The sequence below is a fragment of the Tenrec ecaudatus genome, chromosome 7 (assembly GCF_050624435.1).
Source record: "Tenrec ecaudatus isolate mTenEca1 chromosome 7, mTenEca1.hap1, whole genome shotgun sequence".
NCBI classification, from domain to species: Eukaryota; Metazoa; Chordata; class Mammalia; order Afrosoricida; family Tenrecidae; genus Tenrec; species Tenrec ecaudatus.
The window spans coordinates 31883797-31955885 of NC_134536.1; the positions used below are offsets into that span (position 1 = coordinate 31883797).

The 72089-nt window shown below is 45.1% G+C and overlaps 2 protein-coding genes across 2 annotated transcripts in view; both read left to right on the top strand.

The window, feature by feature from the left end:
- Positions 1-15097: 15097 nt before the first annotated feature.
- On the top strand, positions 15098-46299 carry IFNGR1 (interferon gamma receptor 1). Its single transcript, XM_075554482.1, has 7 exons — positions 15098-15264; positions 31826-31940; positions 32839-33005; positions 35168-35340; positions 38655-38829; positions 41997-42121; positions 45199-46299. Exons 1-7 carry the CDS (start codon positions 15177-15179, stop codon positions 45766-45768), a joined length of 1413 nt encoding a protein of 470 aa, XP_075410597.1. The 5' UTR covers positions 15098-15176; the 3' UTR covers positions 45769-46299.
- A 20093-nt stretch (positions 46300-66392) lies between these two features.
- IL22RA2 (interleukin 22 receptor subunit alpha 2) overlaps positions 66393-72089 on the top strand; it is a 9855-nt gene continuing 4158 nt past the window's right edge. The window contains exons 1-3 of the mRNA XM_075553901.1: positions 66393-66453; positions 68442-68577; positions 71723-71901. Coding sequence (XP_075410016.1) covers positions 66393-66453; positions 68442-68577; positions 71723-71901 — 376 coding nt within the window. The remainder of the gene's footprint in view (positions 66454-68441; positions 68578-71722; positions 71902-72089) is intronic.

The following is a 72089-nucleotide window of genomic DNA, read 5'->3' on the forward strand; positions in this document are numbered from 1 at the left end:
ACGGCATTAGGAAGGTGGAAAACCACTGTCCCACAGGGTTGCTATGAGTCAGCATCGTCTCAATGGCAGTGAGTTTGGTTTATCAAGTAGTTGCTAGGAGCCCAAGGTGAAAGTTGAAACTGGTTTCAAGATCTAGTTCAAAGGTCCCTTCTCTGCTAAAGAATTTCTTGGCCACTCCCTGCTATGTTCTCAGGAGAGACAATACAAATTTCTATTTCAAAACAAGCCACCTACAATATCAAACTCTCTCTCTCTCTCTCTCTCTCTCTCTCTCTCTCTCTCTCTCTCTCTCTCTCTCCTCTCTCTCTTTTATCCATCCTCCCTTTCTGTCTTTCTCTCCCTTAGATAATACTGAATAATAATTTCCTTCCCAGAAGAAACTACAGCTTATTCTTACATCAGTGGGAGTGGCCTAGCAAATAATAACACAGAGCTGAGGACCCTGGTGAAAGACGGTGACGTCCCCTGCTAACTAGAAAGTTGGGGTTCTAAATTTCTAAACACCCCATCAAGACAGAGGCCTGACAGGCTGCTCCTGTAAGGATAACAGCCTAGAAGGTCCCTCTGGTCCTTTTATTCTCTAATCTGAAGCACCTGACAACAAGCTAACCCCCCTCTCTGTCGGACAGGTGGTTCGCACTTGAAATGCCAACCTCACTGAAACTGAACAACGATCCGATGAGGCATGCATTATTTGATCTCAATTTGACAAGTCAAGAAACTGAGTCACAGAGGCATATAGTGCCTGGCCTGAGACCCCATGGTGATGGCAGTCAGGGCTACCAAGCCAGGTCTCACTCAGTGCAGCTGAACAACAGCCTGACTGTCTGTGGAAGGAGAAAGCTTTACTTTGGAGGGTCAAGTAAGGAGTGAGTCAAGGCTAGCGACCGAGGCAAGCTCCCCCAAGAGGGTCGGTTAACAGTTTTAGATGTGTACACCAGGAAGTCAATTGAGGGGGTTATGAATACGTTGCTGATTTCCCAGGAACGGTCATGAATATGCAAGAGGGCAGAAGTATGGCCCAACCAACCTACTGCCATCAAGTCCATGATGACTCCTCGCAGCCCTCTGTGCACTTCCTAAAGGGTAAGTGTTAAACAGGAGTAGAAAGCCCAGTCTTTCTCCTGCAGAGCTGCTGGTGGCTTTGAGAGGTCGCTAGATTAGGGATAAAGGAGGTTGTCTCCACCGAATGCCTTCGCTAATCGCTAAACGAAATTGGACTATCCAGGCCACATAAAGGGGTTGGAAAGAAGTCAGCACACTAATTAGACACCTATGGGAAAATCCAGAACTAAGCATGCTCAGACACAAGACACCTAGGCCCAGGTAAAGGGAAACCTGGGCCCACACACAATGCTAGATGCCTACAATATTACATCACACAGGTGTGCTTAAACTCAGCTAATATCATCAGTCAATAACCTCAACCACGCCTCCCCAGCCAGTGGGGACAAAAGGGGATAAATAACACAGGCTAAGGGCAGGGAAGTCTCTCTCCTCTTGTTCGGTGCGCTCTGCAAGCGGAGGCCTGCACATGCCTGCCACCTGCGTCCCAGCTCACAGCCCACTCACTCTCTTGTGATTTTCTGCTCTTGGTTCCTCACACTGGTTCCGTACACACTCCTGTTCTGATACTACTTCCACAAGTTTTTTCGCACTCCCCTGCATGCTTTGCACGCTTTCTGCAGATGATGTCACTTTTCAGACTGTAATACCTGAAATTTCCCTTTCCCTTGTAAAAGTCACTTGGATTTACAAAAGTGCTTCTGCCGCATGAATTCTTCCAGTATTGAGAATCAAGAAATGAGGTAAACCAAACCAAAAACCTAATCGTTTCAAACTGCTGACCGTAAGGACCTCAGCCAAATGTGTAACCACTATACCACTAGGGGTCTCATAGGGAGCCCATAACACAGGGTAGAACTGCCCCTGTGTGATTCCAAGCCTGCAACTAGACAGAAGTAGAAAGCATTCAAATGGGGTCATCAAGCTCCGACCCTATGACAGGCTAAACTCCACCCATACTGCTTACGGGTGCCATGTCTATCACAGACTTCATTTTACCTGCATCCACAAACAATGCCCATGGAAGCAGTGATCAAGAAATTAAATGACTTATTGCATTGGACCAATAGGTTGCAAAAGACCTTTGAATGTGTTTTTTTAAAAAATCACTTTGAGGACTAAATGGGCCTGATTGAAGCCATAGTATCTTCAATCATTTAATATGCATGCAAAAGCCAGACAGTGACTAGGGAAGAAGAACTGATGTTTCTGAATTAGAGTGTTGGCAAAGAATACAGAATATACCATTGTGTTATTCTGGGTTGACTAGAGAAACAAATTCTTAGACACGCATATGAGTATAAGAAAGAGTTTTATGTAAGAACAATTGTATAGCAAGAAAAGATCCCAAACCGGTACAGATTAAATCCTTAAGTTTGATATTAGCCCATTTGTTCATTGCCAGTCTGTAAGCTCCTCTTCAGACTCACGTAACATATGCAATGGTGCCAAATGCAGGAAGATCACCGGCCAGTGGGTGGAACTCTTGTGGCTCCAGTGGCGATGGAAACATCTCAGCACTGGCTTAGTCCATATAGAGCTCTTCCAGCTCTTAGTCTGTTAAAACCCTTAGTCTGTTTTAAAAACCACCTCTGGTCTTTGGATAGGTTCTGCATGAGCACAGTTAAATGTTCTGGAATTCTGATTCTTAGCTATGTTATCCAGAGTTTGTTATGGTACATACAGTTGCATGTTTTTGAATGGTCAATAAACAGCCTTCTGGTGTTCTCTGCTTGCAGCCAAAACCCATCTGACGTCAGCAATGGGGTCCCTTGTTCCCCACCCTTTCTGGATCTGACTTGAATTTCTGGCAATTCCCTGTCAATGTACTGCTGCCACCATTTATAAATTACCTGCTGTAAAGTATCCTTGCATGGATGTTAATGATATTATTCTATAAATTCTGTTCCAGGCAAAATTTTCTAGTAGATGGTGCTGTGTGTTACAGCTATCACAAGCTGGATGGTGACCATGACTGGCCTTGCTCACTGGATGACTGATAACCTCTTAGCCTCCTTCTCCTTTATTTCTTCTTCACTTCAGAGGATAGAAACCCCAAATATTCACTTTCCTAAACTTTGTTGGCAGCTAAGTACAGTCTTATGACACAGTTCTGGCAAAGAGACATAAACCGAATTTTGTGTGTGTGTGTGTGTGTCATGGAGGACATCTGGGTGAAATGAACTTTTATTATTAAAGGGACAGATACAAGTGGGGTGCTTGCTGGCCTTGATCCTTTCTCTATGTTCCTGCCTAGATCTGCAGAGTCTATATTGGTACCATGACGCAATAAGAGGAAACATGACAGCCAGTTGCTGATATGGCAGCACTGAGCAGCCGAACTAGTGTCTGCAATCAGCTCCTTCTGGACTTCTTGCTACGGGAAGAGAGAAACAACAAGCACACACACACATGCACAGCCCTGTGGATGCAAGCCACTCTTCATTTGGTTTCCCAATAACTGAACTGAAATTCTTTTTCACTCATTCAAAGGCAAACCGATAGATACATTCCCTTTCTGATAGCTGTGATCAAACAATAATAAACTGGAGAAGGGCTGAGAGAAAGTCAAAAAGCAAAACAGATGGAAAAACCTCTATGACAGACTGGAGAGTCCTGGACTTGAAGTTAGGCAGACCCTTTGCTGAAGACGAGATGTGGCTCTTGGAGTCGCGGTTCCAACCATGAGACTTGGGATAACGGCCGTGCCCCTTGAGAAGTGGTCCATCTTGGTTGTTCCTGAGGATTATTTGTTGTTGGCTATTTCCTCTATCGACTTCCTCACAGACTCACCAAAAAGAACCGCTGCCGCCGAAAGACCCAACTGACACAGTTGCTAGGTGTGGGGGCCAGCTTGTGATTTGGAAGTGTCATCAACGGGATTATGTGCCCTTCTTGTTGTTGTTAGGTGCTGGCGGATCGGTTTGGACTCATCACAGCCCCACAGACAACAGAGCAAAACCCTGCTCAGTCCCATGCCACCCTCACGATTATTCTTAGGTTTAAGCCGATCGGTGCAGCCACTGCGTCTATCCGTCTTGCTGGAGGTCTTCCTCTTTGGGGCTGCTCCTTTCCTTCCCCATGCCTGATTTCCTACTCAAGAGCAAGTCTCCCTGACAACGTGGCCAACCGCATGGGAGGAAGTCTTCGCCACCCTTGCCTCTAAAGTAATGGTGTGCCCTTGGTACCTGTGAATGCGACCTTATTTAGAAACAGGGCATTTGAAGATGCGGTTCGTTTGGCTCACACGAAGTCTTACTGGCATGGGGCAGGCCCAACACCAGTCACAGTCGTGTCCTTATAAAGGAGACAAAAGCCTGGAGGAGAAAGACAGCCATGCGACCATATGACGACAAGCCAAAGAATTCCTGTTGTTAGCAGAAACTGGGAGCCCTACAAACCTCGGGGGGGGGGGGGGCGGTTTGCCTAGGTATGAACGTCGAGCCTTCAGAACTGTGGTCCACAATGACCTCATTTCATACCAACAACAAAAGTATCACAGGCTTTTTCAAATAGCTCAACTTTTTTTTTGCTAACTTGTTTATGAATGAATTTCCTATGCGTGCTGTATGTGTTTTATGTATGAAGGCGTGTTAGATGCAGGAAACACAATGATAACCCGAGAAGCCTCCCCATTTGTACTGTATGCATATATATTTTTAATGGCATCCCTAGGAAACCTATACTATCAGCTACTATGTGCTTTCTGAGAATATCTCTCAGCTTCACCCAAACCACTGTCTGTGTTGCTATCAGTCCGAATTGACTGGGCGTCAGTGGGTTTGGGTTGTTTTTTTAATCACACATTTTATTTCCAATAGGATAACAGAGTACCCATCACTGTCAATACAACATTTAGTATTTTCCCTTTCTCACTCCCAGTCTAGCCTTTCTTCTTCCCTTGTTCCCATCTTCCCTTCTCTTTCTCCCTCCCTCCTTCCTTCCTGCAGCTCGCGCGCTCTCCTTCCTATTATTTCCATCTGTTCTTCTTCTTTTAAAAAAATCTATATATTTTTTTCCATTTTATTGGGGGCTCTTACAACTCTGTGGGTTTGGGTTGTCAAAAAAACAGGTAACCTTAAGATTCCCTGTGTTTCTCTTTCCGAACTTCTTCCTCCTGAGCCCGTGTTTCTTCCCTGACCACAGCAATGCCCAGTGCCCATATGCTGCTGCCAGAGGACCAGAGTCCTATTTTGAGGCTTCCTAGGACCTTCCTGATTTCACTGACTTCAACTTCAGACTTCTTTTCATCCTGACCTTTTGTTGCCACCGAAGCTAAAGGCTCTTCTCTTCTCAGGCTCTTCGCTCTGGGTCATGGTGGATAAATTAGGTGGCATGTAGGTGACATCATTTGATAACCATTTTCAGTTGGCGCTTCTATTTTGACTGGGTGGCTTACAGCAACCATGCTCCATCAGCTCATAGTTCCATCAGCCATTTTTGCCATTGCTGTTGTTGTTAGGTGCTCTCGAGTCAATTCCAATGCATGAGGACCTCGTGTACCGGCAGCCCAACAAAACACTGCCCCGTGCTGTGCTACCTCAACAACCACTGCTCTATTTGAGCTCGTGGTAGCCGCCACTGTGTCAGTCCATCTCATGCTGGACCTTCCTCATTTTTGCTGACCCTCCAACGTTACAAGCAGGATGTCCTTCTTCAGGTCACAGTCTATTCTGATGGCATGGTCAAAGTACACGAGATGAAGTCTGGCCATCATTCCTTTTTAAGGAGGATTCTGGCTATTCTTGTTCCAACACACCATGTTTCCCCAAAAGTAAGACATCCCCCGCAAATAAGACCTACTTACAGTTTTGCTTCTTGCTGAAATATAAGGCATCACCCCAAAAATAAGACCTCCCCGAAAATAAGGTCCCCCAAAGCTACCATAACTCTGGACTCTGGACCATAGCAGCTGGTGCCGCTGCACCGCTCACTGTTGGCCGTAGCGCAGCTGGAGCAGACAGGAAGCGCAAGATCTCTTTTAATAAAACAATAAACAATAAATGTGTACCTTATTATTCATGGAAAAATACGATATCCCCTGAAAATAAGACATAGTGCATCTTTGGGAGCAAAAAATTAATATAAGACACTGTCTTATTTGGGGGGAAACAGGGTAGATTTGTTCATTCTTCTGGCAGTCCATCCTTGTGGCAGTTATATAATCTACTGTCAACTTGAGCGAAGGGGTGGGATCTAGCCTGTAGATCTGATCATAGCCAATGAGGCCTCTGTGTGGGCATGGTCTTGTCCTGAGGATTCTAGGAACACCTGTCTTCCTCCCTGGAGGTGGGACACATACTCTCTCTGCGTCACATCCCTATTGACAAGCCACATGGAGCTATACTGATGGAGCCAGAGCCCTGGAGCTGGAAGAGCCATGTGGACTAAGCCCTGGAAGAGCTTAGTCAGACTAAGCCCTGGAGCTGGAAGAGCACTGAATGGTTTAAAATCAGGAAAGGTGTGTATCTAGGTTGTGTCTACCTGTATGCTGAACAAATAGAGAAGCTGAGTTATATGAAGAGGAATGGAGGACGGTGTATTAACAACTTGAGGTTGGCAGATAACACCACCTTGCTCACCGAATGTCAAGAGGACTGGCTAGACTTACTGATGAAGATCAATGACTACAGTCTTCGGAAAGATTACACCTCAATGTAAAGACAACCCAAATCCTCACAACTGGACCAATAAACATCATGATTAAAGGAGAAACAACGGACGTTTTCGAGGATTTCATGTTACATGGGCCCACAAGCAGCGCCCGTGGAGCAGTAGTCACGAAATCCAGCAGCTCAGTGCATTACGCAAAGCTGCTGCACAAGTCCTCTTTACAGTGTTGAAAGCAAAATGTCACATTGAGGACTAAGGTGTGACTGATCCAAGCCAAATGTTTTGATCATTGCAAATGCATATGGAAGTCAGACGAGGAGGAAGGACCATCGCAGGTACATACATTTGAACGATGGCCTGGGCGAGACTATTGAAAGCACCATGAACCGCCAGAAGAACAAATACATCCGCCTGGGAGCAGGTGAGACAACAGCCAGAAGGAAGGGTGGCAAGAATCTGTGTCAGGTACTTCGCCCGCACTTTGGGCACGTCCTTGGGAGAAGAACACCAGACTTGGCAAAACAGAGGGTCAGCGCAAAAGATGAAGACCCTCGGTGAGGTGGGCTCACGCAGTGGCTGCAACAATGGGCGCAAACATGACAACAACAGAGAGCCTGGCACAGGACTGGCAGGGTTTTATTCTGTTGTGAGCCAGAGCTGACGTAATGGCACCTAACAATGAAAGAGCAGAGGACTATGAAGTTATGGACAACTGTCTTGGAGTCAGGGGTTGAGCTGACAGGACCCGATGTCAGCGTACAGGCTGCTGCAGAAGAGTGCTGTGTGCAGGTCAAATAGGGTCAGAGCTTTACTTTGTCCACTACCAGTATGGCACTCAAATATCTCTACATTCTCACCAGGGACCCAACAATGCCTTACTCAACCAGAAACCCACCTATACAACCTTATTTCATTTGTTCCCGCATGGAGAGCCTTGTCTTCCAATGTTCCTATTGCCAAGAGGCAGGAGTGGGCAAGCCTCCCGACTGGCCCTCAGCTCTCAGCCATATGATCCCTTGGCCTCTGCCTCCATGGACCAGGAAATCCACCTGTCTGTCATTCTGTCTCTGTGCCAGAGTCTCCGGTCTTTCTGGCCTCAGGCTCTGCCTCTTCCAGTAGATACCTGGAACATGTTCTTCTGATGGTCCTGGGCTTTCTCTCTCCATGTTACGGTTTTAAAGATGGTTCATCCTGCTAGCCCAGAGGATGCTCATGAAAATGAACTGACCCCTCTATTGGTGTTACCCCTGCCTTATTTGCATAGTCCTACCTAACCACTTGGTGGGAGTTACAGAGAAAAGGATAGAAGAGCCATCTTAAGAAATTTCACTCCACCACAATTCCTATACAAGTATTTGTTCTATGGGTGTTAATGGAATGGTAGGCATTGTCTGGTTGCAGGGGATACAGGAGAGGGACTCAAATAATCTTACTTTTAAATGTTGAATTTTGGGGGAAAAGAATTCTGCAGGGGCAAAATCAGGGGTATAGGGTGGAGAGAGTAAGGTTTCTCAATGGAACGGTCCTTGGACAGGCTTTGCTACTCTCAAAGAAGAGCAGGCACATCGTACTGATGGAAACAAAGTCCTCAGTGAGACTTTCTCTGTCTTTTTATCACCAGGGCAATTAAAAGTTTCCAAAAATCCATCAATGTTACCCCTTTAAAAACTCACTGTCAATGTGTGAGATATGACAAAATAATAATTTATAAATTATCAAGGGTTCATGAGGGAATGGGGGCTAGGAAGGGAGGGGGGAAAATGAGGAGCTGATGCCAGGGGCTTAAGTGGACAGCAAATGTTTTGAGAATGATGAGGGCAATGAATGTACAAATGTGCTTTATACAATGGATGTATGTATGGATTGTGATAAAAGTTGTATGAACCCCCAATACAATGATTTTTTTTAATTCACTGTTGTTGAGTTAATTCTGGCTCATAGAGGCCCTATAGGGCAGGGTAGAATTGACTCTTTAGGTTTCTAAAAATTCTTTATGGTAGCAGAAAGCCTCATCTTTTTCCTGACAGTGGCTGATGAGTTTGAACTGTTCAATCTCCAAAAACAGTTGTCATAACCTGAGCTGACCTCTTGACTTTGAATTGAACTGGTCAGGTGTGGGATACAGAAATATTCCTCCCAAGTGGTCTCCCCAAATATATGCCAAACCTAGTTGCTTGCTACACATGGTAAATGACTAAACACATGGAGGTCAATGAAAGCAGGCCAGAGGTTATTGTCCCTGGAGGTTGTCAGCCATCTAGAACAATCAGACTGTAGAGTCTGTCGCCCCCTGAGTAGGGCCCTCTCCCTTTTGATAGGGATAGTAGATTTTTTTCCCTGAAGAAGAGCCCAGGGAGGTCAAGTCCACTCAAGGATGATCAAGATTAGGGTGCTATGTTGAGTCTCGGGTCTGCCCTTCTTATCACATATATGCCCCTAGTCCCTCCCCTTCCTCTGATGTGTATGCCTATTGTACAGCCCCTTCCTGTGACATGCGTGGTTACCTGTAATCATGCCCCCCCACCCAAGTATATATGGGCCTTGACCAGAAATAAAGAGAGACACCCCCTGCACTTTCTGCATGATCTGGCTGGTGAAATCATGGCCATTCAGGGGGTGAGCATGCTACTATGAAATATGTCTGACTTCTTTATTTTACTCTCTCTCCTATCTCTATTATTCTCTATGAATTTACTATAATCTTTACATATCATAACCGTATAATTGCGCTTACCAAACCCATGATGAGTTGTGGGGCTGGTCTCCCCCACAGTCAGGCAGATCCCCTTGAAAGTCACTGTTTTGACTAGACTATTTCTCTTTTAAAGCACCTGAAACAAATGAATGGCTGTCGTCACTGACTGATCACAGAGACATTTTTAAATGCATTTTGTATGGCATAAACCAGTACATGGGAACCCCGGTAGCAATCACCTTTTTTTTTAACTTACCCTTGTATATTCTAGACAATAGTTGCAATGGCAAATTCAAAGTTACATAAGGGGTGATATGGTGTCAGGAGACCTGGTGGTGTAGTGAGTTAAGTGTTGACTTGCTAGCCTAAAGAGCAGTAGTTTGAGCCCACCAGGTGTTCGGAAGGGAGAAAGGTGAGGCAGTCTTCTGAGAAACCCTATGGGGCAGTTCTACTCTATCCTGTAGCGTTATTGAGTTGGAATTGACTTAATGACAGTACGTAGTATGGTGGCATGGGTAGAGTGGGAGAGGAAGGCATTATTGGCTATAATTTATAGGATATATAGGAGAATTCAGGTCTATATACGTCAGAACGACATGCTTTTTGAACTGTATATATCAGAACTATATACTTCAGCCCTACTTTCTGCAACCTCTTCCCTGTTTAGGGAAACTAGAGAAATTTCTGCTCCAAAGAAAAGAGGAAGGAAATGTGCAATGCCAAGAATCACAAGCGCAGAGCTTCATCCTGTAAACCCAGTCTCTGTTTTGATTAAACTACTTACGTACGTTGGCCTCATGGGTCTGCTTAGCTGTTTAATGTGCCCCTCAAAATGTAGCCTTGCTCCTGAGCAGCACTTCAGTTACCCCCATCTTTAAAGTGATCCAGTCCTTATCCAGCCCCACTCCCCACCAGAACCTTTCTCTTAGTTTAAAAAGCAGAGGGGAGTGGGACACTCTCCAGCCGTTGTTATTAAGGGCCATTGAGTGGATTCTGACTCGTCGTGGCCATGTGACAAAGCAGAACTGTCCCAGAGGGTTTTCCTGGCTAGAACTTTTCTAGCAGCGGAGGGCTTGGCCTTTCTGCCACAGAGTTGCTAAATGAACCTGAACTCAACCTTGTGGCCAACAGCCCAGTGCACTATCATTGGACCCCTGGGATTCCGCTCCAGTCGTTAGTTAGGTCTCAATTTTTATGAGAAAATTGGAACTGTTGGTATGGTTGCATCCGATTTAATATATTGGCATTTAAAACATACTTTATTGATCTTCCCTTGACCTCTCTGACTAGGCTCCTTCTCCCCAACTTCACCATGCTAATTTCCCCTTACCCTTCAGGCCACAACATAATTGCCTGACTGAAACTTAAATAATATCCTTAAATCATTGGCTAAATCGGGTCCCTCATTTATACCAGCTGATCTCCTGTTTACACAATTTTAGTAATTCTTTGTACAATCACTTGTTTAATGCTTATCTCTCTTAGTATTCTGTAAACTCTATGATGCGAGGGACCATATTTGTCTTTGTCAGGCCGGTATTTCAGTGCCCAGCAGGGTCCAACACACACAATAATAGTTGGTGAATTAATAAGTATCTTTGGTTTCCAAACAACTAGCACAGTGCCTCGGAAGCCTGGGTATTGTGGGAGCCTCTGTGATTGGCTATGTCAGCTCAGACCCCTTTTAGGGGTAGGAGATTTCTCCCCATCCCCTCTCTGCTGCTGGGAATGTTAATGATAGCGGCGACTCTCCACTGTCCTTTCTATCTGGAGAGATGTCTCCACTAAACGAACGAGCTCAGACCATGTCTACTTTCAGGAGCAGTTTGTATTCAATGACTAATTAAATCCAGGACTTTTAGACGCAGCCCCTCAACCCGACTCAAAACCAGTAACCGTGGAGTCCATTCTGACAGATGACAATACCATGTTCGTCAGGGTAGAACTGTGTTCCATAGGGTTTTCAAAGGCTGATATTTTGGGAATAGACATCTTTTCATTGACTCAGATCTCTAACCCTCTGGATATTATCTGAATGCATTCACTATGGCATCACCCAGGGACTGCCATCCCAATTTTAAAACCAAACTAAACTAAACCATCAATTCTGACTCAGGCCATCCTAGCTCTAGCGCTCCCCATGGGCATTGAGGAAGCCTTGTTGGGATGGAGTAGCATACCAACTTCTTCTCCCTCTGCTAAATCCTGCTTCTGCCGCTTCCCTTTCACAGTTGTGGATGCCAAGAGCAATCTCTCCTGATGTTTTGCATTTCATCTTTCACCTCAAAATTCCTAGGTAGAAACCCAACCTGTAGGTCACTGGTTGTGGTAATTATATAATCTGTTGTCAATTTGAGAGGATTAAGATTGAAGGGGCGGGGTCTAGCCTGTCAATCAGGTCATAACCAATGAGGCTTCCGTGTGGGCATGGCTTTCTCCTGAGGATTCTGGGAGCTCCTGTATTCCTCCTTGGAGGCGGGAGACACTCTCTCTTGGGTTCAGTCCCTTGGAGACATTCTTGTTGACTAGCCACATGGAGACAGGTTGAAGGCAGCCAGAACCTTGGAGCTGGAGAAGCCACATGGAGACCTGTTCTAGCACTGAGATGCTTACAACACCACAGGATCCACAATATTTCCCACCCACTGGTGTGTGATCTTCCTGCATTCGGTATCATTGCATGTGTTTCATGAGTCTGAAGAGGACTTTATAGATTGGTATCAGACATATGAACTAATATTGGACTTATGGACTTGATCTAGACTGGGCTAAGATGTTTTCTTAATATTCAATTACTCTTGTATATAAAGCTTTTCCCTATACACATGAGTCTCCTTGGATTTGTTTCTCTAGACTCCCTAGAATAACACAGAATAACACACTGGTGGACCAGAGGTTGGCTACAAAAGGGTTGGCTGCTAAGAATGGTGGTTTGAAACCACTGGTCACTCCATAAGAGAAAAAAAATGATAGTTTGCTTCTGTAAAAATGTATAGCCTTGGTAACTCAATGAGGACTAGTTCTATTCTGCCCTATAGGGGCCGTATAAGTCTTGCAGCAAAGGTATTTTGGTTTAGTTGTTAATCCAGCATGTGATAGGGAGGACCCCTAGAGCATAGTGGTTAGGCAGTAGGCTGCTAACTGCAAGGTCAGCAGTTCGAAGCCACGCCCAAGGGAGAGAAATGGGGCTTTCTACTCATAAAGAGTTAGACTTGGAAACCCACAGGGGTAGTTTTTCTCTGTCCTATAGGGTCATTAGGAGTCAGAATTAACCCAGTAGCAATGAGTTTGGCTTAGTTCAGTTTTGAATGTGTGATGTGTACTTCAAAAATGCTTATTGAACTGAATTAAATATGGTCTGTCATAATAAACTACTAAGCAGCAAAAACCAGTTCTTATCTTTGCAGACTTAACAATGTCCAGAAGGTACCTTGCACACATTGGGCAATGTGAAGACATCAAATGAAATGTTACTCAGAACCTAGGATAAATTAAGTCAAAGTATTCCTGTATAAAGTGTGTGCAGTAAATGGCACGGGGGCCATGTCTGACCTCTCTGGCTTCCCTAGTGCCATAAGGTAGGGGCTAGACATGGCTCCACCTGCTATCCTTCTCGACATATTCCAACAGCAAGGGTTTCTTCCATGGCACTTTGCTAGGGTGTTGCATTTGAACATTTGTTGAAATGGCCACACAGAACTCAAAAGAAAACTCACAAGTAAGAGGGTTTATTGGGGAAGTTCAGAGGTTACCACAAATCATGATCAGCAAACAGTAAGGATCCAGGCATTGGTCCACAGCAACGCCTTTCCTCAGCCAGCAGCCACATCTCTCTCTGGCCATTCTCTCAGCTACATGGGCCCTTGGCATTTGCCTGTCTGGGTCAGGAAGTCAGCCTGCCAGTTCTGACTCCCAGTCCCATAGTGTTGGGCCAGATGAGAAGGTACCCATAGTTTCCACGTGGTTTCTCACGGTCTCTGGTGCACCTGGTCTTGGCGGCCTCCACTATGACAGAGGTCTTGGATGTACTTTTGCAAATGGTCATGAGCTCGTTCTGTGTCCCAGATGGTTCTTACTACTGAGGAATGGTTTTCCTGGAGGTGTAGTTGGTCTTTTAGCTGACTGTACCGCCAAGGAAAACCAAGAACGGTGCCCTAAGTTCCACCCTGTACTGGTCTTAAAGATGCCCCCAAGGAAACGCAGGGTGTGACTCAGTTTCTAAGGTCAAGGCTTCACTACCATCAAGTCAATTCTGACTCAGAGTGACCCCCTAGAACAGGGTAGAATGGTCCTGTAGGTTTCTGAGATTGTAACTCTTTATGGGAGTAGAAAGCCTCATCTTTCTCTCCAGGGGCATCTGCTTGTCTCAAACTGCTGACCTTGTGGCTAGCAGCCCAGCATGTAACCATCATGCTACCAGAGCTTAACCCCAGTGGGAAGGTTAGGACTTAACCCCACCTGAATCCTTAACAGAGAGCTCCCTCCAAAATGGTACCCAAGGCACAGGCATAGAATCCAGAACGCACGTGAAAGTGGGACATTGACTAAGGAAGACTGAAGAAGAATGGAAACCTTTGAATTGTGGAGCTGGAGATTACTGAAAGTTCCACGGACTGCTAAAGGACAAACGGATCTGTGTGGGAAGAAGCACCGCCAGAGAACTCGAGGCAAAGATGTAAGGCTTTGTCTTACATGTGTTGCACATGTTATCAGGAGAGAAGGACATCATGCTCAGTGGTGGAGCAGCAGGGAAAAGCAGGAAGGCTCTGGGCAAGATTGCATTGACTCAGTGGCTGCATCTATGGCCGCAGGCATAGGAACAAGTGAGAGAATGGCGCGGGACTGGGAAGTGTTTCCTTCTGTTGTGCACAGAGGAGTCGCTCTGGGTCCGAACAGATCTATGGTACCGAACACGAAATAAGGAAGTCAGCCTGGTTCTGTCCTAAGATAAGGAACTGTAACCTCAGGACACTATAAAAACGCAAGACACTAAGAATCTGCTGAAGTTTACTTCCTGCTTGTTCCTCACAAATCCGTGTCTTCCCAAATAATGACCACAGATTTCGGGCACTGACTCGCGGCACCCGTGTCTGCACCCTGGATTCGCAGGACTTTTTCTTCACCTCTCCGCTTCCGCTGCCGCACCCACTGTTCTTGGCCGCCTCGCATCACTTCTCAGCACTCGCCCCAGTTCCTGATGCACGCCCCGCCTCTAGGCGTTCACTTCACGTCAAATCCACGCCGGCCTCCAAGCGCCCCACCCCAACCCCCGCACCCCGCCGCCCCGTCTCTAACGCCTACACGCCTTTCTACTCCGCCCGCGCCCCGCCCCCACTGCCCGCGCCCCGCCCCCACTGCCCGCGCCCCGCCCCCACTGCCCGCGCCCCGCCCCCACTGCCGCGCCTCTCAACTCCGGCCCCGCCCCGCCTCCACGCCGTCGCCACGCCTCCACGCCTGCGCCTCCCTACTGCGTCCTCTACCTCGCCTACGCCCGACGTGCACTCCCGCGCCTCGCCTCCACGGCCCAGGGCCAACTACTCCGCCCTCGCCCCGCCCTCGCGCCGCCTCCATCTCACGCTCCTGTTTCGGCTGGTCTCCGCGCCCTAGCCCCGCCTCCGCGCCCTAGCCCCGCCTCCGCGCCCTAGCCCCGCCTCCGCGCCCTAGCCCCGCCTCCGCGCCCGTCCCTTCGCGCTAGCGGGAGTCGAAGTCCTGAGGGAGGAAGTGACGCGAGGTCTGGACCGAGGCCCGGACCGCTGGGACTCTGGCAGTCGCTCGGAGCCGCACCCCGAGTCGGCCGGGAGGCATGGCTCCCTTCCTACTTCTCTTTGTCCTCGTCCTGCAGGCCCCGAGAGGAACTGAGACGGGCACTGCGGAACCGGAGCCGTCCTCGGGTACTGTCTCGCGGCGAGGCCGCAGCTCGGAGTGCACGGGAGGGGCACGGGAGGAGCCGTCCGGGCCGGGAAGTCCCTCCCGCGGGTCCGCGCCGGGTCCCCGACTGCGCCCGGCCCGGATCCCCGGTGTCGGGCCCGCGCGGGGGGCTGTCGGGGAGGCAGCGGCGGGGTTCAGCGGCTCCTGCGTTTTAGGTCCCCGTCTGTGTTGTTTTCCGCTATTGCCAAAACAGCAGCATCCACCACGCTGCTCTGTGCCCCGTTCTTTTAGCCCGGCTTTCAGTCCGCCTCGGACCCCGAGGTCACAGCCACTTCGGCTATTACCAAATCAAAGTCGTTGCCGGTTCACAGCGACCGTGTCGGGCAGAGGAGCGCTACCGCTTTGGGTTTCTGAGGTGGTAAATCTTTAGGGGAGCAGGAAGCCTCACCTTTCTCCTGCAGAGGTGTTGGTGGTTTCCGACTGCTGGTCTTGTGGTTAGCAGCCCCAAGTGTAACCACCACTCCACCGCGCTCCTGGAGGGTCATTAAGCAGCAGCTGTGTGTACCCATTGAAGTCTGGACCTGGTGAAGCTAGGGGCGCTTCCCACCGCCCCCTACTCCCCCACTTCCCTGCGTGCGTGTCGGCTTATTCAAACCCCTAGGGAAGGAAGGCAGCGGAGAATAAGCTTTTCTAGCTCAACGCGATGCAATCAATAAACCTTTTCTCTGAGGGATAAACCCCTGGTGACCGCTGTTGGGAGCTTTGGACTGCTAACCACGCGGACGGTGGTTCAAACCCACCAGCCCCGCATAGAAGACAGCTGTGCCTACCTCTGGGAAGCTGTAGGGGGTCGTTAGGAGTTGGAAGGGTGCCCTGGTGGCATAGTGGCTTACACAGTGGGCAGTTTGAAACCACCAGCCGCTCAACTGGAAAAAGATGAGGCTTTATAGATTCCCAGCCTCGAAAACCCACAGGAGAAGTTCTACTCTGCCCAGGAGGGTCGCTGTGAAGTCGGAATCCATTCGATGGCAATGAAAATGAGTTGGAATCCACTGGGAGGCTGTGGGTGTGACTTGGGGTTATGGGCAACCCCTGTCGTTTTGAGTGCCGCCTTCATTGTCCAGTGCTACAGGGCAGGAAGGGGTGGGGAGTGGTTTCAAATCGCTCAGCTGCCTGTGATGAACTCTCACATTCCTACGAGAGCTGCCGCCGCCTGATTTCATTTCCAGCTTCTTGCTTAAAAGTAAATTAAAACAGATAAAGATGTAGTCATTCCCTGGGACGTATGTCAGGTGTAGGAATACAAAAGTGGTAGTTACTGTACCGTTTCTGCTTTCAAGGATGCTGACGATAATAACAAACATCGAAGCACATTTCAATTTTATTTTTCCTAATTTTGTAACCACTCAGACCAGAGCTCAGATCTGATGGGTAAGGAAACTGGATGGTTTTCATGCTATAATCTTCCTCTGTTTGTTTCTCCTTTACTTGCCGAGCATGAAACCCACAATGGAAAGCATACAAACTAGAGTTGCTGGGCCTGTCTCCCCAGAGCAGCGACTGATGGCAGTAAGATTTCCCTTCCTTGTGGTTCAGTTTGCCCCCCCCCCCCCACCACCACTCTATCTCGGTAAACTGCCAGGGCTCCTTAGGTCAATGAGTAGGGACCAGTGGAAGAAAGATGAGGCTTTCTGCACCAGTAAAGGTTTATCGCCCCAGAAACCTCTGCATGGGATTGCTGTGTGTTGGAATCCACTCACTGGCATTGTTTTGTTGTTGTTGTTCTGTTCTGTTTTCCATGTTAACAAAATCACAAGGGAAGACTGGCTTGGCTGGTTTGGGCATTGTTGCAGCAGCTCAGAGTGCAGTTCCTGGAAGAAGTGCGCTGTTGCTGAGACAGGTGTTGAGTCATATGCCCACTCTTTTGTGCTGAACTCTGTGGATATTTTAGGAGGGGGATTTTATACTCTAGCGGTTGACCATTTGGAAAACGCCTCATATTACAAAATAGTTGGGAGGGAGACTCAAGGCAAGGAGAGTGGGTCGGGAGAGGAGTGGAGAGGTGGCAGCTTCCAGGAAGAGGACCGGTTCAAGCAGTAGTTGGATGGCAGAGTCAGCAGGATTTGGTGTTGACAGCATTAAATCCCATGTGGGGTTCTTTGGAGGTCAGGACCATTGTGAATTATGGGGTCCTGTGTAGGTGCACAATTAGCACGCCTGCGAAGCCTGCCCTGGGAATAGCATGGCCTGCCTGCCTCCTAGGGGAAAATCTACACAGTCTCCTATTGTGTAGTAGTTTATAAACATGGAAGTGTTCGAAGTACTCCTTCCCACTCAGGGTGGCTTTTCCAGTGGATCTTTCTAGATTTTGTTTTAAAGTTAGTTTAAAATGCAAAATCTGCAAAGAATAGGAGGAAACCATCCAGTAACAGCAGCTTCTGCCTCTTGCTGGCCTCCCATCTCACCAATGCCAGGCACTCAGGCATGCGCAGCAGGTCCACTCCTGTTCTACGGTGGTTTGGCTCTGTGGTGGGAAGTGCCTGAGTTTAGGATGGTGCTCTGGGAAGTGAGTAAATGTTCTTATATTCTTTGGATTCTACTTTTTTTGAGAGAGAGATTAAAAATGTATTGAAGAAATACATTTTATTTCTATTTCTTGTACAGGGTATGATCATCATCTTATTAATTTTATTCTGATGCATATCCCATAAGACCAGTGGTTCTCAACCTTCCTAATGCCATGACCCTTTAATACAGTTCCTCATGTTGTAGTGACTCTCAATCATAAAATTATTTCATTGCTACTTGTTAACTGCAATTTTGCTACTGTTATGAATCATAATATAAATATCTGCTATGCAGGGTATATTTTCATTGTTACAAATTGAACATAATTAAAGCATAGTGATTAATCACAAAACAATATGTCATTATATATTGTGAAATATTTATTTCTAATGACAAAATTGTATCTTGAAGCATGGTGTAGTATGGGTAACAGTCTTCATACCTGGTACTTGTAGGTAGGTGTATCTGCATGTGGGAGGACCCTCCTGGAGATGGATAGAGGAGCGGTGTCTCGGTTCCTAAGACCATTGGAAATATGTGTTTTCCGATGGCCCCCAGAGACCCCTGTGAAAGGGTCCTTCTGTCCCCCCCAAAGGGGTCACAACCCACAAGTTGAGAACCACTGCATAAGATTGATTTGAGCTTTCTATAAAATAAAATGAGAAAATAACCATTTTTAAATTAATTACCTTACAAAACTTGGCAGCACACATGATTCATGTAGTTGTCTTACAGACAAATGAAAATTTAATTCTCCCATTTTATTGGGCAAAGAATCAATTAAATGAATTCCTGGCAGGAAGGATGGTGGTCAAAACATTGGGTATCAGTGTCAGTTGGTACCTTTATTTGAAGACATTTTTCAGGTTGTACAATGGTCATCTCAACCTTGTGACAGAACAATGAAATCTGTCCGAATTATATGAAGCAGATGCTTGTGCAGTTATCAGAAAGCTCTAATTCTGATTTATACCTTGAGTTCTTTTACTAGACAACTGTCATGGATTGCACTGTAGCTGCCCCCCCCCCCCCTTTGTCAGAATGGCTGGACCATGAGTCTCAGAGGTCTGACAGTTATATAATGATACAGTCAATCTCAGTTATGTGATCTGATGAGACCGTTGTAAGGGAATGGCCTTAACTAGTCTTCTCTCATTACCTCTCTGGTTTCTAATTTCCATTGCATTGGCTACAAGGCACTCACAGACAAAATTCATGATTAGAGGTTGGATTAAGGAAGTTAACAAATTGAAGTGCTAGTGAGAAATACTCATGGTTGAGATATTTATCACGATGTGTTAACAAAGTTTCAGGTCTGCTAATACATACCCAGAGGGCCATATAAACTGCTGTAAGCCTCAACCTGAAAACATTCCTCTCAAGGTCCGGGGGTTAGCAAACCCAGCTCCCTGACTTACGTAGCCAAAGGCACCCTATTCTACTAATCCTCAGGGCAAAGGCACTCAGCTCCACTTTCATGGGTCAGCAAGTCCAACTTCCTCAATCAAGGGGCCAGAGGCACCCCACTCTGCAAGCCAGCCACTCACACAAAAGTACTCATCTTAACTTGTTCCATGGGTTGAGAAGTTAGTTCATGACCCTGTTCCATGCTCTGACTCCTGATTCTGTTGCTGCTCCTCTGATGGAATAACTGTTATCTGGACCCAGGAAGTTTGTAGGAATATTGGGGCCAGAGAACATGCTCCCCTCAGGTTCTTGCTAATATTGAGAGCCCTTTTCCTGCTTCTCAGAGGGCTCATTTTATACACGGCAGGGTGGCAGTCCAAGGAATCCTGCTCAGAGTTACTCACGGGTGAATCCTATCAGTACTTTCCCCATGCAGGGAAAGAGGTCCTTTGGTGGGAGTTGAGAGTCTGGCAAGAAGAACCACATTAAGTAATTCCTGCAGGTGGGCTGCAATACCTTAATCAGATCACAACCCTGATCCAGTGCAAGAAGGTTTCTCTGAGAAGTGGCCTATTTCATTTTTGATCTTATAAGAGAAAAAAGAAGCTAGCAGAGGAAAGGACCCTGCTACCACCACGACAGAGGAGCTGCATCATTTAGACTTGGGGGTCTCTGTGCTGAGAAACTCCTAGACCTAGGGCAAGATCCAGACAGAGTTTTCCAAAGAATGCTGAGACCTCAAATGTTGAAATGAGCAGAGAACCTTTGTGTTAGTCTGGGTACTTTAGAGAAGCAAATCCACAGAAACTCATATGTATAAGAGTTTTATATAAAGAGTAAGTGCATATCAAGAAAACATCCCAGCCCAGTGCTGCCCAAGCCCACAAGTCCAACATCAACCCATTAACCCATATGTCCAACACCAATCCACAAAGTCCTCCTCCATCTCACAAAACAAACAATATGATCCGACTGCAGGAGGAAAGCCGGGTCAGTTAATGTATAGGTATCTCAGCGCTGGCAGGGGTCTCCACACAGCTGCTCCAGCACCCAGGGCTGCATTGGGGCCGGTCCATGTGGCTTCTCCTCAGGGATGCCTTGCAGGAAGTGAGCTTTGCCAGTTGAATCAGGGAACTGGCTGGGGCAGCTGCACCCTGGTCCGACCATCACAAAGCAAGAGACCCAAGGACTAGAAAGGCGAGACTCACTGAGACATTTATCTATCTGCCCTTCAATTAACCCCACATGTGTTTATCCGCCGGGTTGGCACAACAAACTAACTCAACCTTCCCCAGAACCAACACAGAAAGTCTTTCCGCAGAGCTTGTACCCTGAATTGACCGTTAGTCTTCTAAACTGTAATAGAATAAATGTGTTTGTTAAAGCCATCTACCTGTGATATTTCTGTTTAGCAGCACTAGATAACTGAGACAACTACTATCAACAGATGGGCAGTTTTGCTTAGCTCAAAACAACAGGAAAAGTTACTTCTCATTGGCAAAATAATATTATCTCTCACATTGGAGGTTATGGTGATTCAAGGAAGTAACTGATGAGAAGTTTAAACAGGGAGGTTAAAAAAATAAAATAAAATAAAGTTTAAACAATGAAATGTCCCATAATAATTTAATATGCAATAAAAGGATTTTTTTAAAAGCTGATGCCATAAAAAAGAATATAATATGTGTTAGATCATTCATTGATTTTCATCTTTATTTTAACACATATCTTTTGAAAATATTAAATTGTTTTATACATGAGAAATTATGTTGGCTTAAAACAAAAACACCGCACATCAATGTAAGACTTTAAAATCAGTTCAACTTCCAACTTCATGTCCCATCTTTTTCCTGTTTTTCACATACTGAAAGACAGATGAAGAAACAGTGATAAAAACCTGGATGTCAGGCCAGGGATGGGGGCGAACACATCTTTATTAAACAAGTCCTACTTGGTATTTGTGAAAGATTTGGGGGTTTTAGTTCATCGCAAGTTCAGTATAAACCACTATTAGTATGCCCATCTTTGTGAAAAAGGAGGAAGAAGTGTATTTTTCTCCTATCGGTTGCGTTACATCTGCGCTCCACATTTTAAGAGAGAGAATAATGATACAGCAGAATAGGCCTGTAAAACATCAGAGGAGGGCACTGTAGGGGAGGTGAGGCTCTGTTCCTGCTGAGGAACTTTTATGTCAGAGGTAAAGCAGATGCATATTGTACGTGACCTCACCTGAGGCTGTGGTTCTGGAACAACCATTTCCTGAAAGCACACGCATGTGTAATAGAAGGAAGTAAAAAACATGAGACATTTTTTCATAGTTTGATGGTGCCGTATGTCTGATTCCTTTCAGCACTAAAATGTTAACGTGCTTCAATTGAAGATACTTACGAACACCTGAAACACCATGTGTAAGAATTCTTAATTCATCTTAAGTCTTTATTTATCTGAACTTTGAAGGGAAGCTGGTACTTGGCTTAAGATGAGACAGCATTAAGAAAAATGACTGATCAGCTCTGTAAAATCTGTCCAGTGGATAGGTTGGGGTCTGTCACGTCCCCCCAAAATAATTTGTCAACTGGGCTGAGGCATGATTCTCCTTGGGAGTTTTGTAATGATAGTTTAGCAGTATGATGTAATTAGCAGTCTATGATGTAGATACATAGGAAGTGATGCCATCAGCATATGACTTGTAAGAGGGCAAGGGTGGGATGTAACTCCCTTTCTCTGGTCACAGCCCTGTGTGATTTAAGTGGAGTTTCCCCCTATATCACCATTTAGCTCTCTTTTATTGTATCTTCTTTGTTTGGGTTATCAACCTTCCCAGGAAACGGCTTTAATCAGAATGTCTGCCCCACCACCTCCATTGCAAGTTAGGAAAAATTAGTCCTCTTAGCCATGTTTGGTTTTGTTAAATCCTTAGTTCTAGGGAGATTCTTGGAAGCAGATATTAACCTTGGTAAAATTTACTCTGGGTACTATGCTGGCAGTGTACCATGTGATTATGAAACTGTTTCAAAAAGCAAAACGATCATATTGGATATTTTCACAAGATGGGAAAATTGAACAGATTATTTTATGCGATACTTTATTGAGATCTATACTTCAGTTCCATAGACAATATTCATTTTTGGTTTCTACATACATATATTTACATGAAGTAAATTTATAATTGATTATTAATAGGAAGCCTGCTGGCATAGTGGTTATGCGTTAGGCTGCTAACCACAAGATCAGCAGTTCAAAACCATCAGCTGCTCTGTGGGAGAAAGATGGGGCTTTCTACCCTGTAAGGAGTTTCAGTCTGGGAAACACAGGGGTGGTTCTACTCTACCATATAGGGTTGCTATGAATTGGCATCAACTCGATGGCAGTGAATTTGACTTATGATAAACTTTAATTATTTTGATCTGTGTATGCAACAGTTTACTCCTAAGGATACACACTTGTGAAGTTTAATGAGAAAAGGGCTTATTTATTCTATGACTTTTGACAAAGACAACCAACTGAGGCAGATTCTAATAACCTCATGGTTTCTGTTCTGGTTGTAGTAAAACCACAGGTTACATCCTTTGGTGTAAATATTCAAAAGTTTTTCTTTTGATCTTGTGGAAAATTCTGTCCACTATAATTCATTGAAACCGCACCCTCCTACCACTAGTCTGCCCTGATTGCTTTGAAAGCTGTAATATAAATTGCCCTGGTGTGGGCTAACCATGTCAGGCTTTTACTTCACTTATGGGGCACATGATTTGGTTTACATCGAAAAGTAGTGCCGCACAAGTCACGTGCTTGTAGTTTTAGCATGATTCAGTAACCCTTTGCTAAATATGAATGGACCTCATTGGCTATTCATTGGGAGAGTCTTTTCCTTAAATCTTTAAAAATACTTAGATTGAGTATATACAGTTAGCAAGTCATTCTTGTTGGGATCCTAAAATAAACAAGTGGACAAGAGGTAGTCCCTGAGATCTGAAGGAAGGGGATCTTTGTTCATAAGAAAAGGCAACCTGTGGACTCCTCCCTTCAGCACCATGGAAAGTAAGAGAAATCCGATGAACTGGGCAAGGGTGGGGGTGGGGGGGTGGAGGGGGCGGGGGCTTGGTTAAGATTTACAAACTGAGGGTGAAGGTGCCACTTGGTTTCTTCCTGCTTCTTAATTCTTAAATGCCAGAGGCAAGAGATTAATTTGGGAATGGACAGTCCACCTGTGAACTAATCTTCAGGACTTAATGGTTTGAAAAATCAGCCTCTCTACATTCAAAAGATGCCAGCATGAAAGCATGACTTCTAAGGGAAGTTCAAATTGATTAGGAGCGTTCTTATACCTTTCTTTCTTAATATGCTTCACAATTCTATTTGTATGTGGAATGTTTTACTCCCAATGTTGAATTGAAGCTGAGGAAGATGTGACTTTTATCTGAAACTGTGCAATGTAAACTCTTTTAGAGTAGGTCATTTCGGGAAGTGAAGGTACAAAAATGTCACCGAAAAAGGAATCCTATGAAGGTTAGTGAGCCTGCTATGAAAATACTCCATAAAAATACTCACTGCCATCATTTCAGATTCTTAGCGATCCTATAAGACATGGTAGAACTCCTGTGGGTTTCCAACACTGTAATTCTTTTTTTTTTTAATCATTTTATTAGGGACTCATACAACTCTTATCACAATCCATACATACATCAATTGTGTAAAGCACATTTGTACATTCATTGCCCTCATCATTCTCAAAACATTTGCTCTCCACCTAAGCCCCTGGCATCAGCTCCTCATTCTTCCCCTTCCCTCCCCGCTCCCTGCTCAAGAACCCTTGATAATTTAGAAATTATTATTTTGTCATATCTTACACTGTCTAATATCTCCCTTTCACCCACTTTTCTGTTGTCCATCCCCCAGGAAGGAGGTTATATGTAGATCCTTGTAATCGGTCCCCCTTTTCCAACCCACCCTCCCTCCACCCTCCCAGTATCGCCACTCTCACCACTGGTCCTGAAGGGATCATCCTTCCTTCATTCCCTGTGTTTCCAGTTCCTATCTGTACCAGTGTACATCCTCTGGTCTAGCCAGATTTTTAAGGTAGAATTGGGATCATGATAGTTGTGGGGGAAGGGATGGAGGAAGCATTTAGGAACTAGAGGAAAGTAGTATGTTTCATCGTTGCTACACTGTACCCTGAGTGGCTCGTCTCCTCCCTGTGATCCTCCTGTAAGGGGATGTCCAATTGCCTGCAGATGGGCTTTGGGTCTCCATTCCGCATTCCCCCTTATTCACAATGTTATGATTTTTTGTTCTTTGATGCCTGATAACTGATCCCTTCGGCACCTCATGATCACACAGTCTGGTGTGCTTCTTCCATGTGGGCTTTGTTGCTTCTGAGCTAGATGGCCACTTGCTTACCTTCAAGCCTTTAAGACCCCAGATGCTATAGCTTTTGTTAGCTGGGAACCGTCAGCTTCACCACGTTTGCTTATGGACCCACTTTGTCTTCAGCGATTGTGTCAGGAAGGTGAGCATCATGAAATGCCAGTTTAATAGAAGAAAGTATTCTTGCATTGACAGAGTACTTGAGTGGAGGCCCAATATCCATCTGCTACCTGAATACTAAACCTATACATATGTGCACATAGATCTATTTCCACATCCTCATATATAAGTATATTTGATATGTAGATGCCTTTATTTAGACACACTGTAATTCTTTAGGAAAGTAGAAAACCTCTTGTTTCTCCTGAAGAGCAGCTGGTGGTTTCGAACTGCTGACCTTGAGGGTTAGTATCCTAACACGTAAGCACTAAGCCACTAGGGCTCCAGCAGTGTTATAGGAAGATTGTAAATAAAAAGATTACAGGTATCTGCTCACTGACTGTGGAAAAGGCAAATTAGTAATATTTGAATTTATGAAACACCATCCTTGCTCCACATTCTCAGGCTTTTGACAAAAATCTTTACACCGTTTGGCAGATAATATGGAAGTTACGTGTTTTAGCAGTAACCAAAGAAATTCATTGGGGAGAATATCACAAAATATATTGCTAATACTGAATAAATGTGTTTTGTAAATATAGAATATAAAACATTCTGTAATTGGGTTTCTTTTCTATATCATGAAAAAAACTAACCCACAATTATGAACACAGAAAGCCAGGTTTCTCAACTTAAATTATTGACATTGGGGGCTGGATCATTCTTTGTCTTTCAGCCTCTGTTGTCAATGTTCAAATTTTCTCTCTGACCTCTTCCCCTAGTTGCGGCAACTAAAAATAAGTATAGACATTGTCAAATGCCTCCCAGGAGACCAAACTTCTTCCTGCTCAGAACCACTGACAGAAAGGAAAATGTAATCCGAAAAAATAAATGAAAAAGAAACCAGAAATTGCCCATAACACATGTATTAGATGATTGCAATTTAAAGCAATGTACCAGTTTGGGCTCAAATATTAAAATTTTTGCTTTAGAAAGCAACATAGGTGTTACCTTCAACGGGAAACACTTTAACAACGCACTTGTCATGTGTGTATATGAATGTGAATGGCACATCTAACTACATAGAACTACTTAGTAATATGACCAGGAACGATTTCAGACGATTTTTTTCCGTTCACTTCACTGGCTTGTTAATGAGTCTACTTTTTGGTTCGTGAACTACCACCACCCCATACTTGGGAAACACCACAGCAGGTTCGTGTGAAAATCTCTCCTTGACTTTTTATAATAGTGGGTTCCTGTTTGCCCCTTGGGGGTGGACTCATTTCACTGAGCATGCTGTCCTCCGGGTTCTTCCATGCAATGAGTGTTTTCATAGATGTATCAGTGTCCTTTAATGTTGCATAGTATCTGATTGTGTGAGTATCAAAATTCATTCATTCTGCTGCTGCTGCTGCTGCTGCTGCCAGGCAGTTCGCAGCTTCCATCTCTTTGCTATTGTAACTAGAGCCGTGAGGAACGTGGGCATTGCTGTCAGGACACTCATCTGCCTCGGGTATGAACCAACGAGAACTCCTGCTGCTCTTCCCGCTGCTGCACCACGGTACGCCCAGTGTAGGAGGGATCTGGTTTCTTGCCAGCATTTGGTGGTGGTCTGCCTTCCTTCCTTCATTCCCTGGAGCTTTACTTATGCTGGGTGAGATAACTCATTGTTGTTTTGACTTGCTTCTCAAATTGGCGAGGATTGTGAGCGCTTCTTCATATGTTTTTTGGCCACCTAACTGTCTTTTATGGTGAAGTGTCTGTTCATGTCCTCTACTCATTTTTAAAAATTGAATTGTCCTGTAGTTGAGGTGTTGGCTTTTTCTGCACACTTTAGAAAGTATCCCCTTGTTTGGCATACCTTTGCAAAGATTTCCCCCCAATCTTGGGGTTCTCGTTTTCTTTCTTGTTACACAGGTTCTGGTTTTAAGAGGTCCCAGTCATCTATTTTATCTTCTTCTGTTTCTGTGTTTTCATTTGTCTGATAGCATATTGATGTCATGGATTAGGACTGACAGCGGACACGGAATAAAACAATGTCTGGTCCTGCGCCGTCCTCACAGCGGTCATATTTGAGCCTACTGTTGTCAGCCACTATGTCATTACATCTCCTTGAGGGTTGACCTGTTTTCCGTTGACCCTTGACTTTATGAAAGGAACCCTGGATTTTGTAGTGGGTTACACATTAGGTTGCAGGTCAGCAGTTTGAAACCACCAACTACTCTGCAGAAAAGAAGATGAGGCTTCTGCGCCTATAAAGATGTAAAGCCTCAGAAACCCACAGGGGCAGTTTTATGCTGTATAGAGTGGCTACGAGTTGGAATGAACTTGATAGCAGTGGATCTGATTGTTGTTGGAAACCTGATGTCGTTTTCCAAGGACTGGTGTTTCCTGATAGCATGTCCAAGGAACATGAGATAAAGTCTGACCACCTGTGCTTCTAAGGAGCTTCCTGACTGCACTTCCTCCGAGGCAGAGTGTGTGTTCTTTTGACAATCCATGGTGCTTTCAGTATTCTTCATCAGCACCAGAGTTCAGTGTATCCAGTCTGCTGCAGTCTTCCTTGTTCGTTGTTTTGCTTTCACTAGCATATGAAGTCATGTCAAATACCATGGGTGCACTTTACTAACCACAGTGTGACATCTTTGCTCTGGACCACTTTAAGTAAGTCTTTTGCAGCAGATTTATCCAATAAGTCATTTGATTCTGTGACCACTGCCCCCATGAGCATTGATTGTGGATCTAAGTAAAATGAAATTTTTGACAACTTCAGTTTTTACTCTGGTTTTTTTTTTAATGATGCCTAATGGCTTATTTGAGAGGATTTTTGTGTTTGTTTTTTTACATTGAATTATAATCAATACTGAAGGCTGCAATAGTTGATCCTTCATCAGTAAGTGCCTCAACTCCTTGCTTTCAGCAAGCAAGGTTGTGTCACCTGCCTATTGAATGTTGTTTCACCTGCATATTGAAGGTTGTTTCACCTGCATATTGAAGGTTGTTATTGATTCTTCTTCCAGCCATGCTGTTCTTATTTTTTTGTATTGATGGTCTTTTGTGTTTTCGGTTTTACATTTAGGTCTTTGGTCCATCTTGAATTTTTGCTTTGTTTCGTTTTTAGGATGTGATCAATGGATCCTGTTTCATTTCCCTACAAATGAATATCCAGTTGGACAGCATCATTTGTTAAAGAGATGATCTCTTCCCATTCAATGAGTTTAAGCTTTTGGTCAGATCATGTGCCCATAAATGGTTGGATTTAATTCTTGGTTCTCAGTTCTGCTCCTCTGATCTATGTGGCTGTCACTGTGTCAATCACAGGCTACTCTGTTGGAGGGGCTGTGTAGTGGGTTTTAGGACCAAGAAGTGTCACATCTCCTGCTGTGTTCTTCTTTAGTAGAATATTGCCTATCAGGGTCTCATTCCTTTCCATATAAAGTTGATGCTTTTTAAAGAATCATGTTGGAATCTGGATCGGGATCGCATTATATCTGCAGATTACTTTGGGTAATGTTGACCTTTTCACAGTGTTATACTTCTTAACCATGAACATGGTCTATTCTGTTTCGGATGGTCTCTTAGTTTCTCAAGTAGTGTTTTATTTTGTGTAAGCATTTTTTTCTCTGGTTAGATTATTCCTAATCATTTCATATTTGGGGCAGCTATTTTAAATGACATTATTTACCTTAGTTCCTTTCCAGAGTTCTCTTTATTAGTGTAATCTGAATGATTTTTGTATGTTGATGTTTTACCCTGCTACTTTGTTGAATCATACAATTAATTCCAGTAGTTTTCTTGAGGAGTCTTTACAATCTTCTATGTATGGGATCCTATTATCTGCAGTTAAAGGTATTTTAACTTCTTTGGATACCTTTAATGTCCCTTTCTTACAGTCTGGATAAAACTCAGCACTGTGTTAGATTTGGCGCAGTACATTGAATTAATTAATGTGGCTTTTCTAGCTATAGTCTCTGTAAGTCCCATCAAATGATCCTTTCCTTATATGTCTAGGTAAGAAAGGTGGGACGATACTGATAGGATTCGGTTGTGAGTGATTAACCATGTTTATTATAATTACTGTCCTGCTGGGTACAAAACGAACCATCTCAGAAGCAGGGCGTGGGGAGGGCAGATTTTACTGGATTCTAGGGACTAGAACTTTATTGAGTTTTTTTGTTTCTATGTTCATGACCTCTGTTAGTTTAGAATTTAATATTTTTTCCGGATACATCTTTCCCTGATTTGGGCATCAAAGCTATGTTCACATCATAAGATGCATCCTGGAGCTTTCTGTACTCTGGGATCATTTGAGTAGGCCTGGTGTTAGCTGTTTCTATGTTTGGTGGCATTTTCCTGTGAAGCTGGCTGGGCTAGCACTTCTTGTTGGGTGATTTTAAATGACCATATCAAGTCTGCTCTTGTAATGGATCTGTTCAAAATATCTACCTCAGTCTGTGTTAGCTTAGGTAAGGAATGTGTTTCTAGAAGTTTGTAGTTTTTTAATTTGTGTGTGTGATTTGTATCTCCTCCATCTTGGTTGGACCAACTTTTAGCCTTGTTGATTCCTTCTAATTTTTCCCCTTGTTTTGTTTCATTTGCTTCAATTCCAATCTTTATTGTTTCTTTAATTTTGGTTACTGTAGAGTTACTCTGCTGTCCTTTTTCTAACTGTTGAAGATGAAGGGTTAAGGTGTTGGTTGGGGTTCTTCTGTCTTGATCTGTGACTTTATTGTTGCAGGTTGTCCTTTAAGTATTACACCTGCGTCTCAAAGATTTTGAAAAGTTGTGTTTTCTTTTAACATTTTATTACATACAACTCTTATCACAGTCCATACATATACATACATCAATTGTATAAAGCACATCTGTACATTCTTTGCCTTAATCATTTTCTTTTTTTTCTCCTCTTTTCTTTTTTTACATTTTATTAGGGACTCATACAACTCTTATCACAGTCCATACATATACATACATCAATTGTATAAAGCACATCCATACATTCCGTGCCCCAATCATTCTCAAAGCATTTGCTCTCCACTTAAGCCCTTTGCATCAGGTCCTCTTTTTTTCCCCCCTCCCTCCCCGCTCCCCCCTCCCTCATGTGCCCTTGGTAATTTATACATAGTTATTTTGTCATATCTTGCCCTATCCGGAGTCTCCCTCCCCCCCCCTTTCTCTGCTGTCCCTCTTCCAGGGAAGAGGTCACATGTGGATCCCTGTAATCAGTTCCCCCTTTCCAACCCACTCACCCTCCACTCTCCCAGCATCGCCCCTCACACCCTTGGTCCTGAAGGTATCATCCACCCTGGATTCCCTGTGCCTCCAGCCCTCATATGTACCAGTGTACAGCCTCTGCCCTATCCAGCCCTGCAAGGTAGAATTCGGATCATGGTAGTTGGGGGGAGGAAGCATCCAGGATCTGGGGGAAAGCTGTGTTCTTCATCGGTACTACCTTGCACCCTGATTGACCCATCTCCTCTCCTAAACCCGTCTGTGAGGGGATCTCCATTGGCCGACACGAAAAGTTGTGTTTTCATTTGCATTTGTTTTTGGGTTTTTTTTTGCATTTTGAATGCTTTTTTTTTTTTTTTTGCGGGGAGGGCATTTGTTTTTTAAAAGGAATTTTAAAATTTCATTGTAGAATTTTCATTGCCATCAAAGCAGTTGTGGTTGATAGCAACTCTATTGGTCTGGATAGAATTGCACCATATTTCCAAGGGTGTAATCTTTACAGAAGCGTTTGGCTGCCACATCTTTCTCCCACTGAGCTACTGATAAAGACTTGAGTCAGTGACAATTCACTTGGCAGCTGAGCTCTTACCCATGAGGCACCTTGATGGCCTAGTGGTTACTCGTTGGACTGTTAACCACAAGGTTGTCAGTTGGAAACTGTCCGTCAACACCGCTGGAGAAAGATGGAACTTTCTACTCCTGTCAAGAGCTTCAGTCTTGGAAACTCATAGGGCAGCTCCACCCTGTCCAATAGGGTTGCTATGAGCCAGAATTGACTCGATGGCAGGGAGTTGAAGCTGAGGTCTTACCCACTGTGTGGCTGGGGATCCTATCAGAGCAATGTGTGCAATATAACCTAAGTGTCATCCGAGACACTTTGAAAAATACCAGCCACTAGTTCTCTCACAATTTTATTTTAATGACAAAGTAAACTGTGTGTAAAATACTTTTCTTGGCCAGTAGGTCTGTCATTCCACGTCTGGTCATAAATAGTTAGGGAAGGGGTGTGAAAGCAGAGAGGAAGGTGCATGTGTATGTTTCAGATTTCCAAGGGGTGGCAGATGACACCTTGTTATACTGAGTAGGGGGAAAATTCATCTTCTTTTAATAACTAAACTATGATTTGATAATGTATGATTATAAGGTATTCAAGAAACATAAGCCCTTTCGTGACTCAAGTCTTAGCAAGAGACCTTTTCTTAAATGGCTTCAAAGAGCAAAGGCAGGAAGAAATGCTGTGTGTTTTTATAAACCGGACATCCCAGAGCACAATGTTGACAATGCTGGAATGAGAGATGGTTCTTCTGGTTGTTCTGTAGAAGGCATCAGGAGTGCATAATGGTTATCGAGTGGAGAGTTGAAAGTGGTATTTTAGAATGAAATTGATTGTCCCTGCTGTAGCCAGTTGTTCTCTAAACATTGAATAGAAACTGTTTAATATTTTAGAAACTCTACTGATTAAATGAGCATTATTCTTATATCCAACCAAATTCACCACCGTCGAATCTATTCCTACTCAGAGTAACTCCACAGCATAGTAGAATTGGTCCCTCACGTTGAGGGGTTGTAAATCTTTACAGGCGTCAAAATTCTCATCTTTCTCCCAATGAACCGCTTTCGGGTTAAAACCCCTGGCTTTGCGGTTACCAGCCCGCTTTGTAACCAACTAACCTCCGCCACCAGGGAGCTTTCTTCTTCTTACAAGAGGCAGTGCTGACTCATAAAGACTCTTCAAGCAAGATGGGCAGATATTGCATCACTTTTACAATCTATTCTTAATTTAAAGAATTATCCTGGAGAATTCTGCTTTTCTTCACACACATACATTTGGCCATCTTGGGTGTCTTAGAATGTGTTCCAATGTCACATTCATACTGATGCCTAGTTTGCTCTTGGGATCTCTTTTCACAGTGCCTGTGCCGACCAATGTTGTGATCAAGTCCTACAACATGAATCCTACCCTACATTGGGAGTACCCGACCATGGTGCCAGCCCCTGTTTTCACTGTGGAGGTAAAGGACTACGAGTGAGTATTACTGCAGTACCCTGTGTTCTGTTCCTGCTTCGCTGCTTGCACCTGTGTAACTCTGTGTTTTGCTCCCCTCATCCTTCCTTCCACCTGGCACAACTTCCCAAATGGCTGCTTGTGGACATGCATCTACACAGCCAGACATGCTAGGGGCACACAACTGTTCTCCTCAGAACCAACCAAAAAACAAACTCACTGTAATTGAGTCGATGCCAATCAGAGCAACCCAACAGGGCATGGTAGAACTGCCCCTGTGGGTTCCAAGATTAACTAGTATAGGTGTAGAAAGCCCCATATTGCACCAGCTGGTGGTTTCAAACTGCTGACCCTGTGGCTAGCAGCCCAACACATAACCACTATGCTACAAGGGCTCTTTCTTTTTAGAACAGTGCCTCCCATTTCTTTTTCTTCTTCTTGGTAGGACTTAGAGAAATATCACATACTTCTAAGATTTGAAGGCACTACAAATAACATAGTTCAGTATAAAAAGTAATGCTGTCACTTTTAGCTCCTTTGGTGTAATGTGTTTTTGAGTAGGAAGGCAGACTTCTGAAGTTTGTTTTTGACAAGTTTTAGATCTTTTAATGCCTTGTTTGATTTTGCACTTCGCTTAAAACAATGTCTGTTACCGAATATCTTGATTAGTTTAAGAATAGATTTTGTAATTGGGTGTGTAATGTGGTCTGTGCAAGTCTTCCATTTTAAAATGAGCCTCCTTATGGTAAAGGAATTGGTGTTACTTCTAATCAAGAGTTTCTCTGTCCTGCACTTACTTCGCTCTTGCCATCAGCTCTGTCCTGCAAAGGAAAAGCAGAAAAGCATAGACAAAGGAGGGTCAAGTGTATAAGTTAATGGTGAAAGTTACCTTTGTGTTTTCTGATCCCTCTTCTTTCAGCCACGGGCTATGGAAGGCTGTCTGTACGAATACGTCTCTCCATTATTGTAATTTTTTTAATGAAATTTACGATCCATTAGATTCTCTCTGGGCCAGAGTTAAAGCGAGGATTGGGCAAAAAGAATCAGCCTATGTGGAGACAAAAGATTTCATTATCTGCCAACATGGTGAGTAAAATATGCATGTGTCTAAATTTTAGATTGGAAAATACTTACATAAGTCGTCTGTGTGTGTGTGTGTGTGTGTGTGTGCGCGCGCATGGGCAATTGCTAATCATTACTGAAATGCTCAGGAAGCATCTGGAGGGCTCATGTCTTCCCTTTCTCCGAGCTTCACAAAATAGGGCTGGTAGACAGCTGTCGCACTGGCCCTTCCCTCCCTGCCTTCTCTAGCATTCACTTCCAAGATCCATCTGCTCAGGATTGGGTGGCTGGCTCTTATTCTCTTCACTGTATATCCTTTTAATACCTGGGGAAATGTTAATGTCAACTTAAATTTACTTCACCAATTTCTCTAACCTCAGGATTTTCTGTTCTCTACGCTCTGGCATCCTAGTCCAGTAGTATGGGTACCTGATCTTTGTTTTTGCCTCCAGCTTCAGAATTGATGACCTCCTACCTTGGAGCACGCAACTCCTGGGCAAAAGAAAGCTTTCGTCACGTGGCCCTCGCTTCTGCAGCCTTCATTCCCTGATCTTCTAGCCTCACTGCCCTCTTTGCAGCTGCCGTGCGGGGTCCCTCGGACACTGCCTGGATTCTCTTCCTGCTCTTCAGAGTGTGCCTATGTACTTGACCCTTCATCTCCGTTCTTTCAAATGTTTTCCCCCTTTTTTCTCCAGCATTCATACATTTGTCATCTGTTGGCCAGTTGTTCCACAAGTATTTACCCAGTGCACACTCTTTATTCTGTGCCAGAGGGGTCTGATTGACCCTGAGCACACTGTGGTGACAAAAATGGACCTCCCTGAAACACAGGGGATCCAGGGCGGATGATCCCTTCTGGACCAGGCCTGGGAGGGTGGAGGGAGGGTGGGTTGGAAAGGGAGAAGCGATTACAAGGATCTACATGTGACCTCCTCCCTGGGGGAAGGACAACAGAAAAGGGGGTGAAGGGAGACGTCGGACAGTGCAAGATATGACTAAATAATAATTTATAAATTATCAAGGGCACATGAAGGAGGGAACAGTGGAAAGGGAGGGGGGAAAAAAGAGGACCTGATGCCAAGGGCTTAAGTGGAGAGCAAATGCTTTGAAAATGATGAGGGCAATGAATGTACAGATGTGCTTTACACAATTGATGTATGTATGGACTGTGATAAAAGTTGTATGAGCCCCTACTTAAAAATAAAATGGACCTCCCTGTACAGTAGATCAAGGGACAAGTCAGGCAACAGAATGAGCAAACAGAAGAAATCAGGAAAACAAGCCCATCCATAAGTTCCAGTCTTTTCCACAAGGCAATGTCATGGCTAAAAGCAGAGGTAGAGGGGAAGATGGAAGAGGTTTTAGAGACAAAATAGCCCATTGCACTGTATGGAGTCCCTGACTGAATCCTGGTTTCAAGTAGCCAGTTATAAAAGATAACTTTGGGACAATTGGGGAAATATTTTTGCTGCAGGAAAAAAAAAATGGATTGATGATGCAAACATGGTATAATGCTTACTAATTGCTGAATGTTGACTTTTAGTATCAATGGAATTTCTCATAATAAGAATTTTAAAAGGGAACAAGAGACCCTCCGGGCACAAAGTGCTGCTCCCTAAGCCTAAGCAGGGCGGGTTATTTGTCCGCATCTCGTGGAATGATGCTAGCTCTGGTCTTCACCTTCAAACCGAATGCATCAGGCCAACTTGTACCGCCATCATAGCAAACAGGCTGGGTGTTGGCGAGAACAGTTGTGGTGAGGAATCAAAGATGGCTCGGGCTTTTTCTGAAACAGTTTTTGCAGACCAGGTTTCTTAACTCATAGAAACTAAGATAAAAGAGCAAATAGTTTATAACGCCCTTATTATGTTGATATTTTTTACTAAGGGTCGTACCTGGGACTAGAATGAAATCAAACCATTAAAGAGAAATTAGGTAAGAGCCATTCTTGCCTGAGCTGTGCTGAGTATTTCTGTACTAAAGACACTTAGAATATCTTCTGGATTTTCATGGGATGACTTAAATATGGCCCTGCATTAGGACAGCAACAACAGAAAAAGAGCAGGTTGGATTTTTTTCTTTGTAATTTTATGGAAAGTACCATAAAGTCCCAAGATCAGAATTAAAGTGTGCCTGAGTGCATGTGTGTGTACATATATAATGCACATGCGTGTTGTTTTTCTCAGGGAAAGTTGGACCGCCTAAGCTACATATCCGAGAAAAGGAAGACATCATCATTATCGACATATTTCATCCATTAGTTATTGTAAATGGAAAAGAGCTGGGAACTGTGTTTTTTTCCGAAGATACTTGCTACAGCTTCACGTACAGCGTCAATGTGAAAACTAATGGAAGTAAAGTATGTGTTTCTAGTTCATCTCTTTCTGAATAGAAATTAGTCTGCACAGAGCATAAGTTGTTTCGTATAGTGTAATCGAACTAGAATTCTATGCATATTCAGAAAAGACTGGGGATATAGATTTTTTTCAAGAAAAAAGAAAGATAGGAATACTATTGTGAGGAATTTTTTCATCTTTAATAGTGACTAGATTAATATGTTTAAGTGTTTTCTCAGCCAGTTTCAGTAGCACGGCCCTAGTCTAGTGTTTTAACAGTGTACCTCCCTTTTCTCCAGGGGTAACGGAGATAATTGTAATCTTTTCTTCATTGGTGCCATGTACAATAATATGAAGGCATAACTTGGAGCTGAATAAGTAAGGGCAAGAGTAGAAGAAATGAAATCAGGAGGGGATCCCAGTGGGATGGGGTCGCATACTGGAGAGCTCTTAGGCCAATGCAGGGACTCAGTTTTTTACTCAGAATAAGATGAATAAACCATGGGTAAGCGTGAAGGCCTTTGATCAGAAGAGTGATACAATCTGATACAGTCTAATTAGACTGAGACTGGATCACGGGCCTAAGGACCCGCAGCAAGAAGGTGGAGCTCCTGGCAGTGCTCTAGCCAGAGAGGCCGGGCTGATGGAAGGAAGCAGAGAGAGAACTAGGAGTGAGAGACGGAATGTTCTGATAGTAGACCCTGTAGTGTTGGCTGGGGAATGGGTTGGGAATTGTGATGGGGTGGGTGTGAGGGAGAGCGGGAAACAGGGAAAACTAGACAGCAATGCAGGTACTTTCATAACTAAGACTGGGAAAGCTGCAAACTTGGAGGATAATCCAAGCAGAGACTGTAGCTAGGCCATAGGATATTAGGCTAAGAATATAAAGTTGTGAGTTCCAAGCTTACATAATAGGTATTATATTATATGTATAAAATGATGCTTAATAACATAATATTAATGTTTAGTAACAATTCTATTATTGTGATACATAGTTGTATAAGCTAATAACTCACAAGTTTATGTAAATGGACACAAATGTGGGTATATCTGTACATGTGAGATCTTAGAAACGACACCTTTGGCTTCTATAAATATGTAAAGACACGACTGGTTGAAATCCTCAGATGTGTGAAACTTAGAACTGAGTCCCCATTGACCACCATCTGTCTATTCACCCATACCTGAAATTAGGTTTTAAAAGTATAAAGAACTAGAGTCCTAGATTTCTTTTTCTCACTGTCTGCTGTATTCCACTTACAATTTATTCCCAGTTTAGTATGTCTCTCCCATTTCTTATACCAGGCCTTTAACTAGGCCTGGATATTTGTAACAGCTTCTCAAATCTCCTTTCCACCTCTAGTCTTGGACTCCAGGGCCACTCAGAGTTCCTGGTGGGCTAGCCCTTCCTCCCCAGCAATGGGATCAGGAGCAGGTGCTAGATTGTAATCCGCCGTGCATCTTCTCTCATCAATTAAGTCTTTCTTCCATTGACTTGCTCTAAACCTCATACTGACGGATACTGTTTTTCATTCTGGTGTGTAGATCACACTTCCATTAGCACTTCCTCACCTCAGTACGGACTCATAGCGCCCCCCCTCCCCCCACTGTAACTGTTTATGGGAGTAGGATGTTCAGTTTGTCCTATGGAGCTCCTGGTGGTTTCGAACTGCAGACCATGTGGATTACAGTCCAGTGCATAACCACTACACCACCAGGGCTCCTAGCACAGTTTTTCTCAATCTCCACAGGACTACCATTAATGTATTAAGCAGATGTTTATCAAGTACACACTGTGCGCCTTCTAGTCCTCTGGGATATCCCAGTGAACAGGACAAACAAAACTGGGATGGCAGTGCTTGTTAAGAAAATTACAGAGGGGCAGGGACTGTGCCAGTAGCCTGGGTGAGGACAGTGAATCTAAATAGGGTGGGCGGCCAGGTAGGCTTGTTGAGGAGTTGTCAGAGCCACGGCTAAAGGAGGTGAGCGAGTGAGCTCACGAATATATATGAAGAGGGCTTTAGGCGAGGGATCCTCAGAGCAGAGGCCCTGTCAGGAGCAGCCCAGGGATATGCAAGGAGCCCCAGCAGGGGTGGCAGAGAAAACAGCCCATGCCATCATTGGGGCCACTACTCATAGCTCCTCTTGGGGTTTGACTTTTATACTGAGTGCATTGTTTCACCTTTGGAGAGATTTTAAATAGAAGAATTGTATCATCTGATCTAGATTTTTACGATATTACTTGGCTGCTAGGACAGTTATCTTTCAAAAACCCAAACTTAACCTTGTTACTTCACACCTTCAACCTTTTAAGGACACTCCACTGGTTACCCCTCCCCAACTCTTCACCCCATCCCCAAGCACCCAGATTCAAATCCTCCTTCATGACACAGCGAATAAGCCTCTGATGGTCTTTCCAGCCCCTTGTCTCCCCATTCTTCGCACCATGATTTCCCCTGTGCGTTGGGGAGCTGCTTCTTCATAGTTCCCTGAATGCACCACGCTTTGAGGTAGAATGTGGCAAAGTTTACCGTAGGCAACAGGATCCCCACAAGAATTCCAAGGGACAAGTCAATGATTTCCTCTTCCGTGGTTTGACTGCTACTCGTTACATGCAAAGGAGTCCTAGTGGCGCAGAGGTTCAGTGCTCTGCTGTTAATCCAAGGTTGGCAGTTTGGCCCTGCCAGTGGCTCCACAGGAAAAAATACCCGACAATCTGTGTTCATGAAGACTGTAACTTAGAAAGCTCCGTGGAGCAGCTCTGTACCGTCATATAGGATCTTGATGAGTTGGAATCAGCTGAAGTGGCGCACAGCGCCAGCAGTTGCTCGCAGCCTGTATCTTGCCTTATGCCTTACTGTCTGCGACATTTCTTTGTTAGCCCTCTTCATTGCATTCTACATTATGTGACGGCAGGAACTGATGTCTTCCCTTGGCATCTTGGGATGGAAATCATGCTTGGCACTCTGGGGGACCCACGCGCCTTGCCGGGCTGAGCGAATGATGCATTACCAGGGATGGCCTCGACCAACCCTTCCTGTGTTGCTGCCAAAGGATTCGGCAGCCTTTCCAGGATACGTTGATCATTCTTCCTGTGAAACGCTCTCTCTTCCCAGCTCAGTTTGCAGTACTGCAGGGCTAGGGCACGTGGGCATTGTGGGTTGAATGACCGACTTTGACGGCAGAACTTTGATCGCCTCTTTCAAACATGTTCATCGTAAAGTGATGGTGGTGGGAGACACCACAGCCAGGTTTTCTTCCGTCTTTTGTCCGGATGAAAATGGTGCTACTTCCAGCTGATTAAAAGGAGCTCTGCATCTTCATTGTGCTCCTGCAGGCCTTGCACATTACGGCAAGAGAGTGCAACGAAACTCTGTGCTGGACCACTATCCCGAAGGCCCAGCCAAATACCGAGTACTGTGCGTCAGCAGAAGGCCACGATGAAAGATGGAGCATTTCGACAGAAAGGTCAGACGAATATTGTACTGTCACTGCAAGTAACAGTACCAGAGGTAAGCTCTTGCCATTTCCCCTGTCTTTTATTCTTGTAATTCTAAATATAGAGCGTGGTCACTATGTAATTTTGGTAGATTTCTTTTCTCTTTTTAAAATATTCAGTAGTTCCATATATTAAAAAAGCAAATTGAGAGGATGGCAAATAATTCCTCCAGCATTAAAAGACAAAAGGAACTGGAAGCAATATAGTGACCTTTTGACCCAGGAAAGAAAACATGTAACAAATACATAAACCCATGTCCACGAAGGTTGGCATTTCGGAGGTGTGCAGGATAAGGTAGTAAGTCGGTGTGTTACTCCAGCATGAGCTGATGCTATGAGGGAACTCTAATAGGCTGTGCAAGGATTCTCTTACCGTTTCTTACGGTACTTGCATTGGCATAGACTTCACACGTCATAGAATTTAACTGTGGTCGTACTGAAAAGAGTTATACAATCCTCCCCCAATAAATTTCAGTGCGTTTTCTTCCCATACTCATTGTTGGTAAGTCCCCATTTTCCCCCAGCCTCCCCTGCCGTGTCAACTACTGTCTCTATAGATTTACCTGTCCCGGATTTTATATACAGAACACCATACAAAATGCCAACAGGAAGCATTATCTTTTCATTCCATTTTTCCATAAACGTTTTGAAATCCTATGTATGTATGCAATAAAATGTTCTGTGAGAAGACTAACTTTAGAAAAAGAATAATTGGAATGTCATTGATTACAATTGTATGACATGTTAATAGACTAGAAATTAATACACAAATAATTAGATCAATTTACATCATGATTGTGGGTCATTTTTCTAACATTTAAAAATATTTTATTCATCATCTTTTCCTTGTGTTTTTGGGGGTAAACATTAGAAATGGTGTTATACACTAGCATAATGCAAATAAAAAGATTCTACTTGCACAAAATTTGAATTATGCAAGTGCACCCAGATTTTTTTAAAAATTCAATCTATATTAGACAGTGGGATGATAAACTCTGTCCACATGATGGCACCCCAGTGCCTCAGACACAGAGGCCCGCCCCTCCTGTCTGTGTTGGTACCTCACAGGCGGCATGTCTTTTAGTGCATGAGACATGGTATTAGCATTAGTTATCCAGTGATTTTACCCTTTGCAATAGAAATTAGAGATGGTAGGATTCCACAAAGGCATCCAGACTTCACCTGATACATCGAGTGCTGTTCATTTGGAAGACAGGACTATGAAAAATACTGAAAATTGGGCTGACAAAATGAAACCGCATCAGATGGCGTACATTCAAAGTGGCTTCCTCCTGGTGGCATGTGCCCCTATGGACACGTCTCCCGGAGCGTCTGCCCTCTTGAAATAAAGTGTAGCGGAAAAGTCTGAGGAGGGGCCTAAACCATTTTAAATGGCACGAAGGTAGCAGAATTTATTTTTTTCTTTGCCCATTTAACTGAGAGGCTAGTCTAACTCTGGCAAACAAAATGATCCAAGGCTGCGGTGAAAAGGTCCAGACAAAGGTCCTGACACAGGACAGAGACATCATTTCTTTTTTTAAACATTTTATTAGGGGCTCATACAACTCTTATCACAATCCATACGTATACATACGTCAATTGTATAAAGCGTATCCATACATTCTTTGCCCTAATCATTTTCAAAGCATTTGCTCTCCACTTAAGCCCTTTGTATCAGGTCCTCTTTTTTTTTTCCCCTCCCTCCCAGCTCCCTCCTCCCTCATGAGCCCTTGATAATTTATAGATTGTTATTTTGTCCTATCTTGCCCTATCTGGAGTCTCCCTTCCCCCCCTTCCCCCCCTTCTCTGCCGTCCGTCTCCCAGGGAGGAGGTCACATGTGGATCCCTGTAATCAGTTCCCCCTTTCCAACCCACTCACCCTCCACTCTCCCAGCATTGCCCCTCACACCCCTGGTCCTGAAGGTATCGTCCATCCTGGATTCTCTGTGCCCCCAGCCCCCATACGCACCAGTGTACAACCTCTGCCCTATCCAGTCCTGCAAGGTAGAATTCGGATCATGGTAGTTGGGGGGAGGAAGCATCCAGGATCTGGGGGAAAGCTGTGTTCCTCATCAGTACTACATCGCACCCTGACTGACCCATCTCCTCTCCTAAACCCCTCTGTGAGGGGATCTCCAGTGGCCGACAAATGGGCCTTGGGTCTCCACTCTGCACTTCCCCCTTCATTCAATATGGTATATATATTCTTTTTTTTTTTATGATGCCTTATACCTGGTCCCTTTGACACCTCGTGATCGCACAGGCTGGTGTGCTTCTTCCATGTGGGCTTTATAGCTTCTGAGCTAGATGGCCAGACACTATCTCTTTCGATAGCCAGGCACCATCAGCTTTCTTCGCCACATTTGCTTATGCACCCATTTGCAGAGACATCATTTCTATTCAGATCACTTGACTTCTGTTCCACTGTCCATTTTCACTGCGACCACATTGGCTGCCCAGTGAAATCAATCTGTTAACGAGCAGTCCTCAGCTTTGTAACTCCGTGGGATGGCCAATCCTCCAAATTCACAGTGTATTTTCAAATGTACCTACTCATTACGGTTTCTTTTAAACTCCGAAATCAACACGCCAGCACTTTCACGAGGACTTGTGGCTGTCACAGAACAGAAATCTTGAGTCGCCACCATACAGGTTTCCAGCTGAGGTCAAAGAGGCGGCTCTGTTTTCTCATTTCATCTCATATCAGTGGAAACAAGAGCCCTTTAAGGTCTGTTCAGTGCCATGTTTTCATGGCACTAATTTGATTTTACTGTTGAAAATGGACCCCAGCATAGTGCTAAAGTACTGGTTAGTCTTCCTTAAGCATATAGAGGCTGAGATGTGCTTTATAGAAAAAACACATGTGTCAGGTAAACCTTGCTTAAGCTTGGATTATAGCACTGTGGGCTATGGAGTTGAGTATCAGTGACTCGATGTAGCTTAAATAGGATGGCCTTAAAGAGAAACACACATACAGCAAGGACTTACAACAGTCAGCTGATGAAATGCTGTGACCAGAGGCTTGCAGGAACCTGGTGCTGTATTTTCCCTGGGAGCTGTGGTTTAGTCTTTGCTGGTTAACAGCAACTTTATAGAATGTAACCATTGTGAATGATGAGGATCAGCTGTAGCAGTAGCTTATTCTAATGCCTGTGATGTTTCTTTCTTTGCTTCTTTTCAGGTTTTCTTTGGATCCCAGTTGTTTGTATTATCCTATTCTTTGTAGTTGCTATCTCTGTGCTCATATGCTGTCACGTTAAGAAGAATCCTTTTAAGAGAAGAAACAGCGCATTACCGAAGTCCTTGGTAACTTATTTAACTGATCTCTTTCAAGTCTATACACTAATTGTCATAATGAATTTTTCACAGTTTCTTAAATTTTGTAAAATCTGTGCAGTCGAGACAGAATAATATACAACAGCATGTGGCCTACCATAAAACATTTAGCGTACCCCCAAACCACACATTTCCCCCCTGAGTACCGAGCACTTTTGATGCAAAAGCACAGTTAGGCACATCTGTTAAGCAGCTTGAAGTCTACTTGGCAAGAAAGCTAAATGTACAGTGTGCTAAGTTCAAAGTGGAGGTTTATATGCGTGTCAGTGAGTGCCTCATCCAGTCTTGGGGTCTAGGGGTTAGCCCTGGCTTTGCCAGCACAGCAGTGCTCAAGCAGGGGCAGGATCCTGGCCTGAGACAATCTATAAATGTAGAAACAGCTCATTGTGCTTGGACTGTAGAAGGCAAGATGGTAAGAAAGGAGACTGAAGTAAGTTTGATATCTCAATGTTTAAATATTTAAAAGCTTTCATATGATGAAAGAATGTTCTAAAGGTATCAGAATGGTACCTGTTTGAATCCAATATGATGGGGAAAATATCTGATTTTCAAAGGGCACATTTAAATTCATTATAAAAATGCTACTACTAAGAATAATGGATAAAAACTATCCTCAATGATTAATAAAAATTCACCATTTCTAGTAATTAAACACAGAGCAACCTTGTAGACTGTCATTTGACACCCACTTGAGAAGGAAAAATAAGCCTGAGTATTCAGTGTAGAACAAGTGGTAGTAAAACGGATATATGCTGGTGAAAAGTAATGGTCCGCTGTAACAGAAATGTCAGGAGTGGTTTTAACAAATAGAAATGCATTTTCTCATAATTTAGGAGGCTAGAAATCCACATTCAGGGTGTCAGCTCTAGGGCCAGGCTTTCTTTCTTGTTAGCTCTGGAGGAGAAGGTCCTTGTCTCTGAGTCTCTGCTCCATGGTCATCTTCATGTGGTTGCCATCACTTGTCCTCAGTCTTTAGGACTCATGCTTGCTTGTTTAATCACTTTCTGTATCTCAAAAGACACTGAATTGAGACACAGTCTACATTCATCTTGTCTCATTAACGTAACAAAGATAACTTCTTCCCAATTGGAATTATAAGCATAGGCATGGAAATTAAGGTTTACAAAGCGTATTTGGGAGTGGCAGGCCCTCCAAAATTCATGTCTTTATCACATGAATCATCACAACATCTCAAAAGTCTTATATCAACTTCAAGTCCAAAATCTCATCTTTTGTATCATCTAAGTTACATATGGATAAAACTTTAGGTATATTCTACCCTGGGGCAAAATTCCTTTTCAGCTGTTGAACTCTGAAATCTGGACTCTAGGCTGCCTGTTTCTAAAATGCAGTGGGGGGACGGGTACAAGGTAAACATTCCCACCACGAAAGGGAGAAAATGGAGAAGGCATGAAATGCACCAAGGAAGTCCCAAACCAGCAGAACGCCATACCTGGGCTCTCAGAATTGAAAATGAATGCTCTCTTCTCTGAGCTCACCTGGGCAGTGGCTCTGCCCTTCATTGAGTGTTGACTATGCTCTCTGCATTCCGATTGGAGGGTCCTTGACCCTGGGATTCAGCTCTACCTCCCAGGCCCATCCGGATGTCAACTTGGCATCGTTGACTTCCAAAAACACCCAACCCAAATTCACTGCCATCGACTCAATGCCAACTTATCGAGGCCCTGTAGGACAGAGTAGAGCTGCCCCTGTGATTTATGAGACTGTAACTCTTTACTGGAGTAGAAAGCCGCATCTTCCTCCCTCAGAGCAGCTGTCGGTTTTGAACGACTGACCTTACAGTTAGCAACCCAAATGGCAACCCTCCTCAGCTCAACCAGACCGCATTCTGCCCGTTGAAGAGCTGCCTCTGAAACGTAGGATTCTGTGGCGACATCCCTGACACCCAGAGACTGCTCCCACCTTTTGAGACTTAGAAGGCCCTGATCGCTGCTGTCACAAATACCGCAAGTGGTTGGCTTTAGCAAGAATATGTGTCGGCTCACTAGTTAAGAGGCTAGAAGTCCAAACTGAGGATTCTGCTTCTAGGAAAAGGCTTTCTCCCTGAGTCTCCTCTGGAAGAAGGTCCTTTCCTCATTGAGCGCCTGCTCCTGGGTGATCTTCATGTGGCCGGGCACCTCACATCTTCCACCTCTGCTTCCTTTGCTTACTTGTTTAATGTAGTAGTTATGTGTTGGACTTCTAGCTATGAGGTCGGCAGTTTGAAACCATCAGTGCTCTGCAGGAGAAAGGTAAAGCTTTCTACTCCTGTAAAGAGTTCCAGTCTCAGAAACCCACGGGGCGGTTCCACTCTGTTCTAAAGCATCACCAAGAGTCAGAGTGAGTGAGTCAAACACACCAAGGTTGATTTAAGCCACAGCCTACACGAATCCTATCTCATTGACATAGTGAAGACAATCCCTTTGCCAATGGGATCATCAACACAGACTGAGAGGTTACAATTTACAACACATATTTTTGGGCAACACAGTTTGAGTCAAAGCACCCTGGGACTGGTAGGAAGAGCCACGAATATGCCCCAATTTTTACGCAGAAACTCTACTCTTAGGAATGTATTCTAAGGAAATAATTTTATAAATGAAACAATGTGAAAGTGTTTCTTTTCAGCTTGTGCTGTGGTAGCAAAAAGTGGAAACACAGATCTGCTATTAAAGAAATTCAAGCATCAGCATATAGAAATAATAGGAGTCACTGAAATTATTAAGATGAAGAGAAACAGTGAAAGTACTGTAAAATGAGTTGGTGCCCTTGGTTAGCAGTGTGCCACGTGTATGTGTGACTGGTAGCTACAACAAGGATTTGTGTCGCTGAGGTATTGGTGACTTAAACATGTTTTTGAAAAAAATAAAACTCCGAATACGGTGTCTTTTTCTTTACAATCAGAGAAAAGAGGCAGTCACCAGGTTCTGTTCTAATGTTGTGCTCACTGTGTCATTTGCGGGTCTATTTCATAGTCCGTTCCCATACATGACAGTTCTTGAGGCTAGGCATTTCAGTTTAACAATGTACTCTTTCTCTCCTCTTAGCTCTCTGTGGTGAAGCATGCCACTTCAGAGACAAAACCAGAATCAAAATACTTATCACTCATCACCTCATACCAGCCTGTTGCCTCAGAAATTGGGAATGTGGTCGACAAAGAGCCATTGCCTCCAGCAGCCCTTCCCAGCGTTCACACGGACGACAGCCCTGCCACCGTGGCACACACAGAAGTTTCCAGCGAAATCGTAGTGGTGATGACTGAAGAAGATGTTTCTGATGTGGTCCCCGGGGGGCCTCTGGCTCAAGAGAGAGCGGCGAATTCTTCAAGTAGCAACCAGTCTGAGCCCTGCAGCATCACTGTAAACTCGTATCACTCCAGAAATGGTTCTGACAGCGGCCTTGTGGAATCTGACACCTTCTTATCTGGCTCGGAAGGCCCCCCAAACAATACGGCTGAGGTGAAAATGGCAGGAGAAGCCCCCACAATGCTGAGAAACACTACCACCTCATTTGGTTACGATAAACCTCACCTGCTTGTGGAGTTGCCCGTGGACGACGGTGGGAAGGAGACCTTGATTGGTTATAGGCTCGCGGCAGATGCCAACGAACTTTCATAGGCAGCTGTGGCACACCACGTGGAGGCCCCTCCTTCCCAGACCAGGCTTTTTGCGTGGGGTTTGCGAGAGATCAAGAATTCTCTTGCACTTAGTTGGTAGCAACTAATGTCTTGTTTAGGATTCAAATATGAAGAGCCTGTTTGGCAGTTACCTGTCATCTGGACATACAATGACTTTGCTGTTTTTGAAAAAGGCAGAAACAAAGCATCACAAGCAGAACCTGAGATCCTGTAAAGGTTTCCCTGCAGCTGGGAGTTAGCAGCCAAACCCGCTGCCACCACTGCTGCTTCCTGTGTTGGGGTGGGGGCACTCACCCCCGTGGTGGCCATGGGAGCGCTATAGTGCGGTTTGCTTTTCTGTGCCAAGATTCGGCATTTCTTTTCAAGTGTTGTGTACAGCATTTCTAAGTGCTGCTTTTCAAAAATGCTTCTAAACTAACAGAATGCCCAAAGAATTTGTAAATAGAATAATGTATATGTTTACATGAGTCCTTGCATACAAGGGTTTTTCAATAAAATATTTTAAAATATATTTATTTATGGAAGCACTTAGGCATTCTTTCATAGTTACCAATAATTTTTTAAAATCATCTCTCTGATTTCCACACATGAAAGCTGCAGAATAATAGCTCATACCTAATCTTTAATCTAAAAAACAAGTCTCATTTTTAATAATGGTCCTTTTTGATCTCTGTTCCAGTATTTCATTCCCAGTGTGCAGACCACTTCTGGCGGGTGCAGAAAGAACAGCGGTAACATAGAGGTGGTAGGTTTAGGAGCCTATAGCATAAAAGTTTTCACGGGCTGGGGATTAGGGTGAGCTGTCAGTCATGAGAGTGCAGGATGAGGAGGGGAGAGGAGAATCACCTAGGAGAGGCCCACAACGGGTTAACATCTGAACTAGTTATACAACTAGTTCTTGAGAATTGCGGAAAAACTGCAAACCCATTTCCAGCAAGTTCATTCTGACTCATAGTGACCCTGTATAGATAGAGCTTCCAGGGCTGTAAATCTATATGGGTGCTGACAGCCTCATCTTTCTGCCACAGAGGGACTGGTGGGTTTGAACCACCAAGTTTGCAGTTAGAGGGCCAATGCTTCCTTGAGAGCACCACCAGGGCTCCCCTGGGAATTCCTGAGAGGATAGGAATTTTAAGATCCAAATGATTTAATAATGGAATGTAATTTTATAATATAACGTACCTAAGTAAGTTAGCAAATAAACCACAGAACAGTATTTTCTTTGATGCAAATGAAAGTGCTAATGTTTACTATTTGGAGGAGTGGGATGCAGAGAAGGTGGTCAATACTAGTGAGATTACAATGAAACTAGAATACTCACTTACTTGGGGGGTAATCCCTAGTGGTGTAGGCTACACATTGAGCTACTTACCACAGCATACGTGGGTCAAGCTCACCAGCTGCTCCTCAGGAGATCAATGAGACTGGCTGCTCTCAAAGATTTACAAGTTGACTCCCTGGCCATGGAATTTGTGTAATTTTAATTTTTTTAAAATACATTGCGAATTGCTTTTCAGACTGAAGATAGTTCTTCCAAGGACCATTCTTAAAAACCTTTCTTTTCCAAAGAAACAAATTGTCATCTATGCCCTCTCCCCCCTGTCAACTAGCCAAATGTCCCAGTATCAGCTATGAAATAGCCCGTCTTCTTGTGTTGACTCTGAAAGCCACATTGGTCACATGCCAGCATCTCAGCACTCCAGGGACTGGTTCCTGGTTCTCGTGTACATGAAGGCCTTCCCTACCTACACCGTGGGTCACGTTTACCTTTCATGTTTCTCAGCAGCGATTGTTCAAGTGGACTATACAGGTATGCCTAAGTATCTCCCCTAAATTATCCTTCAAGAATTTGTACTGACGGGATACTGTATTTAGGAAGACCTAAATTTTTGAAAGTAGACTCTTCTACCAACAAGAGGGATTTTCCTCTATTCAAGGCTTGCATTCCTCATCTGAGTTTAATTTCATCCAGACTGTGGGCATTTCTTGGTCAGTTTATCCCTTGGTGTTTTGTGTTGCCGATGGGAATGTCTTCTTGCATTCCAGTTTCTAATTGGTTGCTTTTTGGAGAACCGTGACATCATTTTGTATTAACCAACACCTCAACTTCCATTTTTTTCTGTGAGGTTTTCAGTTGCTGTTCTGGTTTCCTGGTACATGCGCTTCCCCTCTCTGCCAGTGTTACACTTTATGTTTAACTCCCTTGCCTTCAGTCCAGGTGAAGCTGGTATTGTTTATTTCTTAAGATCAAGAGACCTACTACATTGACCAAAAGCAGTGACCCCATCCATGCACATGGAATTGAGTTCTATCTAAAAGTCGGAGTTTCTTTCCACTAATGTGAGCTCAACAAGCATCCTCCTCCTTATACTCCTCTATGTTGAAACCTAACCACTCCCCTGAAGTATCACTGTCAACAGAAACTTGCATTATTTAATCAGCAAGTTGAATAGCTTGTGTCATATGTGAGATACTGGTCCTTGGGCCTAATCAGAATATAAATGGTCAATTTAGATAAAGAATCCCGGTTTGGTGTGTGCAGTGATTAGTGTGCTCATTTATGAGGTCTGACCTTGGCTCTCCATTTGGCCTTCACCCTGGTTACGTAGCGGTTACCAGTTGGGCTGCGATCCCAAAAATTAGCTGTTCGAAACCACCAGCTGTTCGAAACCACCAGGAAAGATGAGGTTTCCTACTCCCATAAAGAATTACCATCTCATGACTATAACCCCACTCGATGGGATTGGACAACAGAATTGCCTCTGAATGGACATATTGGATTGTGTAAAATATGGCAAAAGAAAAATACTTATAGGGGAAAATATAAGTAAGGGTTCCTTGGTGGAAGGGAGGGGATAAAGGGGAACTGAGATCAAGGAGTTCAAGAAGAAAGAGAATGTCTTGAAACTGATTGTGGTAGCAATTGTACCATACTGTTTGATGTGACTGAACTGTGCAATGTTATGATATCTGTAAGAGCTCTCAAATGGTTAACAATTAAAAAAAGGAATTACCATCTCAGAAATCCTCAGAGGCAGCTCTGCCGTGTCCAGTCAGGTCATGGTGAGTCGGCGTAGACTGGAAGCCAGTGAGTTTGGGTTTTTGGTGCCTCTACCTTCTGGGACCAGGGCTCTCTCCTGGCCACTCTCTACCAGAGCTACCAATCATGAATCCATGGCCACCTGGACAGATGTCTCATGACTGACAGCTGTAATAATGATTACGTATAATCTACATCTGTGTAGATCGAGACAGTAGGTCTTTACAAATGTATACTTAGCTGACGTTGAATTGTTGACAATGCTTCTTGTCCACAAGATGATTGTTTACAGTTCATCTTCCCTTTGCCCTGGTGGGGAGAAATGGTTATCCCCACTTCAGAGAAGGAAACTGTGACTCACTGGGCAGCTGCGTGACTGCTCAGGAAGTGCTCCTGCCAGTCAGCGACAGTCGCCGGCTGGTAACATTTCGTTCGTTGTAGCTCTGCCAGAAGAGGGTTCCTCTGACCCTCCAGCTGTGGTCAGTCTGTTGTGAACCACCGAGTCCACGCTGACTCACAGGGACCCGAAGGGACAGTTAGAACCAGCCCCGAGGGTCTCCTACACTAATCTTGGGAGCAGGGTGCCAAGTCTTCTCTCCTACAGGGCTGCTGTTGGGTTGCCACCTTTCTCTTAATGGCCCAGGGCTCGAGCCGTTGTGCCCCTTAGCCCCCTTGACAGGAGACTGCCCCAAAGCCCCATCCATGCTGCCTGGCTGATGGGACTCAGCCCTGTAGGAGAGTAGACCTGCTTCCACCCCTCCTCCGGTGGGGTCACAGCCCTGACCTTGCAGTCAGCTGTTCAATGCTTAGTGAACCTGTGTCTTCTTTTAGAAACCATCAAATCCAAGCCTGCTGCCACACAGTCGATTCCGACTCCTTCTGACACTAGAGGGTAAGTGCCTCGTGGAAGTGTGAGGACGGAACCTTTACAGAAACAGACTCCAGAAAGCTGTGAACTGAGCCCGACATGAAGACCAGCCGCCGCGAGTCCTTCCTGTAGGCCGGGCACAACGCCACAAGAGTCCCACACATGGCCTCGGGGATCGCACATCAGAATCCCAAACTCCCTGCACCGCTTCTCAGGGTGGAGAGCTCGGGGAGGCACCAGGAGTGTCGTCGTCAAAAGGCGGCTCAGAAGAGAAGCCTGACAATCTCCTTCCACCAACTCGGCGGTGGAGAACCAACCCTGCAGCAAGACACCGTCCTGCCTCAGGCGCAGTCTCCGTCCTCCGGAGGGTTCATTTCTGTCTTGGCCCTGTTTAAGATTTAAGGAAGGGATCCCCGGAACCTTACAGAGCCCAGCCATTCCCCTGGGGCCACCCAGGGTCAGAGGTCTCAGACAGCCACTGTCATCTTGGTTTGACAAATGAGGAAACGGAGGCTTGGCCAGTAAGGGGCATGTGGTCATGTCTGCTGCCTGCGGTGGCCGGTCCGTGGCTAGTGCAGACCTACTTTTCAAAATGAGAGGAATTTGAGAGTACTGCCAGGCCAGAAGCTCAAGGATGGCTGCGAAGGGAGCTGGAGTGGAGCACACGGCCCCTCCTGTGGATACGAGGCCAGAATGCTGGACACCCTGGATGGTGTGAAACGCGAGGGCCTGGGCGGCGTGTCAGTGGCCCTAACCCACCCTGGTTTACGATTGGTGGAAGGAGCCATCGCCATCCCCTGCCATCCAGTCGATTCCAGCACGTTGCAACCCTCCCTACTGTTTCTGCGGCATTCATTGTCAGCCTTCACGGGAGCAGACAGCTTCCTCATTCTCCCCAGCAGGGGCCGGTGGATTTGAACCACTCACCTTTCAGTGTGCAGTCCAACGTGAACCCAAGAGCACTCTACATTCAAGGTCTCAAAGATGATCCATTTTAAAAGATGATGCGGTCTAAGAAACCTGTTCTTTGCGTTGGCAGATATTTATTCATCGCCCACTAGGAAGGGGCCAGGCCCTCACCAGTGGTACCTGACTTCTGATACAAGAGTGGTTACAAGTCTGGGCTCTGAAGTCAGATGGCTTGTTTGGATCCTGGCACTGCTACTAACGAGCAACTTAGGGGTGCTTTACTGAACTTGACCCTGCACTCAGCCAAGTTCCACTCAGCGTCTCACAGCACTACGAAGCAGAGAGAATAAGAGTACTCAGCAAAGAACAAACACTTGTGAGAGCATCTCGTACAACCCTCAATTCAGAACCTGGTGTGTGGCAAGCTCGTGATAAAAGGAAGTTCCTGTAAATGTGCTCTGGATTGAAATCTCCCCTACCCAATATGTACTATACTGGATAAGGAGCTGGGAGCCAGTATCAGCTCAGCAGCAGTGAAGTGTCTTTAGGTCAGTGCTGCTGCTGTTCTTATAATGGAAGCCTGTGGCACCGCAGTTCAGCTCAACCCTCCCAGTTGCTCCCTAGGAGAAGGACCTAAGCATGTGTGCCCATCAAGATGCCACTGCGAGGTGCCAGCGCGTTAGTCAGAACAATGAAACAACTCCCGTTCCATCATCCTGACCAAAAAAAGGCTTTGTTAGGGCCTACTGTTGCAGCCATGGAGCGCGCCCAGCCTGTGCAAGGTCTTCCTCTTGCCACTGGTCCCCTACTTTACCAAGCAGGAAGCCCTTCCCCGGGGACCAGTCCCTCCTGATAATGTACAGAAGTCCGTGAGACCAAGTTAAACATCCTTGCCACAGGTTCCCCCCACTTTGGGGGGTAAGTTTGCTGTTTATGAAAGACCTACTTTAGTACAGTTGATTGGAACAATATATGGGCTGGGACGTTAGCTTCCTGAGCAGCTCGCAGTCCGACTATAATTCACAGTTGATGCTGTAACATCACAGGCTAGAGAGAATGAGTCGTCCCACTTACATAACGCTATCTTTCTCCTGTTGCTAGTGCAGTGAGCTCAAGTATACATATCTGCTTGAAATGGTATGGCGCTAAACATCTCTGACTGGGCAATTTTTCTCTCCAGTTGGGAAGGATGGGAGGGTGGGGGCTGCTCACTAGTTGATCACTAGTGTCAAAGTGTTTTAAGCAGGTTCACGCCACACTGGAGCTCACCTGGAAAGCAACGGGGGGGGGGGGGAGGAAAAGTCGCCTCTAGGTGAGCCCACGCAGTTCAGACCCAGGTTGCTCCAGAGCCAACCGACCCTGTTCTCACTAAACAAACAAAAAATCTGGGGAGACATGATCACGCCCCCCCCAAAAAAAGTGAACAGACAAACTAGGGTCGAGTTTGTGTGGCAGTAAGCTGTGCAAGAAGGTGCGTTCACCCAAGCACCGTCTCGGGGAACTAGCTCAGCATGAAGTTGCTATGAATGCTCTATGTTAGTGTTATCGTAGGGGGTTGGGGTTTGGGGGGTGGCGTTGTATGATTTCGTAGGCTACTTTCTGAGTCTGAGAATTGTTGTAGGAGACAAAAGACAAAGCCAACCAAATCGCTGCCATCAAGTTGATGCCGCCTCCTAAAGGACAGGGGAGAAGAGCCGCTGTTGGTTTCCAAGACTGTAGCTCCGAGGAGAGTACAAAGCCCAGACCAAAGAGACTTCAAATGTCAAATACAATGTATGGAGGACGTTTCTTCCATCTCGGGACAGAGACCTCGTCTGCAGGGGGAAATCCATCAGCACAAGGTCACAATGGCATCCAAAGGTTTCTAGAAACCCAGCCGTGTAAACGGGGCTCTGCGTGCCGTGGGAGCAGTCACAGCATGTGGTGGGTGGCAGATCCATACCTGATGGTCGCAGGCGGAACTTCAGAAGAAGGAAAGGGACTGCTATTGGGACACCTACACTGTGCTAGGCAGAAGAGCTAATGAGATTGGCTCGGGGCCCCCTGACCAAGGCCGGCCGGATATGACTCAGGAGCACCCAAACTCAGTGCTCAAAGTTCCACCCAAAGGGCACACCCAGGCAAATCCCTGAGAGCTAGGTCGCCCCTCCCTGGACTGGTTAGGGAGTGACAGTCACCACTGTCTAAGGTACTCTGCCTGCCTGAGGGCAACTCTGTCCACCCTGACAGCGAAGGGGCAGAAAGAATTCAATGGAGGCAAAATCTACGTGTAGACTCAAGAATGGATTGAGGGCTTTCATTGTAAACCAGCCTTGCGCAGACTTGAAGCTCCAATACCAAATGTTTATTTTTGCCCATATAAATTAATGATAAATGCTTCTTGTTTTTTTTTTTAATGCCATCTTCTTCTCCGATAGTGGGGGGACCTGTGCTGCTCTCAACACAGTTTGCTTGTTCTAGCAGGTAGTGTTTCCCTCCCGCCCCACAGTGCACAATGCCTCAGTCCTTTGGCCTTCCTACAGAGAGGAGAGCCCAGGAAAGGACAATTCTACTCTGTCACCTGGGGTTTGAGGCAAAGTTTATATTTCAGGACACATACCAACCACACACCTGGGTATGTCATCCCAATTAGGGGGAGGGTTTTCTTTGCCATGTTAATGAAGCCAGAGGAGTATGTGTCTTCTGAAACTACTTTTGAAATATAAAAGGGGCCTAAGCAAGCAAGGCTGAGGAATGAGGCAAAATGCACACCACCTGGAGGTCGCCAAGGAGCGCCACGACGCCAGAGAAGCTGCCATAAGAACCGCCCCCCCCCCTGGCCCCCGCCTCCTCCAGAGTGGAAGAGACATCACCTTCTCTTAGGGCTGTGACCGCTAGCCTCCTGAACTGTGAGAAAAGACACTGCTGTCCAGGAAAGCCGCCTCCTGGTGTTTCTGCTGCAGGCCAGCTCAGGCCATAAGCCGATGCCATTTCACAGAGAGCACAGGGCAGAACTTACTCTGGGGTTCCCAGGGGTGGCCACCTTGGCAGCAGAGGAGCTGGTGGCGTCCAGGGCTCCTTGCTGCCACGGTGGCAGCACGACGCGAAGACACGGAGGAAGAGAGGGGCTTCAAACACGAAGAAACACACGGGTCGAGGCCCTGAAATGAACACAGAGCAGCTTGAGCAGAAGACGGCCTGGTTTAGCTGGAGGGGCGGATCAGCTGCTCAGCCAAGGGGTCTTCAAGCACCAGTGGGTGGGGTGAAACCACTTCCAAACAGAGGGGGCGAGAAACGCAGGGGCCTTCCTGCTCAGTGTGCTCAGGTTGTCCGTGAATGCGCGTGGGGCCACTCCCTTCGCGGCAGGTTCCACCGTTCTCTTCTGGTCAAACTATCTCTGGTCCTCACAGTTGGTGGCACTCCTTGAAGGGCAAAAGATAAATGGCTTCGGCTGCACTGACCCCGCAAAAGGACCTGCCTAAACAGAGGTGTCACCCCTCCCGCAGGGTTTGTTCACCACCCACCCACCTTCATCATTCCGGTACATCATTCCTCTTCTTTCAAGTGCCCTCTACTTCTAGTGGCTTCCCTCCCTCAGAATGTAAGGCAAAATGCACACCGTGGGGCCCAGGACCTCTGACTCAGGCCCCTGGCTGCCCCGAACCCACTCCCTCCAGCCACATGGCCTCTCATTGCCTCTGCCCATCCTAGAATATGCTTCCTCTGCTGGCTGTGTTTCCCTGCCTCACATCACTCCGGCCGTCGCTGCTGTGCTTTCTGGGCAGCGAGGCCTTCCCTGGCTGGCCCTTGCCTGTCAGAGGCCCTGCTAAGCATTCTCTTTCCAGAGCACAGACCACTGCCTGCCCAAAGGGTGATGTGTCTGCTGGCTTCTTGCAGGAGGTATATTTCAGATGCTCTGTGCATCTGGCGAAGAATATTGAAAGTTCCCTGGACTGCTGAAAGGACAAACAAGAAGTACGGCCAGAGTGTTCCTTAGAGGCCAGGATGGCGAGACTTTGTCTGACATAATTGAGACTTGTTGTCAGGAGAGACCAATCCCTGGAGAAGGACATCATGCTAGGTAAAGTAGAGGTGCAGAGAGAGAGGAAGACCCGCCAGGAGCTGGATGGACACAGTGGTAACAGCAATGGGCTTGGGCAGTGAAACAATTCTGAGGATGGCACAGGACTGAGCGGGGTTTTGTCCAGCTGTGCACAGGGCCCCTGTGGGCTGGCGCCAACTCGATGGCATCTAACAACAACATGGACCTTTGAGGGCTACGATGTGAGTGGATGAAGCTCGGCCAAGTGTCTTTGCATAGATACCAACTGGGCTCCCCGCTCCCCGCAGCCCTGACTTTCCCACTGTGGTCTGATGTCCCTCCAAGGGGACATTAAAGCTTCCACTTTTCGTTGAATATGTGTCATGCTGGTCTTAGAACTTTGACAACTGGGCAGCCACAACCGGAAACAACCCTCGGCGAAGCTGGAAATATATTCCACAAATTTACATATGGGGATTTCTCATAACGGGGCAGTGAAGTACTATTAAGATAGCCCTGTTTTAAAATGTAAGAGAGTTCCCTTACTCTGAAGTTGATAAAGAGTTTTTGTTTTGTCTAAAACCAGAAGGAGAAAAGTATCAAACCAGTCCGTCCCAGTGTACAGTCCTGTGTGTTCGGACTAGAACTGCAGTGGAGGGCTTGCAAGGCCAGAACCTTCCACACGCAAATGGCCAGGGCTTTCTTCCCAGATGCCTCCACGGGGCTTTGAACCAACAGCCTTCCCCAGTGGTCATCTTGATGCAGCAGTTGCCTCCTTGTAGTTTATCTTTGTATCTAAATCATAAATAAATACGGATCCATCTCTTTGCCCACAACTCCCAGTGAGCAAAACAATGAGAGGGGACTTCCAAATTGTACATGGTTTCATGTCAGCATCTCTTTCTTCTTCTCTAGAAACCATAAAAGAAAATGTAAATCTTCTTCTGCTAGGCAATTTTGTTTACAATTGTCTTAAAAACTCTTGAATTGGGGGTGGGGGGGAGCACCACATATATTTCAGATTTTCCCAAAAAAAGGTAAAATATTATCTTTCATCTCCAATAAGAACCCTCTGGGACACAACTCCAAGAGCCCTGGTGTAAATATTCGTACTGCTATAAAAGAAAGAACAGAGCAAATGACATAAACGCTGGTGTCGTGGAGTTTTTATTTTAAAAAAGAAATTGAATAGAAGGAAAATGAGGAAGGAATTTGAAAGATAAAAGGAGATATGACAGAGGCATTATTTTTCAAATATATAATGTAGAATACATAACTAATCAAATGTTTCCTTGGAAGAAATTTTTAAAAGATAATTAACTAGCTGAATTGTTTAAAATAAAAGCACAAAAAATACCATTACACAAAATTGAAAATTATAAAAGGGAAACCACAGACACAAGGGGAATTGAGTTTGCCATTCGTGAATAACCTGTTCAGTTCTATGAGAAAAAAAAAAAGCAGAAGTGTGAATGAGATGGAGAATCCTCCAAAGACAATAACAAGACTCAGACGAGCTATGAAATCTCCAGAGAAGAATTCCTAGAGAGGTATTAGAGCTGACAGAGAAATATCAGCCCTCATGCCAGGCCCCTCCCCCCAGAAAAGCACCCATGGTTTATCAGGCAACAGTCAATGCTAATAGATAGTTCCCATGGCTCTCAGGTTAATCTGGCCCTCTTCAGAAGAGACACTATTGTATAAAAGCCAGGGGAACCCACGTCTGAATAGTGACCTTACGGGCCAAGGACCTCAGCCCTGTTCCCTAGGACTCCCACCCAGCTCCATTCCAACTATGAGACACGTCTTCTTGTTCCTTTAGCTTAAATCTTGTAAATTCATGTCAGCTGTGAATATCACTAGCATGAATTCAATGAAGTACACCACCGCCCCACTCCACCCCAATTCAGGCTGATGTCCTAATTTCTGGTGCCTATGGCACCATGAAACACATGGTTGTGTTTGGATCTGAGCAGCGTCCCGTAAACTCTCCAAGGAATGCCTGCAGCTGTCAAAAGCAGAGAGAGACAAGAAAGGCTCTTCCTCTAGAATCCCCAGAGAGAGAGGAGACCCTCCAACACCCAGAAGCCACATGTCTAGCTTCAAGGACTGTGAGACAATAAACGTCTTCTCCTTATAAGTCACACAATTTGTGACACTATCATGGCGGCCCTAGGCAATGAATATAGTCGCATTCCTTTCCATTGATCGAGAAGATGTCTCTTACGTACTTATGCACACAGCACTGTTCCAAGTGGTGGGAATAAAGCAGGGGACAAACCATACAATGTCCCATTCTCATGGAGCTGATATTCTGGGGGAAAAGTAAAAATAAAAAACACACAATATACTAAAGCATGATATGGACTATGGGGAAAAGGAAATCAGATACGGGGACAGGCACAGCTTCGGGGGGGGGGTGCTATTTCAGGTGGTCATGGAGGAATTTCAGGAGCCCTGGTGGCTAGGCCAACAACAGCAAGGTTGGTGGTTCCAATCCACGTGTCCCCCCTCAGGACAAAGATGAGGCAATCTACTCGTGTGAAAATGCAGAGCTTCTACAGGGTTGCTCTGAGTCAGAATGGAAGCCAAGGCTGAGGACTTGTGTGGTTTGGGGATGTGGCATGGTGGTGAATTGTTTGGCTGTTAACCAAAAGTTCAGCCATTTGAGCCCACTAGCTACTCCTCAAGGGAAAGGCATGACATTCTACTTCAGTCAGTTACAGCCAAGAAAAGGCATTGAGCATTCTACTCTGTCCTGTAAGGTTGCCATAGCGGACTACAGGTTAAGCAGGTGACTGAGGACTTAATTGATAATATTTGACACGGCAGCAGAAACTTGGTCTCTGGGGAACGATTGTGACAGTCAGCGCCGGACAAGGCAGTGTTTTGTTCTGTCGTGCATAGGGTCTCTCTCTGTGGGGCGGAACCGACTTGATAACACCTTACAACAGCAATTTGGCTTCTGTCAGAAAGGAGGTAAGGGAGTAAGTCACGTGACTCCCTCAGGAAGCCTGTTCAAGCAGGACAACGAGCAGATGGAGCCCCAAACCAAAACAAGGCATTCAGGTAGAAGGGCTGAGGGTTCAGAGCACATTGATCAGAGACGAATTCCGAAGTAATAGGGTCCAATCGGTGACTGTGAAGACTGGACCTTTTGTTCTGAGTAGTGCACGAAGACATGGGAAGTTTGTGAGAAAAGCTTAGAATCTGACACTTGGTGGAGCATCCCACTTGATGCGAGGGCACGTGGCCAAGGCAGGGCATCTAGAAAGGAGACACTGACCTCAACCCAGGCCAGAGCTGGTGGTGGCAGAGACCCGAGAGGTGGCAGTGGAATGGGTGAGCACTGAATGGATTCTGGTTATGCCATGAGAGTCTTCCCAGCATCAAAACAATATCCAAAGACACATTAGTCTGTAGACATAAGAGTTGATCCTTTCTGGCCGGGTTTCCAAAGGGAGTGAAAGACCTTGGCCAAGAATGGCCAAAGCAACATCAGTAGCACCTTTTATCCAGAACAATACGAGAAAAGAGCAGCAAAGTTCTTCTCAATAAAGCGCTTAAGTCACAGGATTTTTTTTTTTAATGTTTTTTCCCTGGAGTCAACCCCACTCATCCCAACCAGAGAGGACTGAGACAGTCTGCTCCCTCGGGTCTCCGAGGCCGTGATTGTTACAGAATCCGACTGCCTCCGCTTTCTCCAGGGGAGCAGCTAGTGCATTCGAACCACTGCCCTTTAGCTAGCAGCAGAGGATTTAGCCATGGTACCACTGGTGCTCCTTAAGATATATTAATAGCAATCTTAAATAACGGAGCAATGTTCACAATACAAAATTTGATCAAGATTGAACTTGGTCAGATTAGTCATAGGAATTATTTCCTGTGTCTAGAAAATTCACTTGCTGCCCCCCCCCCCCCCAAATTTAAGCCCACAACCTATTTTGAAATATATACCAATTATTTCCCGGATACAAAGCTACTGAAAGGTCATCAGTATGAGGTATTGGAGACCTCGTATATAGGAAGGAAAGAAAAAAGCCATGTCGTTATTTGGGATTTGTAAAAAGGAACAATGAAGACAGCATCTGACACCTTCTGACTTCACAGGGAGAATCAAGCTCGTCAGTCAAGGCTGGGTTCTATGGCGTGGAGGTTGGATATACCTCTATCTCTCTTCTTCTTTACCAATTCTGACCCCAACCATCCCTCCCACAGCACTCTTTACTTCTCAGCCATGCTCAATGGCCACACAAGATTCATAGGCAATGTCCACTATTATGAGGTTTATTCAGGAAGTTAACAAATCGGGATCAGGGGTGCTCTGGGCACAGTTCTTTGGTCAAGCTAGCCTCTTCTCAGCCATGCCTGCATGGAAAGCAGTTACATTAAGCATTGCAATGCATTGCATCACACTGTGTTACACACAGCAATTAGACGTGCTGCTGCTGAAAAGGGTATTTATAATGAAGAAGTCATTGGCCTTGCAAATTTTCTATCATTCTCATGTGATTTTCAGCATCATTTCTATCACTAAGGCCATATTTTCCAAGTATTGATCCTTCCTCTTTGCTTCCAACTCTTCCATTCCAATTGTCAGTAATTATGAATGTATTTTGATAGCATGTGTAATCAATTTCAGATTGAAGAAGATAGTAGAATTCTCCATTTTCTTCTTCATTGCTTTTAGTGGTTGGTGCATAACTTCGACTAGTACTTACCGTATATTAACTAGACTTTGTTATAGGTTGTGTTAGTCTGGGTAAACTAGGGAAGCAAATCCACAGAAACTCATACATGTATAAGAGAGAGTTTTATATAAAGGGCAAGTGTACATTCCGAAAGCATCCCAACCCCGTCCACTCAAAGCCCATAAGTCGAGCTTAGCCCATATGTCCAACACCAATCTACAAAGCCCTCCTCAGACTCGCATAACACATGCAATGACACCGACTGCAGGAGAATCACAGGCCAGTGGGTAGAAAGTCTTTGAATCCAGTGGTGGTGTAAGCATCTCAGCGCTGTCAGGGGTCTCCACGTGGCTTCTCCAGCACCCAGGGCTGCATCAGGGCAAATCCACGTGGCTTCTCCTCAGGGATGTCTTGCAGGAAGTGAGCCTTGCCAGCTGAGGCTGAGAACTAGCTAAGGCAACTACACACTGGTCCAACTATCAGAGAGCAAGAGACAAGAGAACTAGAAAGACAAGGCTCACTGAGCCTTTTTATCTCTCCGCCTGTCAATTAATCCCACATGTGTTTATCGGCCAGGTTGGCACAGTAAACCATAACTGTATCATAGGTGTATATATATGATAATATCACAGGTAGCATTACCCTTCATAATATATCTTGAAATGCTCTTTTTGACCTTAAATGAGCTGCCACTCTTCCTGAACTTATTCCTGGCATAGCAAATCATATGGTTGTCTGATACAAAATGGCCAATATCAGATAATTTTCAGCTTACTAATTAATGCCTATGCTATTAATCTTCATGCTTTCAACTTCATTTTTGATGATTTCCAATTTCCCTAGGTTCATACTTTGTACATTCACATTCTGATTATTAATGTATGCTTGCAGCTGTTTCTCCATAGTTTGAGCCATGTCCCATCAGCAAATGAAGGTCTCAGAAGGTTTGCTGCATCCATTTCAATAAGGTCATTTCTACTTTGAAGAGGCAACTCTTCCCAGACATGTCTTGAGGGCCTTCCAACCTGAGGAGCTCATCTTCTGGTGCTATGCCAGCACTGTTATGCTGCTATTTATAAGATTTTCAGGGTGAATTCCTGAGAAGGGTATGCCCAATTCCTTCTTCATAGTCTGTCCTTACTGTAGAAGCTCTGCTGAAATCTGTCCATCATGGGTAACCCTGCTGATATTTGAAATGCTAGTGGGATAGCTTTCAGCATCACAGTAAAATGTCACCCCCACCACAGGACAACAGACAGACAGACAACTAGTACAACTAGACAAACTTGGATCAAAGCACTGGGACTATAATCTAGCCCAATTGACACATGCACTAAACCATAATAAGCATCAAGGAGGAGAAGGGGGATGCTGAGAATACTAGACGGAATCCCAAGAGGGTGGAAGGGGAACCTAAGAGATTTAGGTTGCTTCTTTGGAACCGAGAATTCGTCTGTGAACAATGGGGACTTCCAAGAGAGGAGTTAGCTGCCTGGATTATGAAGTGTGACACATTACAAAGTTGTTAGAAAACCTGGTGTTATCCTGGCCCACCAAGCCCAGAGGGAGATATTCCTTCTGAGAGCAGACAGTAGACAGAGAGAGGACAGTAGGGCTGGCCCCACCACGAGACACGACGTCCCTCACTGCGCTACGGAGGACAACACTGGAGACGTAGTGTGGGAATTGTGCCTGATCTGACCCCATCACACTGGGGCGAAACACTAAGGGCATGAAACAGAGCAGCAAGGAGAGCAAAATAATGAAATCTCCGGGGAATACCAAAAATAGACTTCGGGGATAGAGTGTGGCACCCCATCAGACTTGACTGGGAAATACTCCTAAAAGTCAAAAAACAGACAGGAACTATTTATAGGCTTTTCCTTTTTGGTCATTGGCTTTCTTTTGGTTGTCGTTATTCTGTTTTTGCTGTTGTTTTGCTTGGCTTTGCCTGGTTTTTGCACTTATTAATGCCTCCGCATGTCTATCTAGATAAGATAGGAAGGATAAATAATCTGGAGATGAAAACAATGGGACTGATAGTTCTGGGGGGGACATGGGAGAAGGAGAGGTGGAATAAAGGAAGGGGGAGGTCAACCAATCCATAGACAAGGGAACAACAAGTGAACTAAAATCAGTGGAGAGAAGGGCTATGATGCCTAGTGGGGCTTAATCAAGAACAATGTAACAGTGAGGAATTACTAAACCCGAATGGAGGCCGGACATGATAGTGGAATAAGAGGAAAGTAAAAGGAAATAGAGGAAAGAACTTGGAGGTAAAAGACATTTACAGAGGTCTAAATACAGGCATATATATATACAAAACAAGAGGGGAATAGGACTATATTTATAGTTATATGTTAAGAATTAAGGTAGCAAATGGACACTGGGCCTCAAGTATTCCCTCAACACAAGAACACTTGGTTCTAATAATCCAGCATTTTGTGATGCTTACGTTCCTGACATGATCACTGTAGACCAGTGGTTCTCAACCTTCCTAATGCCATGGACCTTTAATATGGTTCCTCATGTTGTGGTGACCCCCAACCATGAAATGATTTTTGTTGCTAGTTCATAACTGTCATTTTGCTACAGTTATGAAACAGGGGATCCCTGTGAAAGAACCATTCGACCCCCAAAGGGATTGCAACCTGCAGGTTGAGAACCGCTGCTGTGGACAAAATGGGTGCATAAGCAAATATGGTGAAGAAGGCTGATGGTGCCCGGCTTTCAAAAGATATAGCATCTGGGGTCTTAAAGGCTTGAAGATAAAAAATCAGCCATCTAACTGAGAAGCAACAAAGCCTACCTGGAAGAAGCACACCATCCTGTGTGATCAGGTGTCAATGGGATCAAATATCAGGCATCTAAGACCCAGAACAAAATCATACCAATGTGAATTGGGGGGGGGGGGGGAGTATGGAGTGGAGACCCAAAGCCCATCTGTAGACATCCCCTTACAGAAGGGTCACAAGGAAGACATGAGTCGGGATGCAGTATAGCACCAATGAAACATACAACTTTCCTCTAGTTCTTTAATGCTTCCCCCTCCCCCCACTATCATAACCACAATTCTACCTTACAAATCAGACTAGACCAGAACATGTGCACTGCTACAGATAAGAGCCCCAAACATAAGGAATCCAGGATTGATAAATCCCGCAGGACCAACAATGAGAATAGAGATACCAGGAGGATTAGAGGAAGGGGAGGGAGGGGGAATCGATCACATGGATTGACATATAACCCCCTCCCAGGGAGACAAACAACAGAAAAGTGGGTGAAGGGTGACAGAAGACGATGTAAGATATGAAAATAATAATCTATAATTTATCAAGGGTTCATGAGGAAGGCGGGGGGAAGGTGGGGGGAAATGAGGAGCTGATATCAAGGGCTCAAGTAGAAAGAAATGTTTTGAAAATGATGATGGCAACATGTGTACAGATGTGCCTGACACAGTGGATGAATGTATGGATTGCGATAAGAAATGTAAGAGCCCCCAATAAAAGTATTTAAATTCAAAAACAGAGGAAAGAAAACCTGGTGTTACCTTCTCACAATCTCTCCATAGCACTCCGACTTCAAAAAGTCCGCATCAGGACTACCTTCAAATACTTGGAATTTGTTACATGACAATGATAGTAGGTTCACACTGCCCTGACCCATAAGGAAATCCCTAAGGAGCCTTGGGTCAAGATGCTTTTATCAGGGATGAGGTTTCCCTGCATGTCCTCAAGGATTCCCAAGTACCTGCAATGCAAATGCTCTGTGGTCTGGGAGGAGCACTCTGCCCAGCTCTGAACATGGAAAATCGCCCCTCCTTTGTACCTATTACAGGATCTCTGCCTCCTCCGCATCAGTAACACCTGTCCCTACGCTGTTAGCACCTCCATTTCTCCCCTTCTTTTCCTACAGCCATTGTCCTAGCTGCTCCGGGGCATGGTGAAGCAGCAATGCATGCAGAATCCTGAATCCCTTCTCTCCCATTTCAGAAGGGGGAGGGGGAGTGGATAGAGATAGACTTTACAACCTGCCACATCCCTCTTTGTCAGTCTCCACCTGCAAACACCAGTCTGTGGAAGTCAAGGGCAATGTCCTTCTTTGTGTTGCTGTGATGCTGAGAACAGTGGCTAGTTCCTGGCAGCACATACTTGTTAAGTACTACTGAATGAGTGAATGAATGAATGCTCAGAACACATCCCTATTCTTTACTAGGAAGTTTATTCAACCAAGAACTTGAGAGTGCTTATGTAAGAATGGTTATGCCAGAGTGCATTTCTGTTTGGAGCTAAAAATTCTCTTTAAGAAAAAAAAATATATGGTTGAGACTTTCCTGTGCTTTGACATACTATTGCAGTATCTCAACAATGAATGCGATCACAAGGATCTACATGTAACCTCCTCCCTGGGGGACGGACAACAGAAAAGGGATGAAGGAGACTTCCGACACTTAAGCCTGACAAAATAATAATAAGTTATAAAGTATCAAGGGTTCATGAGGGAAGAGGGGCGTGGAGGGAGTGGGGGGAAAGGAACTGATACCAAGGGCTCAAGTAGAAAGCAAATGTCTTGAGAATGAAGATGGAAATAAATGTACAAATGTGCTTGACACAATGGATGGATGGATGGATGGATGGATTGTGATAAGAGTTGTATGAGCCCCAATAAAATGATTTTTTTCAAATGCTTGGTGAATCACAGGCAAAAGACAGATGACCAAATGTTGTTAGGTAGCTAGAGCAGGGACCAGGGGTGTCTCCTGGGCATGCTCCAAATTCAGGCTCTGAGCCAGGAAGAGGCGGTACACCTAGATGGGCGATGCACATGGATTGGCCCAATCTAGGCCTGGTGGGCTTAAATCAGCCAATGGGGTCAACCAGTACTGCCGACCACACCTCTCAGTGGAAGCCCCAAAAGGCTGGAAGCGGGAGGCCCCCCTCTCTTTCGTGCTGCTCCTCTGTCTTCCTGGCCATGGTCTCTCTTGTTTTCTGTGGCATCAGGGGCGCCACCTGTGGGTGTGCAGTGCCCCCAAGGTGCCCGTGTTCGTGACTGTAAATGCTGTAACTTCTGTCCTTTATAAAAACTCACTGGGATCACAAACCAGGCTTCCACATGAATTTCTTTCTCATGTGAAGGCAAGAATCGAGATATTTCCCACCTGAGGAATCTAACAATTTGACCAGATTTCAAAGAAGGTATTAAAAGATATATGGTACAGAACATGCTCAAAAGATAGTCCTCCACATACGACCTTTCAAATAGACAAACATGGTGCATACCAATGGGCTTGAAAAAGTTTGTGGCATAATTCCGTTATCTTTCATTGCACTTTCCCGTGAGCTTTCTGAAGGCCCCTTGAGTGTCAGGGTTTTGTTTTGAGTCTTGTATGTGTGCAATGAAACATACATAAAAACATGAAAAATGGTGATCTTTTTAAATGTACAGTTCAATGACCTTACTTATGTTCCCTCCCATGGGCAGCATCACGCTATCTATTTCTAAATTTTCCCATCATCTTGAACCAAAATTCAATGTCCTTAACAATGACTCCTCTTCCTGACTCTCCCACACAAGCTCTGACTCACATGCATTTGCCTAATCTAGACCTTTCATTTAAGAGCGGCTGTTACTTGTTGTGAGGCACCACTGACTGAGTTCCCACTCAGAACAACTCTTTTTTACACACAGATTGACATGCCCGCCTTCCGGTTCTGCACCAGCCTCACAATCGGTGTTACATTTGAACCCATGATTACAGCCCATGTGTCACTCCATTTGATTAAAAGCATTACTCTTATTCACTGGCCTTCCACAGGGAGGTTAAGTAAAGACCTGGAAGGAAGGGGGCACAACTGAAATTCAAGTTCAAGCAGTCTAGGGATCTGTGTTTGTAAGTACTATGGCATCACCAAAGCCAAACACACTGCCATCGAGTCGATGGTGGCTCAGCGGGACCCTCTCGCACAGAGTAGAACTGCCCTTCGGGGTTTCTGAGACTGTTTACAGGAGTAGAGAACTCTGTCTTTCTCCCAAGGAGTAGCTGGTAGTGTCAAAGTGCTGACCTTGCAGATCTTGGTCAAATACATCACCATTCCACCATCAGGGCTGTCACTATGACATTGTGACCCTTTAAGACGAAATGGGAGTGCTGGTGGTGCAGTAGTTACATGTTGGACTGCTAACCACAAGGTCAGCAGTTCAAAACCACTAGCAGCTCCTTGGGAGAAAGGCGAGGCTTTCCACTCCCGTAAAGAACTACAGTCTCAGAAACCCACAGGGGCGGTTCTACTCTGTCCTGTCGGGTGGCTGTGAGTCGGAATTGACTTGCTGGCAGTGAGAAGACAAGATAGAGTCAAAGAGGAGAGAGAGAGAGAGAGAGATTGTGCAGCATTTGTCCTTTTCACATCAATTCTCTCCAGCAATCTTTTGGTTGAACAAGAGTTGAACTCTTGGTCCCAATTGTTCCTGAGACCCGGGCACTAAAGATGGGAATGGACAAGGAACGGCTATTCATGAGTGGGGCCACCTCGACGTGGGGCAGTCTGGGGAGCAGCATCGAGCAGCCCCTTTGGAAGGCAGAGGGTAGCCTTTGAACGGTGTGAGGCGCACCGGGGAGGGTAGTCAGGGAACTAACACAGGGAGGAAAAAGAAGAAACAGCACACACTCCACACCTGCTGTGAACCACTGCCAGGGCTCCTGACAGTGCAGCTGCCGAGCACATGACTCAAAGTCATTTGTCCGCCAAGGGCTGGCTCCTGGCAGCCTCACTGTCTCCTGGGGGCACCTTACACAATTTCCTGCCCTGCCCACCAGATCTACCTACCCTGTGTTCTAACTTTCATCACCGATGGATGGGTCCCCGTGGTAACAAAAACGAGCTGTCACACGGGTGATTTACAGGATGTGCTTTTTCGAAAATATATGTTGATGCTTTCTAAAAATTCCCCTAACGTAATACAATCATGTAGTGTCAAATACTTTGAGGATTGTGGTTTCCGAGTCTATAATTTCCTGTTCATCTGGAGCGGTCATCAAAGGAGAACCCGGGTGGTCCAGCCACTCTCCCTGGCCACCATGCAGTCTGAGCACTGCTCTCTAGCCTTCCTCCTCAGCTTCCTCCTGGCTCAGACAGCAGGTAAGTGGTTGTTTTCTTTGGAACTGCTTCCAGCTTTGCCATCCGAGTTGGACCAAGGAACGGCTGGCAAGGGCACATGGGCTCTTTTGTGGACTTTGTAAGCACTTTAGTTATCGTTTGTTACTACCTGCAGTCTGGTTAATAATGTGTGTATTAATGGACACCTGCTGAAATGTATGTTTTGTAGAGGATGAACGAAATTTCCCACCGGATGAACTGACCTCTGCCTCTCTGTCCCCCATAAGAATGTATTTGGTATGAGGGGTCATTATCCCACAGTGGTTACAATCACAGCCTACTGACCCAGACTGCCTGCACCTGGATTTCCATTCTGCTGCTCGCTGTCTGGGTGACCTTGAGAATGTACTTACCTCCCTGCGCCTCTGTTTTCTCACCTGTGGAGAGGTCACTGGGAAGCATACGTGAGCTAAAGTCTGCCAAGTGCTTGGAGCCAGGCCAGACACAGAATGGCACATTCACAGAGAATTCCTCAAGAGCATAAAATTCTTAGCATCACTGCATCCATCTGAGCAAGGCCCTTAGGGTCCCGTTTACAGATGGGCACCTGATATAAGAGACTCAAGTTACGTTCCCAAGACTCTATACCTGTGTTCAGACACTGGCACGTGAAAACAATCCAAGCTTCCTCGGCAGAAATTTGAGTGCAGTCCAAATGAGCCTGGCTCTACATTTCACCCTCCTGTAACCACGGGCAACATATACCCCTACTCCCCCATCTATCGAGTGTAATAAGGAAATGTCCACTTTGTATTTTTTGTTGCGGGAATGAAGTAAGTTGGAAAGCTTCGACCAGCATGCTTGAGACATGGGGGAGTTCACTGAATGCCCATAAAGAGGAAGAAGAGAGGAGGAGGAGGAGGAGAATGGCCTCAACCTCAAGCTGCTGTTTTCCTCACCAGCTCCTCTCTGGCGATGAAGCCCTGTGCCGGCAGCACATCAGACTTGACAGCAGATCATGCTTCAAGTGATCATTTTGCAATTCCCCTAAAATAATGGAATATTAAGAGGCGATATTTCTATAATAATAAATATTATCATAAGAAAAACTATAATAAGGAGAAGTGATGGTTGATTTGAGGAACTGGTTGCCCAGGAGAAAGGCTCTGCTCTTGGTTTTCTGTGGTAGGAAAGAGGTAGGCTCGGCATCAACTTCACTGTTGACTGCTGGGCAAGTTCCCTAACATCTCCATGCCTTCGTTTGTTAATCTGTGAGTGGGCGAGAGCAATCGAACTCACTGTGACCCATGGGGGTCAGAGGAGAACTGTGCTCCACAGGCTTCTCAGTGGCCAAGGTGTCCAAAGTAGATCGGTGGTGCTTTCTTCGGAGATGCCTCTGGCTCGACTCCAGCCTCCCATCTTTTGGTTAGCAGCTGAGCACTTTAGTTTGCATTACCCAAGGGGAGAACATGGCAGGAAGGAGAAAGAGGCAACGCAGACACCCCAAGATGAGATTCTACCTGGTATGGGGGCGCCAAAGCTAAGCTGCCCATGTGGAGAAGCACCGAGGAGAGTAATGAAAAACCGGGTCAGAGAGGACAAAGAAGCAGAATCCAAGAGGGAGCAAAAACTTGAGAAAGGGGGTGTTGGGTGTCAGGCCAAGGTCCTGCAACAAAACTGATCCCAGGCAAAATATAGTAGTCAAGTGGGTCTTGGGAAGGTGAGGGAGGGATCTGGTCGTGGGTCTTTTATCAGTCATTAGATTCCATCACGATCCTGGAAGAGACAAAGGGCACCTTTTGTTTCATTTTGTTTTGCTTTTTCACAGCGATTTACTGCCTCTCTAGCTTGGAAAATGAACAGGGGATTCCAATTGAGTTTTCTCAGTTTGGAAAACAATTGTCCTGACATTTGAAAAGAGTGCTCAGCTCCATCTCCCTGACGTGCACTACAAGCTCTGAAGGGAATTCTGAGGCAGGCTTGCCATTGCCAGGGTACAGATCAATCACTGATGCTTCTTCTTATTTTAGAAACGCAGCCAGCGCAGGAGTCTCTGAAGCCCCAGAGGGTACGATTTCAGTCCCGGAATTTTCATAATATTCTACACTGGCAGCGTGGCCAGGTGCTGAGGGCCAACCACAGCCTCTACTTTGTGCAGTACAAAGTGTAAGTGCCTTGGGCTTCTTCCGCTTCAGAGGTGATCCCTGTGTTCCAGAATGCAATGGGATGTGAGGATTGTGCCCTTACTCCATTTCACGGGGTTGAGAAGAATCAAGGTCAGGATAACAGTGACCTGTTCCACACCCAGACCTTACAGACTCAGCCTATGGCTTCCCAAAGGTGTTTGGCATATGCCAGGCTCTCAAACATATGGGTTGAACGAACGTTGATTGTTTAGCATGTAGCAGGTTCACAATGAACTTGAAGTTTCTGACCATTGAAAGAAAAGTGGTGGAAACATAAAGTGTGCACAATTGGTGTTTTGCTTCCTAAAGTTGCTGGAGGACATTTTCAAAATGTCGTGACTCCTTTAAGCACGGCCACAGATTACAGCGTGCTGCTGCCTGCTCCTCTTGTGTGATCTTCAACTCATCCTAATGGTTTGTTGCCAGACCTTAGATATGATCAGCGAACTGTTCTTCTGGATCAAAGATTAGAAACAGAAAATTCCTGATTTGTAAACAATACTTTTTTATCTCACCATTTCTAGGCATTCCCCACCCTCACCCCTGCCCCCACACCCTGCCCTATTGTGTTTTCTTTCTTACTTTACTTGTTTGGTTAGCGGGTTGGTTGTTTTATTCTCTATGATTTTTTTTTGAGGTTCTTTTGCCTCTGACATAGTTTGACATCCTGCCAAGCATCAGACAGAAGTTACAGTTCAACTTTGGTTATTAAGAAAATAATTGTTAATTAAGAAAATAAGCTGCAGATACAGACCAAACTAACAGTTATTTGTTCAATGATTTGGAGGCAATAAAATATTTCGTTTGATTTTTGAAGCCTTTCATGGGACTCTATCCAGTTTACATGAGTCGATCCATTCGTATTAATAACTGTCCCATGTAGGTTAAAGCAGGAAATGATTCATCACATTATAAAAGAAGTCAAGCGTAAATACCAATGCATCAATCACCAAACTACTCAATCTATGTTGTTGGTTTTGCTTCAATGTTATCATCTGATATAATGAAATTACTGTCATTATATAGTCTGTTCGGTGCCGACACCAGCAATATTTCTCATTATAGTGTTAGGAAGTTAGATATCAAGTCCTTCAACAAATATCTTGGGAAGCTTTCCCATCAGCCTCCAGCATCCATTCTCTCCCTCCATCACCGTCTTGGTAAAGCTGCTGGTGGGACAGTGACGCTCTGGTCACCCCTTTTGTTGTTACTTTCTCCCACAGTCAAAGGCTGAAGTCACGCCACCTACTGATCTTCTATGGGCTTCCCTCCCTCTCTGCTTGCCCCAAGTTTCAGAGAATTCCCTATAAGCCACCCGCTACCCGCCCCTGCTCTATTTTCAGTAAAGCGATCAGCTGCGTGGTGTGAGTAAGCGTCACTCGAGGGGGAAAGGATACCAACTTCTCAGAATCGGCCACATTGCTCAAAGCAAGCTGACGAGAAAGAAGGTCAGGAAGAGTTGAAACCTCAGAGAGAGTAAGGAGGTGGAGAGCTAGCGCTCACAAACAGAAATTGGGCGGATGCCAGAAGAGGCGCTCTTCTCGAAGTATGACGGGTCCTATGTTAGTGATACAGAAAGTCAGGCTTGAGTGCGTCTTTTAGCAGATGCACTCTGCTTAGTTAACAAGAAGGTATTTTTAAAAAGATATTTACGAGGAGTCAGGAAAAGAGAAGGAAGAATGGTCACCATGATTGATTTTAGCGGACAGGCTTCAAACCACCTAAACCAGGAGGCTAAGAATGAAGTCCTGCTGGCAGGGCCCCACTTCACATGTGCCCAGGCATATTCCCAACAAACTGCCTTCAGTCGTGTCTCTGGGACCAGTGGATGGCCGCAGACAAGTTCTGTCAGTAAGACATTTGTCAAAGACTCATAACTCACTGTCATTGAGTCAATGCTGACTCACAGTGACCCTGTAGGATAGGGTAGAACTGCCCCTGTGAGTTTCAGACTTTTAACTGTTTGTGAGAGTAGAAAGCCTCGGCTTTCTCCCATAGAGTGGCTGGTGGTTTTGAACTGCAGACCTTGAGGATCACAACCCAATACGTAACCACTACATCACCGGGGCTCCTAAGTCTTGTTAAAAAATTCAGAAAAAAATAAATAAAAGGTCCAATTACAACAGTGACTTCCTTAGGGATCTGCTAGACCAGTTCCATTCAAGGCAAAGAGGTCTGCTTAGAACGCTATGTTTAGTACATTGGAGCTCTGTTTTCTATTCCAAAAGACATGGACCAATCATGGGGGCTTACTGTGAGGACGTTTACAAAAACCGAAACCTGCACGGGTGAGGAAAAGGCCAAGAAAGTTATGTGGAGGGATCTGTTTCCATCATGACAATGCATGTGCTCATTCTTCAAGAATAGCATAGGGCTGTTTTATGAAAATGTATTCAAGAAATCTTGTCCCATCCACCCTACAGCCCTGATCTTGCCCCTTCAGGTGTTTTTGTTGTGCTGGTCCAAAACGAAAGACTATGTCAAAGGAATACAATCTGAGTGTCTCAGAGATGCCCGAACTGCCATTTTGACACTTGGGTCAAAGAGTGTAGAATTCTCCATGGAATGGCTAGGGAGAGGGAATATCACCTTCAGAAGTATATAAGCCTAGATGAAATTGTTGTTGAGAAATAATAGCCTTACATTTAGATATTTTTATTTGCTAAAGGTTTTCATGATTAAAAAATCATTTTATTGGGAGCTCATATAGCTCTATTACCATCCATCCATCCATCCACCCATTGTGTCGTGCACATTTGTACATATTTTACCATCATCGTTTTCAAAACATTTGCTTTCTACTTGAGCCCTTAGTATCAGTTCCTCATCCCCCCCGCCCCCACTCCCCCTTCATGAACCCTTGATAATTTATAAATTATTATTTTTTCATGTCTGACACTGACTGATGTCTCCCTTCACCCACTTTTCTGCTGTCCATCTCCCTGGGATGGGGTTATAGGTAGATCCTTGTGATCGGTTTCTCCTTTCTGCTCCAGTTTTCATGATTTTGTAGCCATATCTTTTGACTTATCCTCATGTTAACAGGCTGTAAAAAATAGGGAAGACTCCATCAGTGGGAAAAAGAAAAAGCGACATGTAGATCTTCTTCTTTTCTCCTTCGTTAGGTACGGAGAGAGACGATGGACAGATAAAGAGGACTGCTGGGGTATCCCAGACCTCTTTTGTGACCTTACCCAGGAAACCTCCGACATAAAAGAACCTTATTACGGAAGGGTGAGAGCAGCCGTGGCTGAGATCCACTCCAGCTGGAGCAGGACCCCGCGGTTCATTCCCTGGTGGGAAAGTGAGTTGCATGGAGTTGCCCTCTACTTGCTGTCCTTCCACTTGAGACCCCACATGCGGCATGTCCTTTAGCTCTGTTTACTAACTTAAAGGCCGGTAGGTCAAGCCTATCCAGCTGTGCTGCCGAAGAAAGGCCTGGGGAAAAATTCAAGAATGATTACGGCCAAGAAAATCCCATGAAGCAGTTCT

What these genes read in the sequence shown, in the direction of transcription:
- IFNGR1 (XM_075554482.1), top strand. Translation starts at nt 15,177, where the DNA reads ATGGCTCCCTTCCTACTTCTCTTTGTCCTCGTCCTGCAGGCCCCGAGA. An exon ending in GGAACCGGAGCCGTCCTCGG is followed by an intron (nt 15,265 to 31,825) that starts GTACTGTCTCGC and finishes CTCTTTTCACAG; the next exon opens with TGCCTGTGCCGACCAATGTT. An exon ending in TGCAAGTAACAGTACCAGAG is followed by an intron (nt 38,830 to 41,996) that starts GTAAGCTCTTGC and finishes GCTTCTTTTCAG; the next exon opens with GTTTTCTTTGGATCCCAGTT.